This window comes from Haliotis asinina, chromosome 5 (genome assembly GCF_037392515.1).
Source record: "Haliotis asinina isolate JCU_RB_2024 chromosome 5, JCU_Hal_asi_v2, whole genome shotgun sequence".
Lineage (NCBI taxonomy): Eukaryota > Metazoa > Mollusca > Gastropoda > Lepetellida > Haliotidae > Haliotis > Haliotis asinina.
Window position 1 is genome coordinate 60193007 of NC_090284.1, and position 72089 is coordinate 60265095.

Genomic DNA, 72089 nt, shown 5'->3' on the forward strand with positions numbered 1-72089 from the left:
TGTTTTTAAAGTATTTGTTATGCTTGAAATCATTTAAATGATTTTCCTCTACAACTGCAGGTCACTTCCCAACGAAATGACTGAGATGCGCGTTCCATTAAGCTCTGACCAATAGAAATCTTCTTAAAGGCGGGGTTTCCGTGTCACTGAATATGGATGGCTCGAGAAGTAATACCATTAGTCAGTGATTTCCTTCTGTCCAACATATTCTAGAATATCGACGCACAGACAGTGTGCGTAATAACCACTGACTCGCTAGTTCGTGGCTAGTTAAAATCCAGTCGGGCCAGTAAATCTAGGCAGTCACTGGTCAGACTGGCTTGTGAATTTCCATGGGGTCATTTTTGTGTAAATATATCACCTTCTCCGACTTTTTAAGTAATAATACACATAAATCATGCAGGATTAGGAATGGCTGACGTGTCCATCACATCAGCTGTGTGATGAAACCCGTGTCCATATGCAAAGTTCGGACAAGTGAATTATTTTATGGACTGGAGACTTTCAGGCCGACTGGCTAGCAAAACCTGGAAACACTGCGTACATATACTTGTACCCATTATAAACCACCTTCAGTTACCATGTGAGCGCAAAGAAGAACACAACGTTATTGATAACAGCTTGGTTTGTTGCCTTTAACTGAGTTTCAGTACACATTCTTAAACCGTTATGAAGCAGGATATCAGAGTTATCCACTTTGGTAATAGAGGAAGAATGTACAACGGAACGTCTCTTCACGCAGTAAACCTGACTTACACATCCATAAAATTGTACACTTCGTTTAGAGAGAGATCTTGGGGTGAAAGGCGTGATCGGGAGTTTATGACAATTCCTCGACTTTGATATATAACTAGAGACGCAGAAATACAGAAAAGTAAATTTATGATTTGCATGGCAATCGTTTTTGTTGTGAAATGTCTGTGGATCAATGCGTTTTCAGTTAACAAAGGGTCGTTTTGGAGTGAGAAGGCACGACGCCTCTAAGATACCCTGGTCAAATGCTAAGGCGTTTCTTGGGGTTTTTTAAGCAACAGTTATCACCAAGTTCTTATGTCATCAGAAAAGTAGGTCGCGTTATCAAACTAGGTAATTTTACTGCTGTTATATACAAACATGCGTGGCGTTAATGTCAGCGAGACTTTGTGGGTCTTAGTGTACTCAGGTCAGGTATGCTACAGTCAGACCAATGCACTGTCAGGTCACGTCAAGCTACAGAGCTACCAACACACGATGTATAGAACCTCTCCTCACCCAGACGTTGCCCTTAGTGGGTGAGTAAGTTTAGTTTTAAGTCGCTTTTAGCAATATTCCAGCAAAGTCGAACACTAGACATGGCCTTTAAACATTTTACCCATGTTGGCAATCGAACCCTGGCCATCGGCGTGATGAGGGAACACATTAACCACTAGGCTACCCAACCAACCATTTGTCCGTAATACCTGTCAGTAATGTTGTGTGACCCCCGCGAGTGCTTCCTCAGCTTTTACGGTTATTACATTGATATGTTTCTCTGCTTTTGATGTGTGAGTGAACACGCTGTTTATAACCCATATAGATACTAACAAGACTGTCAAGGTCACCTACAGAGGGATCATGGCGTTTGTTTTGACACCACAAGCGCAGAGACGCATTTCAGCGGTAGGTAAAAATCAGATCTTGGACCAGACAATACGAACACTGACATCATATGAACATGCAAAAATCCAGTTTAGTTGAAATAACATGGTTCAGTCCAGTAAGAATGTCTGAAAATCCGATATCAACTAAGGGGCGAGATGGTCTCTTGGCAGGTTTTCTTAACGCCCCATCCACTTAATCATTTTTCATAAAAATACAAAAGCGGTTTATGGATGAATGTTTTATATTTTATATAAATAAACAGTAGATCATAATGCATGTTTCAAACTTGGCACGTCATTTGTAAACAACCAAGGTTCATCGTGCTAGGCACAAGACAGTCGAATGTCAAGGTGAAGGTCGTCCAGAACTGCCTGGCATCGTGGCCCCATTTAGCAATCGGATTTCGAATTGTGGAGTGCTTGTGTCAACTGTTGGAGGGTCTGTAACTGTTGCTGACGTGATCACAGACGTTCACCAAGAGCATCCCATGTTCGACAGGGTTTCGATCTGAAAACCTTGAGTATCATGGTGCTTATTGGATATTGCGGTTCTTCAAGAAGGCCGTCGGTAGTCTGACAGTGTAAGGCCGGGCATTGTGTTGTAAAAGGACTTTTGGTTACTTTCTAACAGGAAAAGCACGTGCCCGAAGAATTTCATTTGTGTAACGTGCAGTAAAATTGACCTGGACGTGTATCACGTGTTCACCTGGTATAGCAGAAGGCTGTCCGGCCTTAGCATTACACTTTCAAACATCAAACCTCTCCGCTTCCTTTATGCAGTTTTCGATTATGATGTTCAACATGATGCCTGTAAACACGACGTCTTTCGTCTGTCCGGAGAACAAAATACGTGAAATACGTCAGTAAACCAAACAAGTCTTCCTTGCCCTTGACACCACTGACGTTACAGCCGACTAGGCTGATCAGTCAGGATGACGCCTCGAAGTAGTCGTCTCGGGCGAATACCTGCGGCGCGTAGACGCGTATTGTTAGGCTGAATTCCTAAGCAATCCTGGTGTTGTTGTAGTTTGAGATGTGGCAGCGTTGAGCAAGACATGTAAGTGACAACCGTATGAATCTGTCCTGCACTGCAGCTGTGTCACGTGGTCACCCACTTTTGGGTATTTTTGTCCGTACTCTGTGCTATCCGCGCAAATCATGAGCGATATATACAGACATGGGAAATTTATATTTGGTGTTCATTTTTGTACCCGTCAGATAATGCGTTGAATATAGACACACACGCGTGCACGCACACATAAACATGGTGTCTTGGAACATACACGTGGGTCAAGATTCTAACAACCTGAACGTTTGTCTTCTAAATATCCTTCTCTTGTCAGGTAAAACGTTTCCAAGACTTTGCCTTCAGATACGTTCTTGCTATTCCAAACAATGTTGCAGGGGGCATTGGGGAACAGTTCTTATGCAACATATCTCAGCATTTGAAACAAAGTTCTCAACGATACACTCACCCATTCACTTGAACCCATCCGCACCCACATAGTCTCAATGTACGGGGTGTACAGAAATCCCATCGGTAACACTTCCGTCTGATACTGATATATGGACTGGCACATGCACTGGTCATGTTGTTTTTCACGTTACAATAGTGACTTAAAATTAACTTTAATTATCAGTTTCTCTGACAGAAAAATATTTCGTCACTCAATGATGACGTCATTTCGGTGTTGATGTTGGCTGGAAAGACGTCTACGTCCGAGTATTTCACCCTTTATTGTATTAGCAACAGCGCAAGAAGTAGTGTAAACATTTGATAACATTTATCATTGCTAATGCGGACAGATGAAATGTTTACGAGATAAAACAGTGACAGTGCCGCAGGGCGTCCAAATGTTTACTGCATTCGCAGTTAAACCGAGTATGTTAAACTGATATGTAAATAAAATCACACAACCACAATTTTGCTTTTGCAAAAGACATTCCTTCTTGTGCAGAACATAAAACATAATGTGGGTTTTTGTTTGTGTTGATAATTGTCTAATATGTGTGAATATGCGATGCTACAAATAAACATTTTGATTTCACAAGATTTGAGCTATTTTCATCTTAGTGACATGGAGAGGTGATTGCCCGCCATACAATAAACACTGAAGATAAATACAATATTTATTTACCTTTCATAAATATACTTTCTGCCCTCACGTATGCCCCTCGTGTCTCTCAAAATATCGTCTAGGATGTTATCTTCAAAACGCTATGCTTGCACACAAACATTAAAACTTAGCAGTCTTGGATAGAATGCATGAATTCTTAAGGCATCAGTCCAATAATATACGTATCTCGCTGAGAAATAGTTATTTAACATTAAAATAAAGGAATTGTACCAATAGAGAAAATATTATATTCTTGTGCAAGGAGACTGCATCTAATGCTGAAACGATGATCGAAGCAAAATCCTTCCGATCAATGACTACCCCGAGAGAAACTCACTCCGCGTTGATACCAGCATGAGTTGACGGCGAGGAATGTCCACAGCAACTGTGACAACAGGGCGGAGTCAACGGTAGACTGTTGTACCAAGACCCACCTCCACAACGTCCAACACCGCATATGGAGCCCACTCCTTTCATCGATGTCGTCCCAATCCCACGTGATCTGACAAATGCATTGATGAGTCGTTGTGTGACACACTTGGGCTCCGTCGAAACGTCACAACTGTTTCCGCCTTCGCGTAAAACTATTACGCGTAAGATTCGTATCAGCATTAGCACAGCCCCCTCACACCCTCCTCGAGCCGCCGCACTTAGATGCACCGAAGGTTGTGAATGAACCTGTGTGGCCGTCTGTCCGACAACGAGTTATTGCAACCGGCGTAACCCTCTCCTCTCAACGGTGGGGCGTCAATTATTGCCCTGACCCGATGTGTTGCTTGTGTCACTGTCACTCTTATAAGAGGAGTGTTAGCCTGGTGAAGCACAGTGATGAAAGCCCACTGTGCTTAGACTCATCTTCAGAAACTGTTGTAGATTTACCTCAGGGCTCTACATCCAAGCTGTAGTCCCTAAACGTAGATACTTATACAACAACCGACAACCGGTCAACACTACATCACCATGTGCTCGTTACTTGATCTGGCGGTAATTCTAACCATGGCGATTATTGTCACTTCGGAAGGATCTTCAACTGTGAGTAATTTGCGTTTTTATTCTAAAATATAAAACCGATTTGGGGGCAATTAATATCTATCACACGAAGTATTGATGTGCATTTCAATTGTTTACTAAGTGGGTGTCTGAAATGTGTATTAAGCGTTACGTCACTAGCGTCTCATCTGTGTCAATATGTTTCTGTAATGAGTCTGTTGTGTTTCTATTTAACAAAATTCCTTCAAACAATTTTCCGTTATTGTATTAACATGTGAAATGTAGACGTTTGTCTTAAAGAAATTGCCCTAAGCCAGAGTGATTGAGTAGCGAGAGAACAGACCGATAAAAAACGAAGCTGTACTATAACTCTCACAGGTTGTAAACAGTCACTGTGCGAGTGTAGTGGAGAGCCAAGCCACGTACTCTCACAGGTTGTAAACAGTCACTGTGCGAGGGTAGTGGAGAGCCAAGCCACGTACTCTCACAGGTTGTAAACAGTCACTGTGCGAGTGTAGTGGACAGCCAAGCCACGTACTCTCACAGGCATATACATATACACTCTCTGAACAAAACATTTTCTCAACTTAACTTGTGGTTAGACAGATAAACATGACCCACTATCCGCTATCTAGGATACAAGTTACCCATGGGGAAAAGTTGTTAAAGACATATAGCCCGAATAAATGGTCCCAGCTCGATACGGGAGCTGACGTGCAGTAATAACAGCACTCTGTGTCGTAATTACTGTTAAGGTCACTTAAAGGCACAAAGTGCATATTTTCAAGTAAAACGCTTACTTCTTACTTACTGTGAATAAGGGCCAATGTTCACTGACAATACACCTGCTTCATATCACAAAAAAACTATTTGAAAGAATTGATAACTAATTAATGCATGTGTAAATTTCTTTATACATTTGTTTTACATTTAAGTTCATTGGTTGCATGAAATTGATTATAGGCTGATATGAATAATACACGTTTCTTATCGCTTGTAAGTATATACCTATACGTCTCAGTACCTTTCGTATATCATGTGACTTGTTGACAAGTTTTCATTTTCATATGAGGTTGTAGGTTCACGCTATATCGGTGTTGATTAAAGTTGTTTTTATATGATGAGATTCTTGAAAGGCATTTAGAAGTTGGCATTAAAGTAGAATAAAAAATATGCAGGACAACTATTAATCCATGTCACAACGTTTCTGGGTTACTCCTTGCCCCTTCGTCAGGTGAATATGTTATTTGTTATTCACACATATACTTCAACTTCTTGTGCTACTGACCCAGTTAAATATAACGAGTCTGAAACATTCGTCTGTAGACGCTACGGCATTTTAAAGTAATAGAACTCCGGTAAAAGAAACATGTACAACGACATCTCGTCCTGTGTAGTATAATGCTATCAACCGGTTTTTAAAAACATCTCACTCTGAATTGTATAGCTCTTTAGGCTAATCTCAAAGAATAATATCCCCCTCCTCCAAGCTGTTGCAATTATCCCCATTGTTCCAATACAAAGAGAGGTTTGAATGTAACAGTGTGTACTTGAAGGATCCCAACACACAACACACATGGTTCCAACTGCGTGAGGAGTTATGTAGGGCGCATAAATAGGTTATAAACTTGTAATGTAAATACCACATGTCACATAGGCTCATTTGTGTTATTTCTGAAACATCGTTGTTCAATTTTGTGGACCGCCTTTGCTTCTGAAAACGGTGTAATTTATTCAGAAATGTGTTTTGATGAAATAACAGATTACATTCCTTGTCAGAATAAATTGTTATCGGTTTATTATCGATATGCATGTTCTAAATATATTCACACCAAAGGTGACACTCACCTTTCACTAGGAACGTGTAAATGTTCTTCTTAGCAGACTGTTATGGTACTTATACTACATTTCTAATATTAGAAATGCTTGTTTGTTTGTTAAGTGCGGCGTTAAACAACAAACAAACGTTTCAAATAGGTGTACATCAAGGTGAACATTTCACTACCTTTGTTTTATCACAAAACTATTTGGATGTGCGCTAGCTTCACATTACCTTTCAAAAGGAGTCAGAGAGCTCAACAAAGCCATCCATTATAATATCTGGTGTGTCTAATACGTACGCCGAGCACACGTAGTGATGATATTATCTCCATGCGCTGATGAGAGTCGACCGTCAATGACGTAAGTCTGGTTACTGCGGCCATGGTTCTTCTTCTCTGTTTATATTGTCGCAATTCCCTTAACACAAGATGGGGAGAATTCCATGGAGCGCTGTAATGATTGTTATTGCTATGTACATTGCAGAGCCAAGTGGAGTAAGCTAGCTTAGTGAGTGTTCGGGAACGGAAAAGGGGTTGGATGTACTTTCAGGCATATAGCATCTGGCATGTTCTTTCCATGCATAGTTAGTGTCTTCATTCATACGGACCCAAATTACACGCTGGGTTTACCACTACATATGGTATTGCAAAACATGCAGTCAGTAGCTGATGTGCATGCAATGAATGTGATCTTTGATACTGATGTTAGCGGTAGATGTAGATAGCGGTGAAAAGGACACCCCTCGTTGATGCATGTGTCAAGGAGCGCATGAACATGATATATCTTCCAGTTTCTTTGGCTTATGTTGTATGTCGCCCCCCGCTGCTCCCAGATTGTGTCATAGATTCAGTCTAACGTTTACCCACTGGGGATATAGTATATTGATATGACAAATAAACCCATTTAAATCGAAAAGTAGCCCAAGAGAACCGGGAGATCCTGGACAAATCTAGATTTGCCTTATTTAGGGCTATGAGAGAAGCTTGCAGAGAGGGTTATAGACACTAGGGAAAATAAGGACTGTGAGACAAACTATCGTACATGTTACAATGGGCACAGTGGTTCACTACAACAGGCCGTATCACGTACATGTAGCGTGAATGTAACGATGATATGTCACAGCATGAATTGTTGAGCAAAATACCCTTGATTGTTTACGCAGTGTTCTCTGATATATGGAGTCATGAATGTGTATGAATGTGTGGCATATCACCACTGAACAGCAGTGTTTTAGGTGTATGAGTCTGAAATCACATAAATAAATCTGTCACGATTGAAAGGTGAGTAGATGTTGTTTTAGGCCGCCGTCAGCAATGTGTCAATTTGTACTACAGTATTCTGAACATACCTGAACTTGACAGAAGGAGACCCAATCGTAATCGTAATGGCAGGTTGAGACGAATGTTTACCAGATAGAAGAGCATAAAGGTCAAATGCAAACCCCAAAAAATCAAACATAATAAAAACACAGTTATCACTTATTCATGACATATAATATGCATTGCTGCTTGTAAAAAGCAAATAAACAAAATCAAAAGCGTGCAAATGCGTTTCAAAAGTGCAATACTTTGTACTTGGGCTTACTTCCCACCCTCCCAGTCATGGAGGGTGGGTGTGCGATTGGCTGGTTCATTTGCTGATACGCTGAGGAATCATTGTGTGTACAGAAAGGTGATCTGTTTGATGGGAATATTAGAAGTATGGCGAGTCACAAGAAAGTAAGATTCTTTATGGACAACAATTTTTATTGTACTTGATGCGTCGTTTCAGTGTTGGTTCATATACTCTTGTCCAACAAAATCATATACACTAGAAGAAGTTGGTATCCATGAAGAATGAATATACAGAGATGTTTGGTTTTGTAAAGATATGATCTCTGAATTTGTGTTCGATCCAATCAAAAATCATCTCAGTAGAGATTTAGTGAATCGGTTGGACTCCGATTTCGCGGGCTTTTTCTTTTTTTTCTTTTGATTGCGTTTTTTATTTTGTTTTTTTTTTGTTTTTTTTGGTCAACTTTATAGGTCGAATGATTTGGTTTGATGATTTGTTTCGGTAGGTGCATACCGGAAGGTATCAGAATCTGCAAAGTTGTGTTTTACGTTGTATGTGACCTTTAACACCGAAGTATAGTCGATGATATTGGAGTTGTGTTGGTGCTGTTCTGCCAGGAATTGTCCCTGGGTGTCTTACGTATTCGGTACGTAACAGAATGAATCCAACTGTATTCAGTTTTAGCTTGATGAAACAACCGACATCGAAACGTCACTCTATGCAATAATAACAAGTTGTCTGCCATTAAGTTGTTTTTCATTCGCCAACATTGAGGATGCCGATCAAACAATTAGAATCATGACGCAAGATTTTGTGATATGTGAACAGGCACACGTAAATGGTCTGCAGTATGGAACAAAAAAATCAAGAAAAACAACGTGGGATTTTATAGCAATAAAACAGTCACGTCACGGAGTTATTTGCTGTGCGTAACTTATGTTGTTACCCCGTGCTTCATACTATGGTAATCGCCTGGAAAAGTACATTGATGAATAACGTCACACAAGGTCATGGTGCTTGTTGGCGTTTTAAGTAATGCATACCCTTGTAGGTATCAACATGTAAACTGTGTCTGACACGTCAGTGGTTGATATAATGAGCAATATTAGCAGAGACTCGAAGACACAGAGAAAGATAATCCGATCTATCAGATTTAGAATCTTACTACAAACGAGAGTTGTATATCTATTGACTCCTACACAATGCGTCGAACATGAATCATATATACTTTGTATTTGATAACTAAGGTGTTGGCCCAGACGGTCCTCTGTAAGTCAAGTTGAATGTTGTTTACATTAACTCAACATAAAAATTCTTTTACTCTTTAATACTGTTCGATAGACACTCCTTCTTGTGTATATTATCATACACCGTGACTAATGACAAATACGATGTATAAAATTGTAAGAAAACGAGTCATATAATAGTTCTTTTCCGCAGCGGTTATAAATACACACGTTCCTTCAACGATGACTGAGGCCTTTCATTCAGTTCCTCCCTGGAATGCAGTCTTCCCCAATCCCATACAACCAGGAAGTGTTAGTGTGGAAATAAATCTGGACTCAATCTAAAGCATGGCTGATAAAAGGATCTATAAAAGCTAGGCTCTACATAGCTTCTCGATTTATTAAGTTGCCGGAGTCATGGGGTTCCATTCATAAGCGTGTATGAATCATTCCAAATATTGATTGTGTATACATGACCTGGCCAACGTGTTCATATCAGGACCAGTGACGAGCGGATAGCGTCTTACGTTGTCACGCCCATCTCCATGTAGTCACAGCCGTTAACGTCACCTACGTCTTTCGTGATCTGAATATGTGAAATTATTTGATAAAATGTCCGTCATCTGTACCACATTGTAATGACATGAAGTTTAATTCGTGGTTTTGTGGTTATTGTGTACAACTGGTCAGTTTGTTTGTTTAACGCCACGCTATTCCTGCTATATGGCGTCGGTGTGTAAGATGAGTCTGGACCGGACAGTCCGGTGAACAACCCGTGGCTACAACATTGGTAGGCAGATATGATATTTAGGTATAATTCATTTACAGTAATGCGATATTTACAGCAACTCCAAGATCTGATGTAGCCGGGTAGCTGTCTGGTTGCCTGAAAGTGTATACCTGTAATGAGGTCAAGCTTATACATAGCAACAATGTATTAGCCAAATTGTGATGTTCCCCCGTCGTATTTGCTGAAGTATCGTTAAAAGCCGTGTAAAACCACACTCTTTCACTCACACATAGGCGTAATACGATGTAATAATCAGTTAAGGCACATCTTTCATTTGCTTTCTGTTTGTAAGACTGTATGATAAAAGCAATGTTGCATACTTGAAATAGTCAAGTTTCTCTTCATATTGGGAAATACTCCACCAGATCCCATCGTGTGTCGTCCATGTGCAGTGGAATACTTCCTTACGAAAATGTCAAGAGTCGTTAGACTCTTGTTCACATGTCTATTGACGGGATGAGTTAGTATCGTTTAACGAGACGTTCAGCAATATTTAAGCCAGGTAACAGGAAGGGATACTAGATATTGTTTCACAGATTGTATCCATGTAGGGAATCAAACCCGGATCTTCTATGTGACAAGCGACCGCTTTTACCTCTAACCTCCACTAGCACCCCGGGCTACAACAGTTGAAGCAGACTGTTAGCTGTTTTATACCCGCAACTTCTAGAATATGCCACTCAAAAACTAGTGGTAGCAGTAGAAGAAGTAGTAGTAGTAGTAGTAGTAGTAGTAGTAGTAGTAGTAGTAGTAGTAGTAGTAGTAGTAGTAGTAGTAGCAGCAGCAGCAGCAGCTGCAATAACAACAGGATTAGTAGTAGCAGTAGTTGTAGTAATAGCAGCATCTAATTTGTAGTAGTAGCAGAAGCGGCAGCTGCAGCAGCAGCAGCAGCAGCAGTAGTAGTAGTAGTAGTAGTAGTAGTAGTAGTAGTAGTAGTAGTAACAGCAGTGACAGTAACAAGTGTATTCATAGCAGTTTAAATGAACATGATGACATTGTACATCTACAAACGATAAATGTACAAAGCGTTGGCTTCATGTACACTGCATAACACTTTGTCACATGGGATTAACCCTCGCCATGCGTGTCAGCGCCACTGCAAGTAAAGACACTTTGTGTTGACTATTAAATCCCTGCTTTAACCCTTCACGTTATAATCATCTGTTGGTATTGTGTGGGCTTCGTGTAACGTGTGATGATTATATATGACACATTAACCTCCACAACTAACCCCTGTGTTAAATGGCCCGACCTGACTCCATTAGTATCAGGGCCTAAATCACGAAGACGTCCTTTTGTCCAAAGACACAATATTGCAGCCGCCCGTATATCACATAACAGTAAAGAAGTCCCTTCAAAACCAGGCAAAGGACATATTTGATTTATCGCTCTCTTCTCAATGGTCTATGTTAAGGATATTCACCTAAAATTAACCTTATAACCGCGTTAAATTTCGAAGACTTGGTTTAATTGCAACCCTTCCTGAATGCCTCTCGTGTAGGCTGATGATACCATCTGACCTCAACCCAAAGGGTCGGTGTGACTCCCATTAAACCATGCCAGTCCATTATTCGCATACATCTGACACAACTGAAAAATACATATCCGGTCCAGATAGGTTAACAGGTCATCAGGTTGCAGACAGTGTTGTGTTTAAATGACGTGGTGCTCTAAACTGAGTTTAAAGAACTCGATCTAGGAAAACACCCTTTTGGTAACATAACTTGGAATATAACTTTAACGGATACGATCATAGGCGGTGCAAAGGATGTTATTACCGCTACTTAACTACTTGAGGGGTAATGATCAGGTCTTCAGCAAAGGTATCGCTGTCCGTTGAAGTATCCCTCACTGAGCATGTAATAAAGGGTTGCTGACCGATGTGATAAGAAGTCAAGCCATATCATGATGAAGGGTTCAGCTTAACATCAGTGTACACATATTCGGAATCAAACTTTTGACGTGTAAGATCACTGGGTGCCCTCAATGGAGATCAGATAACCCACTTGCCCCATCAAGTGCTGAAAGGGTACCGTGGTAACCAGTTTAGATATTCGGTAACTCGTGAGATTTCACACTTTGGTACGAGCGGCGGGCTAGCATAGTGGTTAAAGCGTTCGCTCGTCAGACCGAAGACCCGGGTTCGATTCCCCACAAGGGCACAATGTGTGAAGCCCACTGAGGGTGTCCCCCGTAGTGATTTCGCTAGAAGTGGCGCAAATCTAAACTAACTCACCCACTCACTGGTATAATATTCCTCGTTATTTTTGTCACAGTTTTGTCAGAAAATCCTGATTGATGTGTGTGTGGCATCGGTGAGGAGCCCATACAGTGACTTTGAATTCGCTCAGAAACAACATCACACAAAACACATTCCCAAATTTGAACTCCGAAAGAGGGACCTCATGAAACGCCAACGTTAGAGAATACTGTATAGCACAGATACCTCAGTGATAACACCGGGTGCTTGGGAAAAGACCAGGCATGGCGGAAATGAACATTTAACTTACTTTTCACGCTCTTTCATTAAATGACTAAACAAACAGAATTCTTTCTACACAGATTTAAGTAGGTTTATGCAAGTTATGCTAAGAGTATGAATACTTTTTAACATGTTCGACACATGACAACCAATGCAACCACAGATGGGTATGTTTGTTTTACGGATGTAAACAGATTCCATGATCCATTTTGGTCACCCCTTCGGGAACTCCGCCTGATTCTATAGGTCACGAAGTGCGTTATGTCAGCAGAATGGCTGCCAATTGACTTCTTAGATGTAGATCTGTAACGCCAGAATAGGTATGCAGCAACATGCGTCCTTCGTGAACTCTCGACATTGCACTTTTGTGGGTCTAGAGATGATTAGTAAATGTTGATACCTAAGGTGTGAGACCTTTTTGCCATGCTGGGAGCTTTGGGTTCGCACCCGGATGTCGAAGAAGAAACGGAAGTGCACTGTTAAAATACCGGACGAGTTACGTGAGACTTTCATGCTTTATCAATTGGGTATTCTAAACAGTTTATTTCAGAATGGCAAAAACGTGTGAACAATACCGGTTTATCTCTAATGCTGACGTGCAGGAATGTTTAAATACTGAAAATGAGAAACAAAAGCCAGACGGAGTGGTACGAATGTTGGTACCACACGTTACAATCATCTGTGAAACCTGCCAATTAGCAGCTATTCTGATACCAAGATGCGTTAAAGATATTTTCTATTTGCAGCAAGGAAAGTCTGACATGCAAAATAAACATTACACACAATATTGTTTACACCTTTCCTATAATTACAGGTGTCGGTGCGTGAAGAAGGCGTTGAACCAAACAACACGACTCCAACCCCGACTTTAAATAGCACAAACTACGTTCACAAGGGTGACGGGGGAATAGACAATATCCTGTGTGAATACTACAGCCCCTGGTCTAGGTGGTCCACGTGCAACCGAAAATGTGAACAAACCCGAGTGCGACGATGCCGACGGCAACAGCACTGCGGGAAGACGTGGCTGAAGGAGAAGAGAATATGCAAACGACGTCGGGGAGGTTGTTCCGTTTTGTCGTATCAAGTTTACGGCTTCCGGCGTCGAAATCGCTATATTGAACAACTGCTGTACGACCTCCTCTACGACTCTTGGACGGAGTGGGGAGCATGTTCACGCACGTGCAAGCAGAGGCGAACGCGAAAATGTGCCGTGCACAGCGTTTGCAGTAAGAGTTATATCCAAGAAGAAAGACGTTGCAGCGCTGCAGGCAGTCGTTGTGAAAGACGTTATTTTATTAAGTCGACAGTAGCTGACGCAAACAGTGAAAATACAACGACAGTTGCCACCGTTTCAAAACCGAAATCCAAAGTGTCTCGACCATCCCTGAAGAAAAAGAAGAAAAGTAAGTGTGGTAAATAGTTCATTTAAAAACTTAAAATGAAACGCAACGTCCCAACTAACCCACCTTCAACCGTCAACCTAACGTATGGCCAGTGTTCGATAGCGGTTGCCAGTGACATGTAAATTTTGTGTTAAATTAGTAATTGTCCTTCTGGCCTGCAGTAAATGATGTTTTATTGTGAATGTCAGTTTTTGCCAGACTAAGACAGGGGAAGATATGGTAAGGTCAAAACAGATAAGTGTATCGCCATCATGGAAGGCGTTGGCAACGCTAATCATACAATCCTTCATTTAGAGCCGTAGGTCCTTTGTTGATCGCCGTGGAAAGACCAAGATTATTTGTACATCACATGCATGTTGTGACGTTTATACATCAAAGATTGGAAGTGCTGGAACATTGCTGTATATTGAGCGAATGTTGAAGATATCACACTTGCAAAAGATTGTTGAGGAACATTTTCCGTCGCTGAAAATTGAGTGATTGAGTGAGTTTTACGCCGCTGTTAGCAATATCCGAGCAATATCACAGTAGGGTACACCAGAAAATACCTTCACACATTGTGTTCATGTGGGATATCGAACACTGGTCCTCGGCGTGACGAGGGAGCGCTTGAACGACTAGGCTACCCAACCGCTCCATATAGATGTAAAAGTGAAATAGATGAGGCTGCCCCCTCGTCTGATTTTTGTCATGCTTATAAACGTAAATCATTAAAGAGTAATTGACTAGCTGACCATCATGGAACGATAACATTACATTGTCAGTGTTCCGTATATATAAAATCAAATATCAGCGTCAGAGCTAGACAATAATCCGTGTCGATTATCAGCCGAAAGAAGCAATGCATTTTATTGGTTTTCATCATTAATTTAGATGAGCAATCCCCTTCTTATTTTGTGCCATATCCAGTATTACTCCTCGATTTAGAGATGACATTTTTCCAAATGATAGAAGGAAAGTTGTTATCGGTTGCCAATATGAAAACTAATTGATGATTAATGTATGCACGGAGAATCGTACGCAAAATCCTCTTTAAACACAGAACAATGTAAGAAAAAAAAGCCGAAGTTAGATCCAAGGGTACCGTTACACAGTCTAAAAAAGGTCCGGAAAGAAGAAATTCTTATGTTTGATGTACTCCCTAAGCGTAGCACCCGTAACAGTCAGATCTGAAAGTCAATACTTATTTCTTGTTTTTTTATTTCTCTTTTAATTTCACTGCAGTTTTATGATTTGTGTATAGAAATGCATCGGAAGAGTCGGATATTATTGTCGATGTGGGTTTCACGAATGTTAGTCGACGTAGCTATGGAATAACGAAAAAGTACACATTCCAACCTAATCCATTCTGAATGTTAAGTATTTCTTTGATGCGAATAATTGCAGCGCTAAAGTCACAAATCGTTAGCTTTAACGACATAAACATTAGTTCTTCAAGTTTAAAAGAAGGCAGTCTTTAATCTCAATAGATTAAAGTATTAATATCATTTCTTAATTACATTCTTCTTTAATGCTATTTGAAATAAAGCACTGATAGATGACATCCTATTCCCTAAACTGTTTTATGTTCGAAATGAAAATAAACTGTCTGCTTCTAGATCTCAAGTCAGACATGGTCCATGCGCTGACTTCCAAGGTTTTCTAGTTCTACTCAGCAAAAGTTTGCGATCATGGCATCTAACGTGCACAATGTTATGAAAACGTTTGGAAGCGTAATAGGAGAAAGTTAAAACATCCCTTTTTCACTTTATTTCTACTACGGCAACTCTTACACACACATGATACTGGAATCTGTAGAATAAATATGCAGCATCTTTCCAAAATACCGTTCATATTTCCTGTTTCCCCTATCACCGTAACGTTATTTAGACTAGCGAGAACCTATCTGATGTAAGGCAAAATGTCGCATACGTTCTTCCTGACAAGTGGAATACAAGTGATGTGGTGGTAGAGAAGGACGGTTTAATCTTGGCCCATATTTGTTCCCAGAGCAAATTCGTATGTATGCATGTATGTATGTATGTATGTATGTATGTATGTATGTATGTATGTATGTATGTATGTATGTATGTATGTATGTACGTATGTACGTACGTTTGTATGTATGTATGTATGTACGTTTGTATGTATGTATGTATGTATGCATGTATGTATGTATGCATGTATGTATATATGTATGTATGTATGTATGTATGTATGTACGTTTGTATGTACGTTTGTAAGTATGTATGTAAGTATGTATGTAAGTATGTATGTATGTACGTTTGTATGTACGTTTGTATGTACGTATGTACGTATGTATGTATGTATGTATGTATGTATGTATGTATGTATGTATGTACGTTTGTATGTATGTATGTATGTACGTACGTTTGTATGTATGTATGTATGTATGTATGCATGTATGTATGTACGTTTGTATGTACGTTTGTGTGTAAGTATGTATGTAAGTATGTAAGTATGTATGTATGTACGTTTGTATGTACGTATGTATGTATGTACGTTTGTATGTATGTATGTATGTATGTATGTATGTATGTATGTATGTATGTATGTATGTATGTATGTATGTATGTATGTATGTATGTATGTATGTATGTATGTACGTACGTTTGTATGCATGCATGTATGTATGTATGTATGTATCTATGTATGTATGTATGTATGTATGTATGTATGTACGTACGTTTGTATGTATGTATGTATGTATGTATGTATGTATGTATGTATGTATGTATGTATGTATGTACGTTTGTATGTATGTATGTATGTATGTACGTACGTTTGTATGTATGCATGTATGTATGTATGTATGTATGTATGTATGTACGTTTGTATGTATGTATGTATGTATGTATGTATGGATGGATGGATGGATGGATGGATGGATGGATGTATGGATGTATGTACGTTTGTATGTATGTATGTATGTATGTATGTATGTATGTATGTATGTGTAGTATTCCCAGAAATTATTGAGAATCATGTTGCGTCATGTAACTCATTACGTTTATTAACTTCTAGCGTTTTACTTACATAAACATGTTAAAACATCATCCTTTTACAGTCTCAGTCTTGTTTTAGTACTTTGTTAGACCTCCTCGCTCAGCAATGCATGCCTGAATACGCCTAGGCACACTACCCATCAAAGTTTGTAGGTAATCGTGTGACAGGGTATCCCAATATTGGACCACCTCGGCCTTCATATCTTCAATATTTCTCAGTCCCTTTTGGTTTATTCTGTCCTTCATGACTCCCCACACATTCTCAATTGGGTTTAGGTCTGGGCTGTAACTGGGCCAGTCTAAAACTTGAACATTTTCGCCCGACAACCACTGTTTTGTGTAGCGCGCAGTGTGTTTTGGGTCATTATCATGCTGGAAAATCCAATCATCTTCATACAATGTTTGTGCTGTCGGAAGAAGGTGACCATTTAGAATGTCAACGTATCTTTCTTTTGTCAAGTTTCCCGTGAAAACACACAATGGCGTCATTCCGCCGATATGCCACCCCACATGTGAAACTTCGGGCTATGTTTTGGTCGCTGGTAGATAGGTTTGACAGTATCTTTGGTCCAAATTTGCACACAATTAGGGAAAAGCCAAACAGAACTTTCATCCGAAAAGAAAACATTATCCCAATCTTGATTTCCATGAGCCCGACACCTTTTTCCTTTTGTGCATCTTTCATCAACGGCGAGGGAATTCCACGTTTTTTCACCCAATTAAGTCTCTGTAATTCCTGCCTAACTGTTTCACTGCATACCTGAGGACTTCCTCTGCTAATCATTTCACTTCTGATGTTCTCAACACTTTTCAATTTGCCCCTTCTCACAATCTGCCCAAGTCTTCGGCGATCCACAACACTGAATTTCCTAGGCCGACCTGCCACTGCTTTGTGCTCTATCCCGGTTCCTGTTTGAATATTCTTCAAAGTTCTGTATACTGTAGACAGAGGAATACCATGTCTACAAGCTAACACTTTAGCATCAGCCTCACCCCTTTCAAAATCATCTAGAATGAGCTTTCTTTTCTCTCTTGCTGTAAATTCTGCCATGTCAACACAGGAAGCCGTCTGCTCAGACAAGGGAGATAACTCTTGACGTAATGAGCTGCCTTCTAAGCCTTCAAGAGTTGTCTCCCTTATTTAGTATGCTTAGTGCATAGTGAAAGCCCTTTTTCCAATCTTAGCATCATTAGAAAAAAAACAAAGATTTTCTCAATAATTTCTGGGAACACTGTATGTACGTTTGTATGTACGTTTGTATGTATGTATGTAAGTATGTATGTAAGTATGTATGTATGTACGTTTGTATGTACGTATGTATGTATGTATGTACGTATGTATGTATGTATGTATGTATGTATGCATGCATGCATGCATGTATGTCAGCATTGCTCTGTTCTTGAACTATTTACCAGTTTAATGTTATTGAAAGATATGGTGTACTTAGTTATCGAGTTTGTCAAAGAGATCATGACTTGTCATATACGTAATCATTACTGGTGCGTGTTTCTTTAAATGCATTCCTTCATAGAATAGTGCATTTAAGAGTCTCTGCATATTTTTTTCACGAATATGTATCCTACTTTTCTTGTTTCCGGTAATTTATTCAATGAATTAAGCATGTACAGTCCACATACATAATGTACCTTCATCACTTCCTGATAATGTACCTTCATCACTTCCTGATAATGTACCTTCATCACTTCCTCACAAATTTACCATGATGATACTCTTAAAAATATACGGATTTAATTGGATTTTACATACTTGTATATGTATGGTTCACATGGTTTTAGTGAACGACTTGGAGACACATAACAGCCAGGGCTGAAGTATGACAGGTGGTAGGGGGTTTCATTTGGGAATCGGCAGTTTTTCACACGCCACGATCATTCGCTAGACGAGGCGTATTTATCTCCCAATGGCAAATTGAGAGGTTGTTCCACTCGTGCAGCGCCTAGCCAAGTTCATCCAACGACTTTGACCAACACTCTTCTTTCCAGCATGTTCTAAAAGTGTTCAAACGGGTAATGGTCTGGGTCCATTGCAACTGATGTTGAAGATGAGCTCTTACGATTCCTGAAAGACGGGGCACCCGAGGCTGTTCCGATAGTAATGTCCAGTAACCAACACTTCAACACTTTATTGCTTCACCACACCATAACCGACCCACCACCAAATGTCTAAAATTCTAAGGTCGACACAAGTTTGACGTTCATTCCATCGACGCCGGACACCAGTGTCCATCACTTGATGTCGATTTGGAAAGGCGGCACAACCTCAGCCTTCAAGAATTTAGATGAGCTACAGGTATAAAGACAATTTCTAGCATTCTTGGTAAATTGCGCTCCAGTTCTCTGATGAAGAGCTATTTGACTTGCTGCTTGAACTTGACGTTTCCTAGAAACTTGTATCGAATCATCTGAACCTGTGCTCACAGATGTCGATCCGTTGAAAATCCGGAGTAGACTAGGCCTTCAGCAATCTATGCTAGCAATAAAAGGCGACCATGCTTGTCGTAAGAGGCGACTAACAGGATCGGGTGTTCAGGCTCGCTGACTTGGTTGACACGTCATCGGTTCCCAATTGCGCTGATCGATGCTCAAACTGTTGATCACTGGATTGTCTGGTCCAGGCGATTATTTACAGACTGCCGTCCTATAGCTGGAATGTCGGTGTGTTCTGCGTAAAGCTAAACTCACTCACTCCCTCATGTCGTTGTCATGTCGGGTGTTTTAGTACCTGTTCCACAGCCTACAAATACCAGACTAGGAACAGCTTTCTTGCCAAAACACACCCCACGGGTTGTACTTTGTATACAGCCATCGAAAGATATCAAGTAAATAACAACTTATGATACAACAGATTCAAGGGGACTGACAGAATTGTTTTCTCCTTTTCTTGTAATATCATAAGCATAATTATGATTATGTTGGCTAATTTATGTGCTTCTACCACAAAACACTGTCTGTTGTTAAAATGAATCGTAATTATTGGATGTACTTATTTAAAAGTGACAGCATGCATTGGGCAGCTATAACATCTGCCAATTTCTGAGCAAATATGCCTAGCGCAGGAGTATACCATGTATATGTATACATGTATACATATGTGTTTAAACGAACATAGTAGCAATACGTTAACACGTGACAAGTAAAGAAGCGTAATGAAACTTCAGAGACACAATCCTCAAACTCCTCATACTCCAACAGAAGAAGATTAAGATTAGAATGGTTCTTGTGCAACCCATGCTTGACGTTAGAAAAGACTAATGGAATCAGGCTGTCAGAGTGACTGACGTGGTTAATGCGTCACTGGATTGTCTGATCCAGACGCGGTCATTTGCAGTCCGCCGACAAGTAGCTGGGGTATTGCTAAGTTAAACAATAAACCTACTAACCAACTTAATTCCAACTAAAACAGATATCCTGGTATCGAGAGATTTAATGATACTTTACCCTGAAAATGATTTTGAAACATTATCTTATGAGGAGATATGGCACACTGTGAACAGCGTTCATTGTCTTTCTTCAAAATCTAGAGAATAATCACTACGATTAAATCAAGCTCTAGGAAGGTACTGCAGGCGTCCTGGCATACCTCAGCCTCTAGTCTGAGATGTAGATCTAAATTAGTGAAGAGAGTGACCCCCGGCGATACACCAACACGATAAACTAATAGTATTAAAACACGCTATCGGCACGAAGATACGGTCCTTCAATTCTGTAACAGCCCACAAAGTGGTAAACCTGCACATCCTCTATCTAGTTTCAGTGTTTTATTTCTAATCTGCGCCAATGAGCATAAACGGTTTATCAGCCTCTAGACAAGCACCTATCTCGAAGAGTCATCACTTACAACGTGTTTCCTGGAGCGGGGTTGCGCAGGGTGGGCTTCTATCACCACCATGTTTCCTGGACATGTCGACCATAACAACTATATAAAGTAAGACAAATCTTCACCCCTCACGATACGATCTCTCTCCCATGCGCCTGAAGAGTATATGCGGGAGATATGTAAGATCGCGGGGTCATTTCAAGGTAACTTGATGAGGTTCACAAGCTGTGAATTTGACATCTCGTATCGAGAGTTCATGTTTGATGGTAGTTTCTTCTTGTGTTATCATCAACGACATGCGATACGGTCTCTGAAATACTGATGGTGAGTACTGCCAACTCAGTGGGGATGTTACTAACATGGAACGCTGCTATACGCCTAATACTAGCATTTTGTTTGTCTCAGAACAGTTCGAATACGTGCCTGGGCATTATCTGAGTACGTAAGGGCAACAAAACCCCTTCTGCAAACATATCATATGCATGTGTTAATGATTTACTGTATGACATAGTGACGGTATGAAGCCAGACTATACAGCCTGTTCTTAGTGTTGTGGCCTGTACGATACCCGAGTTCGGCCCTGTGTAGTGTCGTATGTTAGACGGTCGTCAATTGCACCTACGTGTAGCGTCGTGTGTTAGACACCTGTCAGTTATGCCTCTGTGAAGTGTCGATTATTCGACGTGTCGACTTTTTATATTATCGCGTGTTAGACTGCTGTCAATAAATTCTTCGTGTCTTGTCATGTCCCCACGAACTCAGTTTCGCTGCGTGTCAAGTGTGTCTGCCATCTTGTGCACGCTGGTTCAAGTATGCCTCTGTAGAGAGTTGTGTACGCTCGCCGACAAAACTTGTGGGTAAACGAGTGTGGTGGTAAACAGTGTTTCATAGTGACCACCTACGAGTACAGTGCATTATCATAATGTCGTATGTATATTGATTAAAAATTGCTAAAGGCGGCTAAAACTAGACTCACTCACTCACACACACATTGACATAATTAATATTCCTCGTTAATTTTCATATTACTCCTACGGAACATTTTTGTCAGAGAATCCAGATTTTTGTCTGGCATTAGCAAGTTAAGTTAATAATCTTTTGTGTGAGAGAAACCCTGCGTATGGATTAAGATGATTACTGGGCACACTTTAAATCAATTTCCCGCGCGAATATGTTAGGAGCTGTTCTGACTGATGGCAAACTTAATAGAGGTCCTTTGATTTCGCTTAGAAACGACTACATCACAGAATACAAATACCAAAATTTGAACTCCAAAAAAGGGACCATATGATCTGTGAACGTCAAGGAATATTGCCGCTGTATATCACAGCACATATTCCATGCCAAAAATGCAAAAGAGTCGTATAAATATGTGAATGGTGTTATGGTTAATAATTTGCCGTGACAATAGGTAGAAGAAATCCCCTCGGAACGAGCAATATATAGCACAACAACCAGCCTTTATATACACAGTCATTGATTCTTGAGAATTCCAGCGAAAGATGGAACCTTCGCTATCGGGTTCATGTTTACCAACAGTCAAAAACATATACTCACATGATGAAGACCGCCTAAAGGGAAGCAACTCTAAAGCGCTACCTTAAACGGCATGCCGCTAACATACTATTATCGTAATACGAAATGTCACCCATAATTACTATCACTCAAAACTCTAACCATTGTGACCCAATAATAACTATCAATATAAAAAACAAATTACAGGAAACACACTCGTAACAATGGATCTAAAGTGACCAGGCATGTCATGTCCTACCTGCAAACCCCATTACACGCACACACACACACACACGCGCACACACATACGCACGCGCGCACACACACATACACACGCACACACGCACACACGCACACACACACACGAACAGGAGTATAATACTTGACAGGCATGGGGATTGGCAACAGGGGTTGGGGTCGACATTAAGCCGAATTGAACATTACCGCAATCTACCGCACATAGTGTCGTAACTTGCAGTAAACAACTGAAACTTACATATATTGTAGGAGTGACGGGGTAACCTAGTGGTTAAAGAGTTCGCTCGTCCCGTCGAAGGCCAGAGTTTGATTTCCCTCATGGGTGCAATGTGTGAAGCCCATTTCTGGTGTCCTCCGCCGTGATATTGCTTGGAGACCTATAAATCGGCGGAAACCCCACCCATTCACTTTCCTACACATATATACTTACATATATACACTTACTTACAAAACTCGACTATGTTTGTCGTAAGAGGTGACTAACGGGGGATCAGGTGATCAGGCTCTCTGACTTGTTTGACATGTATCATGGATCAAGCTGTTGATCACTGGATTGTCTGATCCAGACTCGATTATTTACAGACCGCCGTCATATAGCTAGAACATTGCTGAGTACATATATTCGTTTCCACGAATAGCTAAAGGTACAATATCGCTGATGAAGCAACAATCACTCGTAATCATTGTGTATTATCCCTGTTTAGTTTGTCGCCTGAAGCACTTTGATGTTCCATGTCCTGTCATAGACGATCGATTTTAGCTTTATTTTTACAAGTTAAGTCGTAGACTGACGCCTGTGTTTTATCTAGGGATTCTGTAATGCAGAAATTTAAAGAGACACTCACTTGATTTAGAACAGTTTGACGGCGTTGTTATGATTTGATAATATGACGACGACTACAAAAGTTCGTTCAATCATATATTGTGTTACTCTGACATTTAACTAGATGTTTTAAGCTATTAGGTCACGGTAATGACCATGTTTAGAATAAACCCGAGAAAAATTCAAATCAATGATCGATAAGGAAATCCTCGAAACGCATGGCTTATTTTTTACCGGCAAACCCTGCCGAGGATATTATCTCATAATAAGGAAAGATCTGGACCAAAATAAGTCAGAGCCTTCGGCGATTCCGTCGCGACAACGTCCCAGTAAATGTCATGGACAAGTCATATTTGACCCGATCTGTATATGATAGGAATCCGACAACATCGTGTTAACGGGTTAGGCGACATTACTCAAGCAAAGCCGCGAGACCCATTGGTGGAGTGTAAATAATGGTCGGGTAATCTCCTGTAAGCTCCACACACCGCGTGTTATAGGAACATTATAGCGGCGGGGGCGGATTGAGACCAGACCGGAGCCTCAGGCGCGGTTATGAGCTCTAAACACCAGCAGCTTTGAAGTTCGACAGCAATTTCAACTTGAGGTTATTTTCGGCTTCAATGAGAATCACATTGAGACAAGATGGCAGATTTTCTTCCCCCGTGCACCTATTCACGTAACTCAAACATTTGACGAAACAAAACGGAAGTCTTTGCGTTGTACTATACGCATGGAGTTGGCATTTATCTTAAAGATGCTTTTGAAGACAAAAGGCAACTGAAAATGAACTTTTAGATTTGTCGGATATTAGGAAGCTGTCACACCAGCCTACAGACATCGCGTGCAGGAAGCACTGTCTTTAGGTATTCATTCTGTCTCCTCGGTCAGAGAGTCAAGCTATACTTAGCAACATTACATGCACATGCGTATCTCAGCAGCTGACAAATTGAATACTGACGTCTGTAGTCAAGGACCTGTATATAGCTCATGCAGTATAGTCATGCAAAGACCTCTTTAGCTCATGCAGTATAGTCATGCAAGTACCTCTTTAGCTCATGCAGTATAGTCATGGAAGGACCTCTTTAACTCATTGTAGTCAAGGACCCGTATATAGCTCATGCAGTATAGTCATGCAAGGACCTCTTTAGCTCATTGTAGTCAAGGACCTCTATATAGCTCATGCAGTATAATCATGCAAGGACATCTTCAGCTCATTGTAGTCAAGGACCTGTATATAGCTCATGCAGTATAGTCAAGCAAGGACCTCTTTAGCCCATGCAGTATAGTCATGCAAGGACCTCTTCAGCTCATTGTAGTCAAGGACCTGTATATAGCTCAGGCAGTATAGTCATGCAAGGACACGTTTAGTTCATTGTAGTCAAGGACCTCTATAGCTCATGCAGTATAGTCATGCAAGAGCCTCTATAGCTCAGTATTGCCAAGGACGTTAGTCTGCTTCACAGTCCCTGAACCACCTTATTTTCCCTACTGCCAAGCCGGCGTAGTCACAGACCTGCGTAAATACTATCTTATTGTAGTCAAGGGCCCCTATATCTCAGTGTTGTCACAGACATGTGTATCTCCCTGCACAGTCACCGACCGTTTCAAACTAGGCGCCGTCCACACTGTTTGTCTACATGACCCTGTCTCAGTATAGGCACTGGATATCAACATATATCATACGATGTGTAGTGTTCTCGGCGGGATGATGCCAAAGGATTTTTTCGGTATCCGTTGGGGTCATATACGGATACCGATGCAAATTAGAGAGGTCATATGCAAATTTTAGGGACTACTTTCACACTGTAAACTGCGTCACGCCCACCTATCGGCGATCGTGTCCAGATCGACGGTCGTGGTTACGGTACGGCCTTGATGAGAGAAAATAGTTGTCTCCTAATGATAGATGGGACTGATTACGACTTCACCTGCACCGAAACGCATGTATCTTGCAATCATTGACTCAGACAGCAGCCAGGAAAATCTCGAATGAACTGTTTGACACTTTGTCGGTTGACGGGTGCGCTTGCAAAATGCCTCACGAACATTATAATTATTGTTCAAAAGTTTAACTGAAAACGTATTACTACACACATATTTCCGACGTCACAGATATGCGGGCACATATCAGGAAGTTTAGTTTCATGATCTGTGGCAAATGAAAGCACATATTGTTAAATTTTAAAGTAAGAATGGCATCGTATGATAAATATCGCCAAGGCTCGCTAAATACAATGTTTATTCCCAATGCAGGATATTAACCATCCCCAAACGCACTCGCGTGATAACCTACATGTATCGTTTCTGGCGCTTGCCACTGTTGGCAACGAGACCTAACACAGATTACATGTTAGTACCACTTCACAACATGCCTTAATATGTACAATTTATATGCCCTTGAAGAAATTCACTCTAAGATGTATCTTGACCATCAATTTCAAAATTAATGTACTCGATTTTGAAGGACTACGGTATTCTTACACAAGTCTAGGCTAAAAATCCACTTAATCGAACGATTGCTTTCATCGGCTTGCGACGGCTAAAACCGCTGTTGGGTCACTACCTTGGTATTTTTATCGTAGACAGGTCAATATATCGAGATGACCAGTGTCATGGTGGCCAAATGATAAAAATAGTGGCAACACATCAACGACAACCCGTACCTGAGATTTGTGTCAAGAAATCAGTTGCGCTGCATTAGGAAGCTGTCGTGACATTTTTTCATTGATTATTTAATGATGCCACAAAATGGATGTGTTTTGCAGCAAATGTTTCTTGTGTTTTTCATGTTTGATACTGTAGCAATTTCGTCTGCCATGGCAGTCACGCAATGGAATTACCGGGTCTGTATAATCTGGAAATGTCTCAGACATTATAACCTGAATTGGCTTGGTGTCGATCATAGCATCCAGTGCCAGCTTCTGTGCCATCAAAGGTAATTAAAACAATACATAGAAAGTGACGTCATTGGTACAGTATGTGTGTGTGTGTGCGTACGTGCGTGCGCGCGCGTGCGTGCGCGCGCGTGCGTGCGTTTGTTCATACAGACATATCCATGTGATGTGTTGTTGGTTCAGTTGTTTAGAGCATTTGGTAGTTCGTAGGATCCACGGATATAGGTTGTTTGAGTTATGCATATGTATGTGCTGGTTCAGATATATACGTGCGTATGTTAGTGGTTCAGATCATTCGACGAATACATTGTTAGTTCGGGTATATTGGTGCACGTGTGTACGTGACGGTTCAAACATGTACGAATAGGTTTAGATGAGATTTTGGTGGTTCAGATATTGTGTTGCGTATGTGGATGGTTCAAATTTTACAATGTGCAGAGTTACCTCCCCTGGACACGCTGCAAACCATTCGTAACTACTCGTGTCATTCCGCCAAGCCGTTCTCGTGGCCATGTTTACGACTGGGTCCTGTCTAAGCGCAAACCTGCGTGACGATGAAAACAGTCTAGTACTATTATCAACGAAAGCTAGCTTTGAATTTCCAAACATGGCTCATGGAATATGTACATGCTGTGGGTAAAACAGCAATACGGTCATTCCCTTTGCAAATATGTTTCAGCGTTGCAAGTTGTTCATCTTTTAGCTTAAAGTTTATGTTTAAATTGTGATTTGTATAGTGTAGCGAAGTTCCAAAGTTCAACGGTTCCGCCAATTTCATTATCTTGGATGTGTTTTAGTACGCGCGATTTGATTGGTTTGCCTAGATTCTTGGCAATATTGGCGTCCCAGAGGGGTACGAGTCTTCTTGTAGGTCACGGAAAGAGACGAGTAGTTACGAATGGCCGCAAACCGGATCTGATTTCCGGTACGCACATCCAATGTTTCAAGATTTGGCAGCAACATTTACCTGTGCTAATGGTTTTTCAAAAATAAAGTTGCCGTATGAGGCATAAATTACTTTGGGCTGATACGCCGCCATATATCTGAAATACAGAATTAAAAAGGACATTAAACACTCGCCGACCTTGCTAGCTTCAAGTTTTACCATAGTAGGGTATGCTTTGACGTTTACTACCCTCGTTTGGGTAAACTAAATAGAAGCACTTGATATGGAGCATACGCAAAAAGTACACAAGAGGGAACATGTTCTTTAAACAAACATTAATCAGTTTTATGGTACTTGGCTTTGGACCAGAATTTAACAAACAGCACACTTTGTACGTCATAATTTAAACGTTTACTTTACATAAATGATAGAGCCATAAACTTGGAGATACGGAGTTAATTTAAGAGCTATTTTGATACACCTGGCTTTGTGATTGGGTCGCTGCGTGATAACACCAAGTACCGGTCCTGATAAGGTTATTTCTGTTAATGCCGAGTGGGCATTTGTTTCATATTAATACAATATTGGCACCAGTTTAGAAGCAACCTGTTCTTGTAATGATACCTCGGATCACGGTACATTATGTATGCATTTATGTTAAATTAAATCAGGGACATAATTGCTTGCACTTCTACGCGTGACGGTGAAGCAGGCCGAATTACTTTAGTTTCTCAAGGGGTTTGTTCCCGAGGCCTTCTGCAAAGTAGTGTAATGTTTAAGATGGGTCATTAATTGAAGTTGATGCTAGCATGTTTAAATATAGCGAAATCATAATTTGCTGGAATTTAAGTGAATGACGAGTTAGTTTGATGAGTACATTGACTATGACAACGGTGCATCATGTTCCGTACCTTCGTACCTTCGACAGATACAGCTAACGGCATAGGTGCTCCATGACACAGTGACCTCCATGGCTTATCGTGGGCTCGACTCAAAGTACCTTCCGCTTTGAATCATCGGATTGTCAACTCCATGGAGTGGGAATGCACCAACACAGTTTGGTATAATCAAAAGACTGTTCAAAGTGGCGTTAAATCTCACTCACTCACTCATTCACTGAAGAATTCCTAAGTCTGTGATGCTACGTGGAATAAAGCCAGGCATCACCAAAAATAGAATGCCCGATCAACACAGCCATCTTAGTGATACAGCTATCATTTTGATACAATGCCAGGCGCCTCACGGTGGACAGTCCGGGTCAACAGAGGCATTTAAGTAGTGTGTTATACATACCCAAGAACAAATATCTCCAAGAAAGCCTATGCAAGTCACGAATATGTGGCAAGTCTAGATAACTACTTGCTACTATTTCCAAAGTGTGTTTGCGGCTCCATCCCAGAACAAGTGACTTGTCATTCTAAAGCTGTTAAATGAATTGTGGACTTGTCAGTGTTTAAGAATTGCTGTTTCAAAAGTCCTAAAGATATAGCAGAGATTTCATATGATCATGTAAAGTTTCGGATTCGGATCAAATGGTCTGAAATTTTAACAGTTTCATCTCTGATTCAATGATTTTGAACATCTGCTCTCTTAGGAAATTTCTCTCTGGGGAGTTATATTTAAGATGAGAATATTTTGGAAGCAAGGCCCCCAAAGTCGGTTAATTGGGATCTGTTAAGGAACTTAAACCATTTAAGCACATGAATAACAAAAGATGTTGAAACGTATCCAGAATCCTATTTTTTATCAAGAAGCTATAGATAAAAACCTTTCGGAATTTGAAAAGTTTTCAACGCACAAAACACAGACATGAGCTTAAATATCACATGCGATACCTATTTAGATTTCAAGATCACTAAAGCATGGCAAGGTTGACTCAAGTGTAACATAAACATTTCATCGAAACTATTAAACTGGAATAGCGATGGTTTTATAATGACGGAATAAAGCATAGCCCTATAACACAGCGGTAGGAAGGGAGGGAGTGCGGACGAATTGCTTAAGAAATAATGCGTAAACCAATTGGTTCACATGCGTGCAGACGGGAGGCTGAAACTATTTTAGATAATTTTCATTTCGAAGCGTTTTTCACAGTCTATTCGATGTTTTTGGTCACGTTAATAGCAGGAATTTCTTCAAAGCTTCGTGTCAGCTTCGGAGCAGTCTTCCCCCTCTGCATCACATTGTGTTTGGTTATGGTAGAACGACGGTTGAGAAGGAGTCTCTCTGTTATCAATAGTATGCATGTTTTAGCTATAAACCATGGAGAAAATGACTGGATAAAAGTCCTATGGTAATGCTACAGACGATGCATTTTGTGTTGTGGCGTCACGGAGATAGGCATATTTGGTTTTTTATGTCTTATTTTAGTATATTTGTATTGTTATTTTTATTCATATTTCTCCTCTTTCAAAGTGTGCGCGATGGTTTTACCCATTTCCTCTAATACGAGCCCGTTCTCTAATAAGCGCCGGGCTTCTAATAAGCGCCATCGGTAAGCAGCTCAATTACAATTACGGTAATTAGATGAACTAAGCGCAAAGGCGCCAGGGGTGGTATTCACAAAGCTTCTAAGAATCTTCTTAGTTTTTTACGTAAGTTTCCTTAAGAATTCTTAACTTTAAAAAAAACTTAGTTTTTTTCTTAACCCAAGCTAAGAAAACCTTAAATAAAAATGTTCTTACAACTTAGAATCAACATTCTTCCTAGTGTGAAAGTTTATGTTTCCGTGAGCCGCCATATTGGATAACTAAGAATTCCCTTAACTGGTTAGGGGCCCTCATGAGGTTTCTTAAAGTTAAGGTGTAAACTAAGAACAAAATGACTTATGTAAGTTGAGAACGTTCTTGTGGAAACTAAGAATTCTTGATGGATTTAAGAATTCTTAACATTCTTGGAAGCTTTGTGAATAGTGCCCCAGACCCCCAGTTAGCGCCGACCCTAGGACTCCGTTCAGGAAATGAGCAGGGGCGCTTATTACTTTATTACTGGAAATACGGTATATATGATATAGTGGCGTTGTTACTTCTGAGTATCAAAGAAACTCGAAGTTGTGTGAGTGAGTGTGTTGAGTTTCTTTTAACACTGTTGTATCATGGCGTACCTGTATAATGTAATGTAATAAGGACGCGAAGGGTAGCGGATATATACTATTTCATGCAGGCCGGGAGACGGGAAACTTTGTATGCATTCTTCATTTTCTTTTACTTTGAGGGCACATTACTGTCACATCTGATATACCATGCACATATGTGCATATCTCGAAGGCTTCACATGGGCGTGCGGGAGAAGTGCTATGTCGTTTAAACAAGCCAGTCTCGTTAATAACAATATATCGAATAAACTTAAGGTGTTTCTTCCTCTTTGAGATAACTGGTTGTGAGTGCACTCACTTCCTATCTTGTAATTGTTGAAAGAGATTTAATAGCAGCTGAAATCTGTAACATGCTTTTTATGGCCATAAACCGGTCTGGAAACGTTATACATTCGATATAATGCAGCCAAACAACTGCATAACCATTGCTAGTCTTATAGCGATTTTCAGTGCTATATCGGGAAAGGTGTTTTACAGTGTCATGATATCTATATGTAGATAAGCTAATTTGATTTGGCAGTAGTTCTAATGGTTATGGAATGTGTATTGTGTTTCTTAAACATATCAATCATCATATGCTCATTTCACAGAGTCAGGAACATCCGAGTTAGAATTGGTCTTCAACAACCCCTGCTTGTCGTAAGAGGCGCATAATGGGATTGGATAGTCAGGATTGCTGGGTTGGTTGGCATATGTCATCGTGCCCATGCTATTGATCACTGGGTTGTTTGGTCAAGGCTTGACCATTTAAAGACCGCTGCCATATTGCTGTAATGTTGTAATGCTGGGTAAACAACAAGCAAACATAACAAAGCTCATTTTGAGTACAGAGAAGTCTGATCTCATTTGTGATATTAATATTCTCATGACAATTGTTTCATTGCTTCTCTTCATGACGTTACATTGAAGGGATATACATATATAATGACGCTATTGCGTGTTGCAGAGAGGTACCCGCCCCCCAGCCTGAAGGAAATACAAAAGACATGTGGCATCCGCCCGTCTAACCTGACCCGAGGGTATAGAGTCGTAGGGGGAAGAGAAGCCCACAAACTGAGCTGGCCTTGGCAGGTGAGTCACGTGAGAGTAAGTGAGTGAGTCAAGGTTGCTCACCTCTTAAATCAATATACAATCGCTAGTAGAAGAATGCCATTATTCCATCAGAGAAGTTGTGTAAACTACCAAATTGTCATTTTATATTAGTGTTGAAACTTTTACCCAATAATAAGCTAATCTCTTTACGAGACTGATAGCTTAAATGTTGACAATGTATATGACAGAAAATGGAATTTCGCAAAACGTCCTCTATGTCTTTGGTTGAAATATTCGTACTTAAAGGGGACCCTGGACTACACTCTCGCATAATTCAATTTCAAGGCAGGTATCTGATTAGAACTAGTAAATGTGTCGTATTCATGCAATATTAAATTTCGCAAGTAACGGTCTAATACCCAAGAATTCGTCATCAGACAGTGAGGAACTCCTTATATGCGCAGTTATAGAAGCCTGTATCAGACACTGAGAAAATCCTTATATCCGCAGTTATAGTTGCATATATCAGACAGTGAAGAGCTCCTTATATCTGCAGTTATAGTAGCCTATATCTGGGAGTGAGGAACTCCTTGTATCCGCAGTTATAGTAGCCTATATCTGGGAGTGAGGAACTCCTTGTATCCGCAGTTATAGTAGCCTGTATCAGACAGTGAAGACCTCCTTATATCCGCAGTTATAGTAGCCAACATCAGACAGTGAAGAGCTCTTTATATCCACAGTTATATGATATCATAGATAAGGCAGTTAAGAGTTCCATACATCCGCAGATGATTGTTTTCTCATGCCACTGCATACCCTGAGTAATCCCCACAATTTGAAAGTAATTTATATCAACTACGTTATCTAACCACACGACCGAGGAGGTCACGCTGTTCTTCTATATAATTATCACACCTCTCACACAAAAATATGTAAGAGATAGCTTTCTTCAGCCTCATCGCTGTGTGTGTTAATTGATAACCTCAGATAAATAGTCTTAAATCAGTCTGCATATAAAGAGTCCCACGGCATTTCTAGACTGAGATGATCCTGGCCAAGGACGTTTATTGCAACACGTGTGGATCAGCCCTGTATACAGTGAGCATTCAAGGGAGAGTTCGGCCGGGCGTACAGAGAGTTCGACATGTGTACCTTATCTTGGTTTGTGCAAATAGCAGTAGGGGGAGGTCATTAACCACTGGGAGTTCACGTGGACCAAGCCTTGTTTCAGGGTAAAAGGGGGAAACGATGACGACCTGCTAAAATTTCACACGAGGTCGCAGAAATATTACATGAAGACAAATATTGCATGTAAAGTGTTGCGTCTGTTTTGGATATTCGTAGTCCAGACAATACCGACTTTGCAAATATGCGGATTGACGAAACCATACAACCTGCATGCTATTAAAGTGCAATAGAGTAACATTAGTAGACGTGGTAGCAGCAACGCCAGGAGTAGCAGCTGTAGTAAAAGTAAAGGCAGCTGAAGTAACATAATTAGTAGTAGTAGTAGTAGTAGCAGTAGTAGTAGTAGTAGCAGCAGCAGCAGTAGTAGTAGTAGTAGTAGCAGCAGCAGCAGCAGTAGTAGTAGCAGTAGCAGTAGCAGTAGTAGTAGTAGTAGTTATAGCACTAGTAGTAGTAGTAGTAGTTATAGCACTAGTAGTAGTAGCAGTAGTTATAGCACTAGTAGTAGTAGCAGTAGTTATAGCACTAGTAGTAGTAGCAGTAGTTATAGCACTAGTAGTAGTAGCAGTAGTTATAGCACTAGTAGTAGTAGCAGTAGTTATAGCACTAGTAGTAGTAGCAGTAGTTATAGCACTAGTAGTAGTAGCAGTAGTTATAGCACTAGTAGTAGTAGCAGTAGTTATAGCACTAGTAGTAGTAGCAGTAGTTATAGCACTAGTAGTAGTAGCAGTAGTTATAGCACTAGTAGTAGTAGCAGTAGTTATAGCACTAGTAGTAGTAGCAGTAGTTATAGCACTAGTAGTAGTAGCAGTAGTTATAGCACTAGTAGTAGTAGCAGTAGTTATAGCACTAGTAGTAGTAGCAGTAGTTTTAGCACTAGTAGTAGTAGCAGTAGTTATAGCACTAGTAGTAGTAGCAGTAGTTATAGCACTAGTAGTAGTAGCAGTAGTTATAGCACTAGTAGTAGTAGCAGTAGTTATAACACTAGTAGTAGTAGCAGTAGTTATAGCACTAGTAGTAGTAGCAGTAGTTATAGCACTAGTAGTAGTAGCAGTAGTTATAGCACTAGTAGTAGTAGCAGTAGTTATAGCACTAGTAGTAGTAGCAGTAGTTTTAGCACTAGTAGTAGTAGCAGTAGTTATAGCACTAGTAGTTGTAGAAGAGTATACGTAGTAATGCGAGTATTTACAGATGAATACAATGCTATATAGTAGTAGCCGCAGCAGTAGCAGTAGTACAGTTGTGGTAGTAGTAGCCGCAGCAGTAGCAGTAGTACAGTTGTAGTAGTTAGCACCTGTAGCAGAAGTACAAGTAATAGTAGTAGTAGTAGTAGTAGTAGTAGTAGTAGTAGTAGTAGTAGTGGTGGTGGTGGTGGTGGTGGTGGTGGTGGTGGTGGTGGTGGTGGTGGTAGTAGTAGTAGTAGTAGTAGTAGTAGTAGTAGTAGTAGTAGTAATACAACATGTAATATGGTACGAAACAACGTACAACAGGCACATGTGGAGAATACCAACATTCATACAGCATAGGATACAGCGAGGCATATAAATATCATTGTGGTCTAAAGCATCATCTGTTACAGTGTGCAATGCAATATAAACGCAAGAAAATAAACACCATACTGAACAACACGACATGCAACATGTACAGCAATACATAATTACATTACACCTACTATATGGCATTCAGCAGAATACACTGCACGTCGCAAAAGCGAAATATTCCAGAACATCTACCACACTCCGCGGTTGACACATCGTTCAACACATGTAACATCTCATATTCATTCAACATGTAACATCTCATATTCATTCAACATGTAACATCTCATATTCATTCAACATGTAACATCTCATATTCATTCAACATGTAACACAACATAAATAATATCTTACACAGTGCACAACACAGACATATAACACATACAATAACACACAGTATCAACAACAATATGAAACAGAACTTTTCCACACACACAGAACCTCGAGGCTTTATGCTAATGCCAGTGTTGTGTCACATATAACTCAACCATACATGGTAAAACATACACAGCGCTTAGGAAGGCCACAATGTAAAGCATGTATCAACTTACAACATACACCTCAACGTTCATCGTAAAACAAACAGACACAACGTGAAGGAAGGCCACGACATATATCATAATACAACATACACGTCAACGTTTATCGTAAAACAGACAACGTGTAGGGGGGGCACAATGTAAAACATATATCAACTTAAAACATACACCTCAACGTTCATCGTAAAACAAACAGACACGACGTGAAGGAAGGCCACAACATATATCATAATACAACATACACGTCAACGTTTATCGTAAAACAGACAACGTGTAGGGGGGGCACAATGTAAAACATATATCAACTTACAACATACACCTCAACGTTCATCGTAAAACAAACAGACACGACGTGAAGGAAGGCCACAACATATATCATAATACAACATACACGTCAACGTTTATCGTAAAACAGACAACGTGCATGGAGGCCACAATGTAAAACTTATGTCTTCTTACAACGTGCAACGTTGTGTCACATATAACTCAACCATACATGGTAAAACATACACAGCGCTTAGGAAGGCCACAATGTAAAGCATATATCAACTTACAACATACACCTCAACGTTCATCGTAAAACAAACAGACAACGTGTAGGGGGGGCACAATGTAAAACATATATCAACTTACAACATACACCTCAACGTTCATCGTAAAACAAACAGACACGACGTGAAGGAAGGCCACAACATATATCATAATACAACATACACGTCAACGTTTATCGTAAAACAGACAACGTGCATGGAGGCCACAATGTAAAACTTATGTCTTCTTACAACATGCAACTCAACGTTTATCGTAAATCAGACACAACATTTGGACTGGCCACAATGTAGAACCTGTGTCATCATACAATATACAATTAATACATTCGTCGTAAAACAGATACAGCATCCAGTCCAGACCCCTTGTAAAACATCTTCAGCATACAATATAATATTCGTTGCAGGACACAACATCTTGCACAACCTCGACGTGCAATATTATGTTCATAATACACGACACACATACACGTCGTTAAAGAAGACACGATATGTGTCATTATCAACCGAAACGTTCTTCATAGTACACCGTACATATAATTTAATATCAAACACAAGGCAACAAGTGCACGCGCCAGTGTACTCACAGAACCTGCATCTTCCTACAATAAAGACATTAATTTCTTTTCTAATTTCAGACACAAAATCTGAATTGTGAAAGTTAATGTAGCCCTATATATTACACCTACTCTTGGGTCTTTAAAGGTAACTCTAATCGCAAGGAAAGTGCGAGCCTTTACAATGCTCAATCCCATAGTTCCCACATTAACGACACAACGAGTGACCAACCCTTCTCAAAATGTGCTTTACTCTGGCTGTCTTGTTCACAATAGAACATAGAAGACTTGAATACCATCAATGTCATTTACAGGTTATCCTCGAAATCGGTCGCGATGATCCCATCTTTAAATACGACCCATGGCAACATAACAGACACTTAAAACATCACCAAAGTTTATTATGATTCCCCTGGAGAAAAAAGGAATGCTTAGACAATAAAACCCAAACGCGTGTTTCGCTTGAATGTGTTCTACTCATTATGAGACCGTGTATGAACCTATTTCAATAATGTGCGTAAGTACGTGAAATGAACACAGCCGGTGCAAACCACTAGCAACAACCACCCCTGCTCGGCTTGTATAATAGGCTCTGTTAAAGCATGTTAAATGGTTTCTTAAAGCCTGGGGGTTGATGTCTGTATCAAACGTCGCGGGCCGTTGATCATTTGAAGACTGACGGAGTTATTTGCTTGCGATAGATGATGCTAAAGGATGGTCGCGAGTCTTGAAAAGACTTAACTTGGTGGCCAGGGAATGCAATGAGTCTCGTCAGCATTACACGATGTATTAACCCTGTATTTAACTGTCGTTATCAGTGCGGATTATCAACACATTATCACCGAAGAGCGCAGACGCATAAAGTTCAAATGTCCGATTATGTGATCACAATAATTATAGATGTAATCTATCTTATTATCCGGTTATAATCCTCAGAAAATTATCTGACAAAATACTCATCACAAGCGCTACGATTGCTTTGTGAACGGGCACACTTCATCTGATCCTATGACAGGATATGTTTAAGTTCTTACTGCCACAACATTTTATCTGACATTGTACTGCATCCCCAGTGTCGCATTAACACATCAACCGGAATGTCACGAAACATGTGTAGATAGTACTTACAGCACAGCATGCGCCGTTACATAGTACAATATTAGCATCACAGACATAGTGCAGACAGTATTACAATGTAGCTACCATCGGATACATAGTGCAACAGTATCACAATGTAAATAGCATCAGATATGTATTGCAGACTGTATCAGGTACATAGTGCAGACAGTATTACAATGTAGATAGCATCAGAGACATAGTGCAGACAGTATTACAATGTAGCTAGCATCACATACATAGTACAGACAGTATTTCAATGTAGCTATAGCATCAGAGACATAGTACAGACAGTATTACAATGTAGCTATAGCATCAGAGACATAGTACAGACAGTATTACAATGTAGCTATAGCATCAGATACATAGTGCATACAGTATTACAATGTAGCTAGCATCAGAGACATAGTGCAGACAGTATTACAATGTAGCTAGCATCAGAGACATAGTGCATACAGTATTACAATGTAGCTAGCATCAGAGACATAGTGCAGACAGTATTACAATGTAGCTATAGCATCAGAGACATAGTACAAACAGTATTACAATGTAGCTAGCATCAGAGACATAGTGCATACAGTATTACAATGTAGCTAGCATCAGAGACATAGTGCATACAGTATTACAATGTAGCTAGCATCAGAGACATAGTGCAGACAGTATTACAATGTAGCTATAGCATCAGAGACATAGTACAGACAGTATTACAATGTAGCTAGCATCAGAGACATAGTGCAGACAGTATTACAATGTAGCTAGCATCAGAGACATGGTGCATACAGTATTACAATGTAGCTATAGCATCAGAGACATAGTACAGACAGTATTGCAATGTAGCTAGCATCAGAGACATAGTGCAGACAGTATTACAATGTAGCTAGCATCAGAGACATGGTGCATACAGTATTACAATGTAGCTATAGCATCAGAGACATAGTGCATACCGTATTACAATGTAGCTGGCATCAGATACGTAGTGCAGACAGTATTACAATGTAGCTGGCATCAGATCCATAGTGCAGACACTATTACAATGTAGCTGCCATCAGATACACAATGTAGACCGTATTACAATGTAGCTAGCATCATCTTCGTGGTGCAGAAAGTTTGATGTAACTTATATCTGATACATCGTGCAGACACTATTACAATGTAGCTGGCATCAGATACATAGTGCAGACAGTATTACAATGTAGCTAGCATCGGATACATACTGCATACAGTATTACAATGTAGCTGGCATCAGATACATACTGCATACAGTATTACAATGTAGCTAGCATCAGATACATACTGCATACCGTATTACAATGTAGCTGGCATCAGATACATAGTGCAGACACTATTACAATGTAGCTAGCATCAGATACATAGTGCAGACACTATTACAATGTAGCTAGCATCAGATACATAGTGCAGACAGTATTACAATGTAGCTAGCATCAGATACATAGTGCATACAGTATTACAATGTAGCTGGCATCAGATACATAGTGCATACAGTATTACAATGTAGCTGGCATCAGATACATACTGCATACCGTATTACAATGTAGCTGGCATCAGATACATAGTGCAGACACTATTACAATGTAGCTGGCATCATCTTCGTGGTGCAGAAAGTTTGATGTAACTTATCTGATACATCGTGCAGACAAGAGGCGAGTCGCACCTGCAGTAAATGCAGACTTGTTGTTGATGTCTAATAGATAAACCTGTGCTGCTATATATTAGCGTAGACACAGCCCACGTCGTCACACAATGCCGTCAGGTGTATATTTAATGGCTCTACGTCAATGTGAACCTTGAAAGTTATTTACAAGTCATGTTGTTCATCAAGGAAATCATGTGTATGGTTATAACAGACACCAGACATCCAGATTTAAGCATGAAAGTCCTCGGATGAGTTGAGGCATAAAACTCAACGGAAATAGCCGACAGAGTCTCCATGTTCACACGCATGTTTAACACTGTACTACCTTTCAAAACATGCCTCCCCAGTCACTACTGCACTCTCATACAATCAAGGTGGACTTCTTTAGTTGGACGTATTTAAAGGCAAGTAAGCGCCATAACCAGTTTATCTGTTGCTGCCATCCCCAATTCCGTGTTCCCCTCCTTTATGACCAGCTTATAGTAACCAAGTGATCAATAAGACTTACCATCGAGACATCCTCCTCGTTTGTTCATGAAACCGTCTTCCAATATGACTGTTAATATAGCCATATTGAAATAACGACCTATGCTCAATATGTGGTGTGTATGTATTTAGTAATCTGGTACAGTACAATGTATATTTGTTTGTTGAATTATTAAGATATTTACCCTGATTTGTACACTGAACATGAAAACAAAAGCAAGTGTCGAAAAAAACGAAATCTCATAAACGTAAGTTCATGTTTATGTCTTCTATTTAAAAACTTGACAAAAGCCAGAGTTGCGTTCCTTTTGCTGTTCGGTATATATACTCTTTTCTTTAACTGACCGTCATCTCCATGTACGAAACATTAATGTTCCAAGAGGTTCAGCATGTTATTGCAGTTGTTTGGACGTGTTCACTGAACTAAGACCATGTCCTGATATTCTCAAAACTGCAGACTTGAATTCATGAACCTCTCTACCTGTGAAGCTGTTAGTGAGTGAGCCACTCCTGTCATGTATATACATCCTTATGACAGCATACTGTCCTCAAAACAGTGAGTGAGTGAGTTAAGGTTTACGCCGCTCTCAGCGATCTTCCAATCAACCAAGTAAGCGATCAACCAAGTAAGCGAGTCTGACCACCCGATCCCGTAAGTCGCCTCTTACGACAAGCACTGTCGCCTTTTATGGCAAGCATTGATTGCTGAAGGCCTATTCTACCCCGGGACATTAACGAGTCCCTCAAAACATTAAGACTTTAGGTCAATGACATATATATAGACAGTAAATATATAAATGTCAGTGAAGTCCCAGATATTATGTACATGCTGTAACTCTTGTAAATGCAAATGAAAAATGTTTTAAAAACACGTTTTAGGAAACATAAAAATACTTTGACCGCATCTCGAGTTTAGTGGTTCTAGGAGTGAGGTGTCGTGGAAACATTAAAATAATTTTGTACCAATTTTGCACTGTTTTAAACATATTTCTTGAAGAATGGTGCCGTTGCATATTTGCTTCAACAACCAGTACAAGATACTTTTAATAGTCTTTATCTTACCTTCATGTAAAATACTTTAATTTCATTGGTTTTCGAAATCCGTACAGTGCATTGTTAGCGGTGCAACTCTTCCTGTGAGGGGTGACACGGAAACCTGTGAGAGCGTCATAGATCAATGAAATGAATCAATTTTACATGAAAGTAACATAATATGTAATGCCTTTTCAGACTCTTTGAAATTGGAGATTGAAAATGTGCATCTAGGATTGTGACTGTTGGCTATCTGACAAATGATTGCAAAGGATAAATCCTGTTCCAGGTTGCCATCATGACCAGGTATGAGGAGCCGTACTGTGGTGGAACTCTCATAGCGCCATCTTGGGTCCTCACAGCTGCACACTGTATCCGGAAGAAAGGAAGAAGGCGAAGAGTCCTTGTGCGCATGGGTGAACACGACTTCCAGGTGTACGAAGGAACGGAAGTGACGCAAAAACCGAACAAAGATTTCCCCCATCCAAAATTTGACTATTCAACAATATCAAATGACATTGGCCTCATACGACTCAAAAAGCCAGTTCATCGGATATCTGGCTTGGGATTTGCATGTCTTCCTAAGAAAGACGAGGTGATTCCTCCCAAAACTCTCTGTTATACAGTTGGATGGGGGAAAAGAAAAAATACCCATTTATTTGGGGCAATTGCTTTACAAGAGGCTAAAGTGCCAGTTGTGGACGCCAGGAGATGCCAAAGCGTTTTTGATTATGAGATCACGGGCACGCAGGTTTGCGCAGGGTATGCACGTGGAGGTGTAGACTCGTGCGCAGGGGACAGTGGTGGACCTCTGTTATGCGCTCACGAGGTCAACAATACCTCACGCTGGTTCGTGTATGGGATCACCAGCTATGGCGAGGGGTGTGGACGTAAGGGGAAATTCGGTATTTATACAAAAGTTCCTAGTTTTGTGGACTGGATTGAACAAGTCGTGAACTCACATTAAACGCTGGTAATTCGTATGGATTACTTTTTAACATGGAACAGATGGGGTCTCAAGGCCCTTGGTTGCAGATGTATGCTCAGGGTTGACGATGAGTGACGTTCTGTGAATGACAGAGACATCGGACACGTGTTGAGTGAGATGGCGACATGGCTTCCCTATCGAAGCTGAAAAATACTCGCCCGCGTACGGCGCCCTCGTCATGGCGTCATTACGTGGCCGGTGCGCCAGAACCGGATGCGTCTCGGGATGACTGTGAAAAAGATCCCGACATCATTTCCACGAACGACGACGTTTTGAAAGTGACGTCAAATATATAATAAGGTTAGACCCCTCCATGCCTTTAGCGCTGTGAATAGTCAAGGACCTAGGCAGTAACACAAGCAGTCAAATCTGAATTTTCAGTTCCTCGACGGTGAAATCGACTCACAACGTCACGTCACTATTGCGATTTAGACGTTGACGTGGATTTTTAAGTTAACGGAATATAATTAAATATTTCACATTTCCATCATATTTAGATTACAGATTAACGTTGGATTGGAGCTGTGTTATTTATTTTTCATATAACACTATCACTTACCCACCATTATGTCATATTGTTTGTGGGGCGGATGGATAGCCTAGTGGTTAAAGCGTTCGTGCTTCACGCCGAAGACCCGGGTTCGATTCCCTACATGGGTACAATGTGTGAGGCCCATTTTCTGGTGCCCCCCGCCGTGATATCGCTGGAATATTGCTAAAAGCGGCATAAAACCAAACTCACTCACTCAATCATATTGTTTGTATACCATTTCCCTGAAACATACTACATGTCCTTTAGTTGTGCATGGTTATTTGTGAGACTCAAATATTCGGGGAAAATGTTCCAATTGTCATATCCAGTTGAAACAACAATGTAAGAGAACTTTTTTCCAGCTTTTGTTTTCCCTTTTTTTCGTCAAATGTGTGGGGGCGATTGTTTTTACTTGCTAAAAATTATCGTGTTGAGTAATCAGTACATTTTGATTTAAATGTCGCTCTAAACTGTCCGCGCGTTGTTGTTTTGAACCCAAGATGTGCTTTAATAGTTATGATTGTTCAGTGTCTGTTTATCCTTACTAGTGGGTGGATTAAAGGCTGCGTATGAAACAAGACCTGTCCGAAATCCCGTGACCTGGCTACCTTAGGTCTAGTCTGGCATCTTTTGGAAGTTTTGTTTAATTTTGCCATTTGAATAGACATATTTTCACATTCGGACTGGCTATTTTTCAAACTTATTTCACACACTGTTAAAAGCCGAAACCTTTCGATAACATGTAGGCTTACTCATTTACTTACTATTCCAGTTTCTCTTCACAGTCGGGGTGAGGGGTAACCTAGAGGTTTGATGTCATCATCCATCACGCTGAACACCCAGGTTCGATTCCCCTCATGGGCACAATGTGTGAAGCTCAATTCTGGTGTCCCCCGCCATGATATTACTGGAATAGTGCTAAAAGCGGCGTAAAACTATACCCTCTTCACAATTTAATACAAACTAGAGAGGGTGTTCGCGCGACCAGCGTCTAAGGTTTAAGTTTGCAAATGTGCGATTAAAGAAGATATATTCAGTTTCAGTTATGTTCATACTTTGTGTTTAAACGTAACTCATACCATGTTTATCATGTGCTTTATTGTGATATTTATGACTACTGGCATTTATTTTGTGTATGATTTGGCAGAGAATTAAGGCGGGCCCAGTGCTTAAAAAGAAATAAATGATACCAACCTACATGAGGTACTGTTGTATATTCACGTATGCATTCAACCTGCATTATCTTATGTCGTGTTGGACAATCTAACATACAATTTAAGGCTGTGTTATTGCATGCTATTATGATGAAGTCTATTATATCATGCCTGTGGAGATCAGAATTAGTTTGCCCTTTCAAGATATACATATAACCCGGGGTGTATTTTTTATCTCTTATGAATACTCTGAGCGGTTTCATGAAAAGGCAAGCCCCATGTGTCTGATAAATGCACCAACATGTACACAATTCAACTTTTGATAAGGACACACAAATTTGTCATTCTGTATACGCTTGACATATTTGGGAAATCATCACGGAAAGTTAAAACGATATCCTATAAAAACGCTGGACTTCGAGTACTCGAGATGCAATATATACTCATGGCAACAAATAAAGGAACACATCAATGTACAAGTGTTCCTTTACTTATTCTTCCAGTGTTCTTCACAAGATGTGTATATTACACCGTGGGTGAAACTTCGAAAAAACAATAAAGGAACTCTCTTACTTTCATGTGTTCCTCTGTTTGTTTCCATGAGTATATTTACATGGGCCTCAAGCAATATTACGTAAAATGCAAGACATGCAAAGTTTAGGTGCGTACACATTTCTCCTAAGTTCATTAGTATTGCAAAATACTGTGATTACCAAAAGAGACTGAAACATTGAGTAAGAGGCATTTTAAGGTACGTTCATGGATGTATTCTTCACAGCGAGCTGTGGTGCCTACACCACACGTATGAACATAAGATCTGGACTTTACGTACTTTACCGGATTTTTTACCGTTGCAATGGTTGGCAATTGGGCCAAACGGGTTGTTAGCATATAATACCAATGGTATTTGACATATCATTTCATTACACTTTCTCAGTAAAGTAAATATTCTAGAACATCATTCTAATATGGGTTTCTAAATGGTATTTATCACATACATGAGTAGGATATATGTAGGTTCTTTTGAAGGACAGTTACTAAAATGCGTATATATACATGTATATGTTTCATTACATTTGTGTATATACACAGCAACGCCGTATAATTTAAGGACAGTTCTATAGAAAATAAAAAGCGTATCAACTCACCATGTGCGCACTCATCATAAAATCTGGACACACTGACATCTTACCACTTCACCTGCACACTTTTACACCTCACCTGCACTCAGTAACTAAAGAAGACTGAAGCATTGAGTTTGAGCTATTGTCTTACCACTTCACCACATGCATACTTCATGCATCGCCTAGACACATTGACGTCTTACCACTTCACCTGCACACTTTTACACCTCACCTGGACTCAGTAACTAAAGAAGACTGAAGCACGGAGTTTGAGCTATTGTCTTACCTCTTCACCACATGCATACTTCATGCTTCGCCTAGACACATTGACGTCTTACTACCTCACCTGCACACTTTTACACCTCACCTAGACTCAGTAACTAAAGAAGACTGAAGCATTGAGTTTGAGCTATTGTCTTACCACTTCACCACATGCATACTTCATGCTTCGCCTAGACACATTGACGTCTTACTACTTCACCACATGCATACTTCATGCATCGCCTAGACACATTGACGTCTTACTACTTCACCACATGCATACTTCATGCATCGCCTAGACACATTGACGTCTTACTACTTCACCACATGCATACTTCATGCATCGCCTAGACACATTGACGTCTTACTACTTCACCTGCACACTTTTACACCTCACCTGGACTCAGTAACTAAAGAAGACTGAAGCATTGAGTTTGAGCTATTGTCTTACTACTTCACCACATGCATACTTCATGCTTCGCCTAGACACATTGACGTCTTACTACTTCACCACATGCATACTTCATGCATCGCCTAGACACATTGACGTCTTACTACCTCACCACATGCATACTTCATGCATCGCCTAGACACATTGACGTCTTACCACTTCACCACATGCATACTTCATGCATCGCCTAGACACATTGACGTCTTACCACTTCACCTGCACACTTTTACATCTCACCTGGACTCAGTAACTAAAGAAGACTGAAGCATTGAGTTTGAGCTATTGTCTTACTACTTCACCACATGCATACTTCATGCATCGCCTAGACACATTGACGTCTTACCACTTCACCTGCACACTTTTACACCTCACCTGGACTCAGTAACTAAAGAAGACTGAAGCACTGAGTTTGAGCTATTGTCTTACCTCTTCACCACATGCATACTTCATGCATCGCCTAGACACATTGACGTCTTACTACTTCACCACATGCATACTTCATGCTTCGCCTAGACACATTGACGTCTTACTACTTCACCACATGCATACTTCATGCTTCGCCTAGACACATTGACGTCTTACCACTTCACCACATGCATACTTCATGCATCGCCTAGACACATTGACGTCTTACTACTTCACCACATGCATACTTCATGCATCGCCTAGACACATTGACGTCTTACTACCTCACCACATGCATACTTCATGCATCGCCTAGACACATTGACGTCTTACCACTTCACCTGCACACTTTTACACCTCACCTAGACTCAGTAACTAAAGAAGACTGAAGCACTGAGTTTGAGCTATTGTCTTACTACTTCACCACATGCATACTTCATGCATCGCCTAGACACATTGACATCTTACCACTTCACCACATGCATACTTCATGCATCGCCTAGACACATTGACGTCTTACTACCTCACCACATGCATACTTCATGCATCGCCTAGACACATTGACGTCTTACCACTTCACCACATGCATACTTCATGCATCGCCTAGACACATTGACGTCTTACTACTTCACCACATGCACACTCAACACCTCACCTAGACACTTTGGCATCTTAATTACCATTTCACCGCATGCACACTCATGTGTCTTACCACAGAAGTCTCTTTAACATTTCACCTGGACACACTGACCTCTCACCACCTAGAACCATTAGCATCTCCACACCTAGACACATTGACATCTTACCACCTCGCCATGTGCAATCACATGCCCTCTACACCTCATCCCGGCTACTCGTCACCTTACCACCTCGCCATGTGCAATCACATGCCCTCTACACCTCATCCCGGCTACTCGTCACCTTACCACCTCGCCATGTGCAATCACATGCCCTCTACACCTCATCCCGGCTACTCATCACCTTACCACCTCGCCATGTGCAATCACATGCCCTCTACACCTCATCCCGGCTACTCATCACCTTACCACCTCGCCATGTGCAATCACATGCCCTCTACACCTTATCCCGGCTACTCATCACCTTACCACCTCGCCATGTGCAATCACATGCCCTCTACACCTCATCCCGGCTACTCATCACCTTACCACCTCGCCATGTGCAATCACATGCCCTCTACACCTCATCCCGGCTACTCATCACCTCGACGGCTTGCCACATGAGCATCTCGACATCTAAACGCTTCACACGTCCCTCATCAATCCCTCTCTAACGTACCGACTCGGGCGCCATCACGAATAAACCTGGACGCTTCACTATTTCAACCTTGTACACCTTGTACACCTCTACTCCGCACCAGGCGTAACACCCTACAACATTGCCTCACCACCTTACCACACACATATCACCTCACCATATGAGTTCCGATATCTCACCACCTCACCAACAACATTTTTGAAACACCATCTCATCGTTTAATCACGCGGGCCTAGATTTCCGAAGCTCTTTTGTCTCTAAGATAATCGTAAGTGTCATGCAATAACAATCAATTACGACTTAAGAGAGCTAGAAAATCTAGGCCCTTGACATCGTACCACCTTGACAGCTGATTTGATCAACAGTATTTGATCAGCCTTATAATCATCGTTATAGGAGAGTCAGGCATATTTTCATTATAAAGTCGGTGTCATAAAATCGTCTTTACGAGTGTTCTTGTCGATATGGAAAAAGAGCTATTTTTTTATTAGATTAATCTCTTATACTCGGGTCAGTAGCATTTACGTAACTATCACCCAAGGTGAACATGGCAACACTGATCTTCCTGTACCGAGGCTGAAGAATAAAGACAAAGACAGTGGACAGGTAAGGGTAATGGAGACTTGGATAACATGCATATGGCAGCTGTCCGCGGGGAAGGAACCGTCCTGGGTGTGCTATATACTCTGAATGTCGGGTTGACCCTGATCTGGTTTTACAAGCCACTTAAGGGCCCTTATCTCCTCTTACAGTTGATTGTCAGCTACCCCACAAAAACACCTCGCAACGCTAATAATCGCGACTAACTACATCATTTACACCTTAACACTTGTTGACCCTGCTCTGAATGCATGCCAGGACTCGCCGGTAACCGCGGTCGTTTAACTCAAGTGCAAGTTAGTTCGAAAAGGTCCATTTTAAACAACAGAGCATCTGGATTGTTGTTGTTCACGGATTAGTTTGCATTCAAAACCGATTCTCAGATTTGAGTGTATACAACCCAGTGTTTATCCCTGAGTCTGCGAATACCTTTCCAATTTATCCTTCCGGGTACCCATTCGTTTACGGGTGAACAGGGGCAAATATCGAACAGAGGAATTCCATTACCTTTAGTAAGTGACAGATTGATGATGATCATGATGATGATCATGACGACTACTGAGACAGTCTTTTTCATGAACACGATTTCGATACGACATGGTCAAATCCATAAAACTGTTTCAGAAGCTTGTTTTTTTAGCACGAACACCTGTCAGCTTCCTCTCTGTGACCACTGAGTCATTTAGTCGACACCTGTTCGAGAATGCATTCTCTCACCCCTGGGAACACCAACCCTCATACCCACACTTCGTACAAACACAATGGTCTATTCTCCATGTCCCTTTAAGATCCCACCAACATTGCACCTGCACCCACTCACCTTACACCATCAACACCGTCAGCAAACCCAACCCTTCCCAACTTCAAACACTGAGTGATGGAACCAAACCATTCCTACCCAACCAAATGTAAAACATCATATCCCTTCTTGTCAACAAATGCAGTGCAGCCACATCTCTGTTCAAGGCGGGCATGAGTCCTTTATCAACAATGAACTTTGTGATGTCTCATTGAGATCATATCTGAATTTGCTTCAGAAATTCTGTCAGGATGGTTGTCAAAACTATGCAGAGCCACAGTGATTGACGAGACAGTGGACCATATCTATAGATAGGTTTAGCGGAGATTCTTAGATAACGCCAGCTGACTTAAGTTTGCAAGTCATATCTCTCCTCAACAAGTGTAAACAACCAGTGAATCAAGTATCTTACCGGCTTGAACAATTCAATTTTTAGAAAGAACGACATTTAAGCACTTAGGTGTTTGCGTAATTTGGGCGTTTGTTTTAAATATCTGGATATATATGAACGTTTATCTGTCATCTCAACTCGTACAGAGAAAACCAGTACGGGTACACGTGTTCTTTTAAACATGCCCTTACTTCAAGTGTATTTCAGCAAAGACAATAAAGCCACACGTAACTACGACTTTGAAAAGAGTTTAACGCTTTTATTGTTTCCTTCTTAAAATAGGCATATGAGGATTTAATTTCCCGACCACATGTTCACGTGGAGATATGCTTGGAGCTTTGTTTTAATCGCAAAATGGGAAAGAGCTATTAACAATGAGGAGCTGAAGAGCTGGGATCCGCAATATATTTCAGCGTTTTATCTCTCACCTGCAATATTACAAGACGGGGATAAAAAGGTGTCTCTGGGCATGTTTTATGAAATTCTCTAATGAACTGTAATATTTATGAGTGACAAATCCACCTTTTTCATTGTCTATTATATTACTAGGTTGATCTGATTACTTACTCCCGTGTCAACCGGAATGTTTGAACAGTGTGTGCATTCCAGTGAAAAAGCTTTTCATTTGTTAATATAGCTTATTTGTTAATGCAGTAAATTGTCAGAAATGTACTCACTGCATGTGATTCAATGTATTCTGATCTTGATATACTGCATGTGATACAAAGTATTCTGAACGTGATATGCTGTATGTGAAACAGTGCATTCTGATTGTGATATATTGCATGTGATACACAGAGATTTCTAAACGAGTGTCTGTCATATACCATATATCTTACAAGAGTTGCTACAAAATGTATTAAACGAGCAAAAGCGAGCGTGTAGTGTATTCTGAACGTGATACCATGTTTTCTGAGAGTAATATACTGCATGCGATCACTGTATTCTGATAGTGATATACTATAATCTGTATTCTAATCGTGATATACTGTATATAAAACATGGTATTCTGATCGTGATATACTGTACATGTATATATTACATTGTATTCTGATCGTGATATACTGTATATAATACTGGGTATTCTGATCGTGATATACTGTATATAATACAGGGTATTCTGATCGTGATATACTGTATATAATACTGGGTATTCTGATAGTGATATACTGTATATAATACTGGGTATTCTGATCGTGATATACTGTATATAATACAGGGTATTCTGATCGTGAGATACTGTATATAATACAGGGTATTCTGAGAGTGATATACTGTATATAATACAGGGTATTCTGATCGTGATATACTGTATATAATACAGGGTATTCCGATAGTGATATACTGTATATAATACTGGGTATTCTGATCGTGATATACTGTATATAATACTGGGTATTCTGATCGTGATATACTGTATATAATACTGGGTATTCTGATCGTGATATACTGTATATAATACTGGGTATTCTGATCGTGATATACTGTATATAATACTGGGTATTCTGATAGTGATATACTGTATATAATACTGGGTATTCTGATCGTGATATACTGTATATAATACAGGGTATTCTGATCGTGATATACTGTATATAATACAGGGTATTCCGATCGTGATATACTGTATATAATACAGGGTATTCCGATCGTGATATACTGTATATAATACAGGGTATTCTGATCGTGATATACTGTATATAATACTGGGTATTCTGATCGTGATATACAACATATGCTACTTTGTATTCTGAATGTGACATACTACATACTCGATATGATACATTGTATTCTGATAGTGATATACTGTGTGTGATATACTGTATTCTAAATGTGATGTACTGCATGTCATACAATGTGTACTGGACGTGATATACTGCATACTGCATAACATCAGATCTATTCTGAGCGCGATACGCTATATACTGCATGTAATATGCTGCATCAGTACACTTCGTGTATTGATAACTGGGTTGTTATCGATTGGATAAATCGATTATTTACAGACTGTCGCCATTTAGCTGTGATATTGCAGAGTGCGGCGGATAACAGCATTTTCAGCGATCTACGCAACTGGTACACAGACAGACAGATTTTATTTCAGTATAAGGCCACTGGCCAAAAATACATTTCCACACATGAAATAGAAGTACAGCATGCCGTAAGTCTTTTCTTTAAAGGAAAATAGCACAAATTCCGCAAAGTAGATTTTCCTGCTGATTGTAACAGAGCTTTTTAGTATGTTCAGCGTTGGAGTTTTTGTAAATAGACAGGTTTTAGATGTGCCTTCCTTTGGTCACTGAATGAGGGCACTTTAACAGCACATGGAGTTTGTCTTCGGTGAAATGTGTATTATTTTTCCTGCATCTCTTGCATAATGTTTATTGTTAATATTGTTATGATGGCCTTGACGATTCTTTTTTAGAGTTGGAACACCGGAATTTAGTTTATAGTCTGCGTAGTTGAATAGGAAGGTGAAGGGACAGGTATGCGTCAACGTCTAGCATAGATTGTAAGTGACTCTAGGTTGATCACTTACTGTTTGAATATCAAGAGGTGTGCTAGTTTCGAGTTAAAGTATCATTTAGTCGTTGTTTAAAAGTTGAAATGAAGATGTCAGTATTTCCAGGGATACGATGACGTGTATTAATCAAGTCTGACCAGTCTGACCACACGATCCCTCTAGTCGCCTCTCACGACAAGCATGGGTCGCTGACCACCAATTCTAATACTCTTCTTGGGGCTTTCTGATAACGATTGGAACAAGATTTTGCCAAGTTTATGCATATCGACCGATAATTAAACATTGTATTCATATGAACACTACAATAATGTTAAGATTTAAATGAACGTGTAAGTTTGGTTTTTACCACGTTTCTAGCAATATCCAAGACACATCACTGCATGGGACACTAGAAATGTGATTCATGCACTCCACCCACGCGAGGATTGATTATGCAAACACGTTTTCGGCTCGACCGCTATAACCACTAGATTATCCCACTTTTTACGATTTCCGAATTATTTGATACGGATAAATCTTTGTTGATACCTTGAAGAAGAGTGAAATCCCATACCATGTTTCAAAATTGTTATATACAGTTATTGATTTTGCCATACACGTATCTTAACATCCACTGGTATTTTACATATCTTTTTGTTTAGGGGCAGTTACAATACATGCGTCTCTCTACTAGCGCCGGTGTTGCAAAATGGGGATTAAAAACTCCCACAAAAATGTTCTTATTTTTCCATTTAGGCAAAGGTCACAAGATATTTATCTTCAAAGATGATGCGATAGAATTTCTTCTTCGGGTTTCATCAGCCATTACAATGAGAAATATTATACCATAGAACCAGGAGAATCTACATATGTAAGGGGTAAAGGGATATATCGCTTGTTAAGAGTCCGTGTAATCTATTATTTAATGTATCTGATATCTAAATATGAAAAAACATTGACGCTAATATATTTTAATACTATCGTAGGTGTGTTTGTGATAAAAGTTCAGCAAGAATTATATAATGGTCTGTGATGAGTCTTACACAACGAAAACCTTAAACGTTCCCTAGTCAAAGTTAGTACCTATAATCTGTCACCTGTACAGTATGTCTAGTACGTTTCACAGACTGAACCGAAGTCTCTTACAATATCATATAAATCATATTTATGCCTGATGTGTGACTACTTTCATAGCTAATAAAGATTACCTTACCTTCTGCCCGTGATTAATCTGATGTGCCCACCCCCTTCCCCAAGTTCCCCACCCACCCCACTGCCGTATACCTATCTCCTGGTTAGCTGGTTAGTTAATTTGTAGCCAGTCTTGAGATAAGCCATAAATTTGCGGTGAGTACCAGAGCGCGCATATTACCTAACATTATGTTGCACTTATTTAAATGATTATTTATCAATACACTCACACATGTTCGTTTTTTGGCCTGTTTTAAAAGCTGTTCAGCAACAACTACTAACTGTAAAAGCCCCACTTTCGTATAACGTGGCTTCGGATCGAACTCCGATTTTAAGCTCTCCGAGGGATGCTTTGTATATTGACCACAGTTTGAGGCAATTATGTAACAATGCTCAATAAATGTTCTCCAGTACTTACGTTTCACGTATGATGCCCGCTGTATTCTTTGTTTTAAATTCCAAGGAACGATAAGAAGAAACCAGGTAAAATGTGACAAGCCACAAGTCACACTCAGGATACTTACATAAATTACAGGGAATAACTGCATAAGTCCAGTTTATATATCAGTCAATTATTGATTCAGTGTGGGCACGTCGCGTCAAAGACAATGAACAATATCAGCCTAAATTGGAGTTGATTACACCGGAAGTTCAAAAGGCACAACGATAACGTATATTTAAAATATTTGTTTTCAACTGAGTTGTTCAAAAGACCAATCGTATCGTCGTACAATCATAGCATGTTTATTGAAGGCGTTGAAAACCCTACATTACAAACTTACGAATCAACGACTTGATAGAGGTTACAGAGGCACGAGTGCAATAATCTGTTTCTTCAACAAACTAACATTGCGTAGTTTCAAATTTTCGATCCGGTACATACCTTTCATATCTCTCCTGATTGCCGTGGCGCATGAATACATAATCTTACGGCGACTACCTTTACCTATAGGACTAATTAGCATGGTCCTACAAAACACTCGTCTCACCGAAAATTAGGATTCGATTCATCACAAGGGTACAGTGTGTGGCGCCCATTTCTGGTGTCCCCGTCGTGATATCGGTGGAATAAGGCTAAAAGCGGCGTAAAACCATACTCAGTCACTCACACTACTAAACAGAGTAGATGTTGTTTCATAACGGCAGGTGCCGAATGATCACAGGTGCCGCAGATCGCTAAGAAGGGTTACGTCCCTTGGTCCCGATAGTAACCTATGAACACTATCATGTTTCTATATTAGGCTTAACAACACCGTACTCCGGCTACTGCGTGTCACAAAAGTGATATCTCAGACAAGCTTCACTCCGAGATTCCATCTCGCCTTAAGGTGAAGGAAATATTCAGTCTGTTAAAAGCGCTTGTAAAACCAAACTCACTCACTCATAATGCTTTGAACATTTAAATGAGTGAGTGAGATTGAGTATGGTTTTACGCCGCTTTTCGCAATATTCAAGCAATATCTTCCCCGAGACGGCAGAAACTGACTTCACACATTGTATATGGCTTATACGATTCTTAGCCTATGTATATCGTTGAACATTAATATAATAATGAAATGAAAGTGACATTGACAGTACATTGTGGAGAGACAAACAATATTTGAATATTTACAATTTAACTCATTGTACCCATATGGGGAATCGAAACCGGGGCTTCAGTGTATTATTATTCAGTGTAACGCGAAATACATGTATTTCTTAGCTCATACCCTCTCTCTCTCTCTCTCTCTCTCTCTCCCTCTCTCTCCCTCTCTCTCTCCCTCTCTCTCCCTCTCTCTCTATCACTCTCTCTCTCTCTCTCTCTCTCTCTCTCTTTTTTATTTCAACTTCCTTAGCAATTTGGAGGATTCAAAACGAACCGTGAAGAGATCGGGGAACCCGTTGTGCATTCACCATTGCGCTTCAACTGTCGTAAATCTACATTAAGGTATGGAGCTGCGAACGCGTTAGTGACCTGATCGCTTACACCTCGATAGCCGGGGTTAGAATCCATGCTTGGTGTAAGAGTCGGCCATCAAGATCAGATGGTCATGACCAGGTTCGCTGGATTGAATGGTGTATCATCATATCCCAGAAAGGCAGATGGATGCCGACATTTTCAGTCACTGGATTGACAAGTCCAAACACAAATATTTACAGACTGCTGCCACATAAAGCATATGTACACTAACACACAAACATGGAATCGTAATTACTTTGAATATCTGGAAATAATATCCCCAAAGCCTCTGGGAAAACTCGTGGTCAGCTACGGATTTAGAAATACTTTAATGTGGAAATATTTCTTTTTATTCTTAATGGGCCTATTTTGGGCAAGTCCTCTCTAAAGCAACATCTTTGTCTCCGGTTTAAACGAACCTGTGCATTGCGTACATCTAGAGGTTTGGGTCAGTGGATTCGTTTACAAATATATCTTACACCGATCATAGAGTTCCTCCTAAAAAAGTAACGTCAGTTCACTAAGAATCGGCGGAGCACTTAAAGGTTCACTAATCTGGCAATGATGAAAGAGGAAGTTAATGTCAGCAAATTTGTTTCTACATTGTTCATCCCCATTAAGCCCTACAGTGCAAACACGCCCACGCTAACAACTAATCGATAAGTCTATAAAAGATATTTGTAGATGTTTACATCTCTTGATGGATGTGTCGTCCATTATATGGGTATCAATGATTGTCTGACTAGAGCGAAGAGTTATATTTTGAATGCTAGAACAAATTGTTCGTGAACTGATTGGCTGCGTTTTGGCGATCCAGCGCTTTTTGTTGCGTTTCCTCTCAGCGGGCCATTGGTAAATGTTTAACAACTTGCGGATAGCATTCTTCTATATCCGTACTCCATTACACAGCTGTCGTCGGATATTTTCGACTTTCTCCTGAGACTGAAAGACGAAAGAACATACATCAATGTTGTGACACTACAAGTTGTGATTTTAGCACTTCGTTCTGTAAATTAAGGATTCGAATTCTATAAAGCAATCTGACAAATCTTGTCCAAAATGTAACGAGATAAAAAGCTTTAGATAATCAAGGTATCAACTATTGGTTGGATGACAGAGTTTAGTTTTATGCCGATTTTAGCAATATCCCAGGAATATCACGAATGGGGACATCAGAAATTGGCTTCACACATTGCAATTATGTGGAAAATTGAACTCCGGCCTGCAGCGTGACGAGAGAACGCTTTAACCACTAAGTTACCTTCACGGAGTCCCTTCAACTGTCGAAAACTATCGTATACCAGGTCATCCTGAATCTGTACTTCGTTTAATGGTGTAAATACATGTGTATATTCTGACAAAAGGGATATTTTTCCAATTCATCCATATAGACATAGTGTTTTATCAATCCCCTTTTCAACTGAAACCACAAACGTTGCGAACAGAGCCAAGTATATAAACGTATAGTACACTGAAGACCAGTCAATTAAAAATTTATGAATATTCATATAGCTTTAAATGGAAGAAGCTCGTTAAACTGCAATATAGCCTTGGTATGTCAAACTGTATTTATAAAGAAATAATTGTGAATTTAAATTGTGATGCAGAATATCCCCCGGAACTTATGAGCGACTCGCGCAAACACAACACAACGCCTGGAAGTGACAAAGATAAAGAACCAGTGACAGGATGTGGTTCCTCGGTTAGACATCTCCGTCTATGGCATCTCTGAACACACAATCGATCAAACACTTCAGGAGCGATAAAATCTCTTCCATGCTCTTGAAAATGACCAAATATAGATGCTAAGAACGGCTGAACATTAACCGCCTTGGGCAACAAGTTGCGTTGATTCACGATAAAAGGGAAAACATATATCTAAAGAAGGCATCTAGCCATGGCAAAAAATGTGTATAAGATATATCAGAATGCATAAAAGATGCATTTAACATTTTTACAAACAGTTTTGAAGTTAAAAGGAGTTTTCGAAGTTTTAAATATGTATGTATTCACCCTTAGTGGAAATTATCAAGAACAGCATTAATGTTTTTCACAGTTCGCAGCTGTGAACACAAGGTCCTGTTATCAAGGATCACTCAATCCTGTAGAGTGTGACCTCAGTAAATCTATCCGAGATTTCATCCAAAAGCACCCCTTTAGCATCTGCCTCTCTTATGATCAGGTCAGACAGAGCGGCAAGAGACAGCGAATGACTGAAAGCGCGACCGAAAATTCAGCCTGGGAATGAGTATGCAAAGTTTTTTTTAGGGATTTAGGATCGTACTGGAAGCTGTTTGACTTGTAGTTCCGATTTGACCAAGTATACACAACAGACACCTACACAACCATTAGCATTGATAATTTAAAGAGCGAAACCGTTTTCCAAGGGCATAGGTGAACCGTCAAGTAACAATCAACTTGTATTCCTCATTTGTTTCTGTATCCGTGTATCATGTGTTTAACTCCCATAAAAGACCCTTGATCTATCTGCACCAGACCAGTTTCAACAAAGTTGTTTCATCTCACGTCTATTTACGCTTTTATTGGCTGGCATATCGTGAAATAATGTCAGATTTGTCAATTTAAAGATTAACGGTATCCTCATTATCAGTACCCTGTTTTGAAAACGTAGACCACAGCTTATAAATAACTGCATCGTGGAAATGTCATGTGGTATCCAAATGCCGTGTTCACATTTAGCCATGTTAAATTCCATACAACATCCCCTCCAAATCCCTCATCACATCATTTCAACGCCATCCATCAACTCCTGAATAGCCTCCGAGACACCTCCCCTCCCCCTTCCCCACCTCCCCTCTTCCTGACCCATCATGCTGCACCTCCCTGGAATCTAGATTCGAACCCCCATCTGGACCAGTCTAGACTAGGCCCCGAGGGGGGGTTTCACTTCCTGCTATTATTGAGAGCCAGGTGTCACTTTACCCTGCAATATTGGCTGTTGAGTGAGACCCCGGGGCGCAACATGGGACCGGCAAGACGAGGTGCCGATAGGAAACTGGGGCCTTTCAGATATATCTAATCTGAAGACGATTTGACCACGGGCTAAGATGCTTAAATGGCTACTTCCTGGTATGCGGTAGTTAGTCTACAGAACTCATTAACACAAATAAAATTCGTTAAAGCTGCACTGTCTAACTTGAGCATTACTACTCGATGTTCACAAACTGTTCTGAAGTATTGGAATTGTCAATGATATATTGATAAATTGTATGATTGGAGGGTTTTAGAGTGCTCAATAAACTACAGACGGTGAAAAGTAAATATGCATGTTCGTTCAAGCGTTCAATTGTCTCGCTTAAGACAGGATTCGATCCGTTCGTGGGAACATACAAACAGGTGAAACTTGGTGTCGGCGTTGATATAGTTTTTCTGTATTTGTTAATGTGATCAAATATGTATTTGCTTACTTTCTGAACTATCTTTGAGTGATTGGCGCCTACTGTTTTATACTATGATGCCTTTTTTACACCTTAAAACATGACGTCGACGTTACCATTTGTCCACTGAAGTTTATCTTAATTTTATTGAAGGATTCGAACACGTTTCGACGTATGACGATGAAAGAAATACGAGCACTGGTCACAAGTTGATGATACAGGGGAAATATTTATCGATTCTGTATTGTGACGTCACCATTCACTAAGCCCTGGCTTACGCAGAGTTGATATCCACTTGTAATTAAGAAAACATGAAGCAGCTGTGACGTTTCGGTTTACCTCTTGACTTACATTGGCGTATATATACAAGGCGAACAGAGGGAAAGCATCACTACCTTCAACCAAAGCGTGAATATACGTTACCGTGTTAAATAAACCTGTCTACATTTATCACTGCACTCCTGAGACTGGGCCTAGAGACACTTGGCTACAATCTCTACATATATCTAAATATATCTAAATATATCCAACAATTAACTGAGGCAAATAGGGAACTGTTGATAGTGCCACGTAATTAACACAGAGTGAGTGAGTGCGTCAGTGAGTGAGTCTGTCGTAAGGACGTCGGTGAGTGAGTGAGTGCGTCAGTGAGTGAGTGAGCGAGTGAGTGGGTGGGTCGTAAGTGCGTCAGTGAGTAGGTGGGTGTGGGGATGGGTGGTCTTGGGTGAGCGAGTGAGTGGGTGGGTCGTAAGTGCGTCAGTGAGTGGGTGGGTGCGGGGATGGGTGGTCTTGGGTGAGTGAGTGAGTGGGTGGGTCGTAAGTGCGTCAGTGAGTGAGTGCGTCAGCCAGTGAGTGAGTGGGCCGTAGGTGCGTCAGTGGGTAGGTGAGGGGATGGGTGGGTCTTGGGTGAGTGAGTGAATGAGTGAAGCGTGGGTGGGTGGCGCCAGCAATATGATGACGACGGACATCAGAAAAGTTTTAAGGCATAAAGCCCACTACACTTCGTTGCCCCGTCTCCTGTTTTATCCATGTGATGCAAATGATAAACTGCAGAGCGTTATTGTCTCTTAGTAACCTTTCCCTAATGAGTGTGTCATTTCGTGTCACTTTACATGAAGAAGGAACGAGACTTTAGACCGTAAGGGTTATGAGGAGATGGTACAATGAACAAGTGATGAGAGATCACGCTATCTACCGTTCTGTAAAGGTAAGATAACTTAATTGTGTTTATACAACATTGTTTTAATGACATCGCGATTATATTGAGGCAAAGCAGCATGACTACTACGATAAAGCTGCTTTAATTTCAACACATATGTCCTTTGTCCTTTTTTGTGAAAGTTTTACAAGAATGCATTCTTTCAAAACCGAAAACGTGTCCATACACTCTCAAAAGCTCGTCTAATATATTTGTGCATGAGCAACATTATATCATACAATTGATTGTTCCGGAGGACGATGAACTTTTCTTCTGAAGTCATTGCACCTCTGTTCAGTGAACTTATACTTATACGGAAGTTTACGCTGAATTTGAGATATCAGCAGCAGGCTCTTGAATTTAAGGGAAAACAAATTTGGGGAACATATGACTGTAGTACGGAAATGTCCTTTCAATATAGAAAACCACATCATCTTTATCCACTTAAACAGTTGTAAGGGACCGTTCATAATTTATGGCTGGGTTTTTTGTTTTTGTTTTTTGTTTTTTTAGTTGTTGTTTGGGTTTTTTTTGTTTTTTTGTTTTTTTGTTTTGTGTTTTTTTTGGGGGTGGGTGGGGGAGGGGGAAAGGTAGGTAGGAAGGTCATCATTTTTCGACAAGTGTGCGCATGTGTGTGTGTGTGTGTGTGTGTGTGTGTGTGTGTGTGTGTGTGTGTGTGTATGTGATACATTGTACATGTAACTCTATAAACATCATAAGCATCCCCCCAGCCACAGATTAAGAACGGTTCCTAGGGCGATTTAATTTTGTAAATAGTGTGATACATGTCCGCTTCAAGCTAGAGCACCAACAAATCAGCTCTTCGCCTCTCTTTGTCCTTCCATCTCAGAATCTCAGACCGTACTGAGTGACATAGCACAACATTCAACATAGCACAAAAACAATACAAACAATGTGTACATACATGTTCTGTATACAGTACATGTAAAACAAAAATATGCCCCAAGTATGGTGAACAGTCTGCTCCCAATACTCAACTGAGTTGTCTGTTTGCCTCAGAAATGTATAGTTGATCAGAGACTCACGTGTCATATCAAATAATATCATGTTAGTGTGTGCATGTGTGTTTGTGTGTGTAGCCACATGGTGAATCGAACTGACGTCTTCGGCGTGATGAGCGGACCCTTTAGCTACAATGCTAGTCCCACCGTCTGTATATTTACTGGATGACTTTGATTTCATGAAACATGCCCCACGTCAAGCTTGTCTCCTTGAAGACTATTCTTACCCTGATCAACACGAGACATAGGTTGGTAGCACTGATTGGTTGTCAACCATTGACATCACCAATTTGGAGACGTGTTTCTGTATGTTTCCAAAACATTACAATAAATACAAGAAAGGATACATTTACTGCTTGGTAAAAGAAAATAGCCACTGGATGATTGTGTTTAATTAAAACATGACTGTCAAGGTTGACAGACGTCATCCTTTTTCAAGACGTTACTAGGCTGACAACAGTTGCCGACGCAGTTCAAATAGGGATCGAAAACACAACGTTGATACCCGCATAAAACATTCCCTTTCTTGATTATTTCTCCATCAAACATAGATGTATACTTTCTTTTCCTGGCAGTATATCATATTTGCTCTGCGCTTATTTATAGAATTCAAGCATCTATATTTTAATACACGTGTTCGAAAATGACTTTGATGTCACTAAGCATATATTGATAAAGAACGTATACCGGGATATGACCCATCTTTGTAACTATAGGGACATACCAACAAAACATATACGCATGTCAAAGTAACGCTTTTCCAACGGTCTGCAAATAATTATCGATTTCGCTGTTTAACGTCAACGAAAAGAGTTTATTGGATAGGCATGAAAAGAGGACATTTTAGAACTTTGTGATGACTTGTGAACCCTGGCATAGTGCCACGACCAGTCACTTGTGCTTTTAACATCTGAATCCTGTCTAGTTATGGTAGATCATAACTATCCAGATCTGTATTTATAACGAGAGCATTTATGGTAATGGTAAGAGCTGTTTATGACAACGACGTTACATCTCCATATGATGGACAAACATGTACAAAGATATATGGAGCCGTCTTTTCTGTCTTCAATTGTCCATCACACGGATGAGAGTAAAGAATTTACTCGTACACACACACACACACACACACACACACACACACACACACACACACACACACGTGTGTGTCTGTCTGTCTGTTTGTCTGTCTGTCGGGGTGTGTGGGTGTGGGTGTGTGGGTGTGGGTGTGGGTGTGGGTGTGGGTGTGGGTGTGGGTGTGGGTGTGGGTGTGTGGGTGTGGGTGTGGGTGTGGGTGTGGGTGTGTGGGTGTGGGTGTGGGTGTGGGTGTGGGTGTGTGCATTATCCTTCTTCCTTTTGATGGACAAACAAATTTGAAAGTTCAGTGGATATTCCGATGGAACAACAAGAAAATGGTATGGAGAATATGCTCTTTCTCTCTTCCATATGATAGACCAACAAGCAAGAAGGTCCTGGCAAACACATTTCTTTCCTCCATATGATGGGCAAACAAATGAGAAGGTATGGGGTATCTCCTTTTGTTCCATTCTGTTTAATGGATAAGCAAGCCAGGACAATAGCCAACTTCTTCATGCCTAGCAATATTCGCCGCCATCGGAACCCAACGTAGGTCAATGACCACCAATATGTTGGTAGTGACAAGGCCTGTCGGAAGGATGACGGGTTCATCGTTTCCAGCGTGATGTCAGGTTGAGGTCAAGCAATTTGTTCCGTGTTTACAACACAGAACCAAATACAGCAATTTAGATGGCGGTAAGGAAATATTAGACAAATAACCGAATAGCGTCATAGGGCAGTTACGAGCAGCTGCGTTGAGTGTTTGGTTGTTCGTGGCGTCATTATACTCTTCATTTCTGTTTATTTAGGAGGTGAACGTCCTCCGAGACAGTATAGATTTTTCACCTGTTTCGTGTCAGACAATGTTTATCAACGGTGTTTATCAACGTGTACGTATCCTGAATCGTCAGTTGATGATATCAATGCCATAATGACTCCTTGTCGCCTACGCAATAGGAGCTAATCCTTCATGCATCTACATATTTCTTGCGTCACTGTAACTTGGAGCACATTCACCCTGAGAGTCCAAACAATAATACAAGCAGACCTGTTTGATACTCGGTCATCATAATGCAGGATGCAGGATGTTGTTGCTAATCCTTCAAATGAAAAGAGGTGCGATGTATGACGCATGTTGTTTCTTACATTCTACAATGAAGGAGAGCACAATGGTGGTATTTTAACGAAATGGCCACGCAGTGTAGTAAGTGTTATGGAAACAACTTGTCTGTCCTGCAGGCAGCTGGTGTAGAGTCTGTAACAGCAATATATGTCTATGGTGGTGTTTCAACAACATCACATCAAGATCTCTGTTCCGTTGTTCTGCCACCCTACGGCCTGCCTGCTTCACTACATCAACATCAGTGTAACATCACCGTAAGACTTGTAAATACACAACCGACAGAAACAGCATAATCACAGCACCGCTTTTATGATGATACAACGCTGGTCCAGCAACATACACATAGATAGATAGATAGATAGATAGATAGATAGATAGATAGATAGATATATAGATAGATAGATAGATAGATAGATAGATAGATAGATAGATAGATAGATAGATAGATAGATAGATAGATAGAAAATCCCGTTCCAGCACACTCGAGTGCAACACAGCTACAGCAACACCCTTAAGACAACTGCATTTCTTCCAGCCCGTCACAGCACGATGACAGCAATGTGCACAATTAGCTCTTCAGACAGGGAGAAAAGCTCAGGTTGGCCGTGCTGCCGATTGCCACTTGTAAGTCATACAGGGTTATCTCCCTTTTACTATTTAATATTTTCATAATCAAATTGCTTGGCGACCAGAGCCTAAGCGTGCGTGCATGAGTGCGTGCGTGCGTGCGCGCGTGCGTGTGTGAGTGCGCGTGTGTGTGTGCGTGCGTGCGTGTGTGTGTGTGTGTTGGGGATTTTTCATGAAGACGTACCTACAGACCAGTGGACAACACCATAACGACGCACCTACTCACTGGTGGACAACATCAAGCACACGTACCTACAGACTGGGGGACAACCACATAAAGACGTACCTGAAGACCGGTTGACAACATCAAGAAGACGCACCTACAGACCTATGGACAATACCACGAAGACCTACCTATAGAACGGTGGACAACTACATAAATACGTACCTAAAGACAGGTTAACAACATCACGAAGGCGTACCAACAGACCAGAGGACAAAAACATGAATACGTGCCCACAGTCCGGTGGACAACACCACTAAGACGTACCTACACACAGGTGGACAACATTATGAAGATGTACCCACAGACCAATGGACAACATCACAAAGGCGTACCTACAGACCGATGGACAACATCATGAAGTCGTCCCTATAGACCGATGGACAACACCACGAAAACGTACCTACACAGTGGTGCATAGGTACAAGAAAACGTACCTACATACTAGTCCGAAACATCACGAAGACGTACCTACAGACCGATGGACAACATCATGAAGTCGTCCCTACAGACCGATGGACAACATCACGAAAACGTACCTACACATTGGTGCATAGGTACAAAAAGACGTACCAACATACTAGTCCGTAACATCACGAAGACGTACCTACACATTGGTGCATAGGTACAAAAAGACGTACCAACATACTAGTCCGTAACATCACGAAGACGTACCTACACATTGGTGCATAGGTACAAAAACACGTATCTACATACTAGTCCGCAACATCACGAGAACGTACCTACACATTGGTGCAGAGGTACAAAAAGACGTACCTACATACTAGTCCGTAACATCACGAAGACGTACCTACACATTGGTGCATAGGTACAAAAACACGTACCTACATACTAGTCCGTAACATCACGAAGACGTACCTACACATTGGGGCAGAGGTACAAAAAGACGTATCTACATACTAGTCCGCAACATCACGAAGACGTACCTACACATTGGGGCAGAGGTACAAAAAGACGTATCTACATACTAGTCCGTAACATCACGAAGACGTACCTACACATTGGGGCAGAGGTACAAAAAGACGTATCTACATACTAGTCCGTAACATCACGAAGACGTACCTACACATTGGTGCATAGGTACAAAAACACGTATCTACATACTAGTCCGTAACATCACGAGAACGTACCTACACATTGGTGCAGAGGTACAAAAAGACGTACCTACATACTAGTCCGTAACATCACGAGAACGTACCTACACATTGGTGCAGAGGTACAAAAAGACGTACCTACATACTAGTCCGTAACATCACGAAGACGTACCTACACATTGGTGCATAGGTACAAAAAGACGTACCTACATACTAGTCCGTAACATCACGAAGACGTACCTACACATTGGGGCAGAGGTACAAAAAGACGTATCTACATACTAGTCCGCAACATCACGAAGACGTACCTACACATTGGGGCAGAGGTACAAAAAGACGTATCTACATACTAGTCCGTAACATCACGAAGACGTACCTACACATTGGGGCAGAGGTACAAAAAGACGTACCTACATACTAGTCCGTAACATCACGAAGACGTACCTACACATTGGTGCATAGGTACAAAAACACGTACCTACATACTAGTCCGTAACATCACGAAGACGTACCTACACATTGGGGCAGAGGTACAAAAAGACGTATCTACATACTAGTCCGCAACATCACGAAGACGTACCTACACATTGGGGCAGAGGTACAAAAAGACGTATCTACATACTAGTCCGTAACATCACGAAGACGTACCTACACATTGGGGCAGAGGTACAAAAAGACGTATCTACATACTAGTCCGTAACATCACGAAGACGTACCTACACATTGGTGCATAGGTACAAAAACACGTATCTACATACTAGTCCGTAACATCACGAGAACGTACCTACACATTGGTGCAGAGGTACAAAAAGACGTACCTACATACTAGTCCGTAACATCACGAGAACGTACCTACACATTGGTGCAGAGGTACAAAAAGACGTACCTACATACTAGTCCGTAACATCACGAAGACGTACCTACACATTGGTGCATAGGTACAAAAAGACGTACCTACATACTAGTCCGTAACATCACGAAGACGTACCTACACATTGGGGCAGAGGTACAAAAAGACGTATCTACATACTAGTCCGCAACATCACGAAGACGTACCTACACATTGGGGCAGAGGTACAAAAAGACGTATCTACATACTAGTCCGTAACATCACGAAGACGTACCTACACATTGGGGCAGAGGTACAAAAAGACGTATCTACATACTAGTCCGTAACATCACGAAGACGTACCTACACATTGGGGCAGAGGTACAAAAAGACGTATCTACATACTAGTCCGTAACATCACGAAGACGTACCTACACATTGGTGCATAGGTACCAAAAGATGTATCTACATACTAGTCCGTAACATCACGAAGACGTACCTACACATTGGGGCATAGGTACAAAAAGACGTATCTACATACTAGTCCGTAACATCACGAGGACGTACCTACACATTGGGGCAGAGGTACAAAAAGACGTATCTACATACTAGTCCGTAACATCACGAAGACGTACCTACACATTGGGGCAGAGGTACAAAAAGACGTATATACATACTAGTCCGTAGCATCACGAAGACGTACCTACACATTGGTGCATAGGTACAAAAAGACGTATCTACATACTAGTCCGTAACATCACGAAGACGTACCTACACATTGGAGCATAGGTACAAAAAGACGTATCTACGTACTAGTCCGTAACATCACGAAGACGTACCTACACATTGGTGCATAGGTACAAAAAGACGTATCTACATACTAGTCCGTAACATCACGAAGACGTACCTACACATTGGTGCATAGGTACAAAAAGACGTATCTACATACTAGTCCGTAACATCACGAAGACGTACCTACACATTGGGGCAGAGGTACAAAAAGACGTATCTACATACTAGTCCGTAACATCACGAAGACGTACCTGCACATTGGTCCATAGGTACAAAAAGACGTATCTACATACTAGTCCGTAACATCACGAAGACGTACCTACACATTGGTGCATAGGTACAAAAAGACGTATCTACATACTAGTCCGTAACATCACGAAGACGTACCTACACATTGGTGCATAGGTACAAAAAGACGTACCAACATACTAGTCCGTAACATCACGAAGACGTACCTACACATTGGTGCATAGGTACAAAAAGACGTACCAACATACTAGTCCGTAACATCACGAAGACGTACCTACACATTGGTGCATAGGTACAAAAACACGTATCTACATACTAGTCCGTAACATCACGAAGACGTACCTACACATTGGTGCATAGGTACAAAAAGACGTACCTACATACTAGTCCGTAACATCACGAAGACGTACCTACACATTGGTGCATAGGTCCAAAAAGACGTACCTACATACTAGTCCGTAACATCACGAAGACGTACCTACACATTGGGGCAGAGGTACAAAAAGACGTATCTACATACTAGTCCGTAACATCACGAAGACGTACCTACACATTGGGGCAGAGGTACAAAAAGACGTATCTACATACTAGTCCGTAACATCACGAAGACGTACCTACACATTGGGGCAGAGGTACAAAAAGACGTATCTACATACTAGTCCGTAACATCACGAAGACGTACCTACACATTGGGGCAGAGGTACAAAAAGACGTATCTACATACTAGTCCGTAACATCACGAAGACGTACCTACACATTGGTGCATAGGTACCAAAAGATGTATCTACATACTAGTCCGTAACATCACGAAGACGTACCTACACATTGGGGCAGAGGTACAAAAAGACGTATCTACATACTAGTCCGTAACATCACGAGGACGTACCTACACATTGGGGCAGAGGTACAAAAAGACGTATCTACATACTAGTCCGTAACATCACGAAGACGTACCTACACATTGGGGCAGAGGTACAAAAAGACGTATATACATACTAGTCCGTAACATCACGAAGACGTACCTACACATTGGAGCAGAGGTACAAAAAGACGTATCTACGTACTAGTCCGTAACATCACGAAGACGTACCTACACATTGGTGCATAGGTACAAAAAGACGTATCTACATACTAGTCCGTAACATCACGAAGACGTACCTACACATTGGTGCATAGGTACAAAAAGACGTATCTACATACTAGTCCGTAACATCACGAAGACGTACCTACACATTGGGGCAGAGGTACAAAAAGACGTATCTACATACTAGTCCGCAACATCACGAAGACGTACCTGCACATTGGTCCATAGGTACAAAAAGACGTATCTACATACTAGTCCGTAACATCACGAAGACGTACCTACACATTGGTGCATAGGTACAAAAAGACGTATCTACATACTAGTCCGTAGCATCATGAAGACGTACCTACACATTGGTGCATAGGTACAAAAAGACGTATCTACATACTAGTCCGTAACATCACGAAGACGTACCTACACATTGGGGCAGAGGTACAAAAAGACGTATCTTCATACTAGTCCGCAACATCACGAAGACGTACCTACACATTGGTGCATAGGTACAAAAAGACGTATCTACATACTAGTCCGTAACATCACGAAGACGTACCTACACATTGGTGCATAGGTACCAAAAGATGTATCTACACACTAGTCCGTAACATCACGAAGACGTACCTACACATTGGTGCATAGGTACAAAAAGACGTACCTACATACTAGTCCGTAACATCACGAAGACGTACCTACACATTGGTGCATAGGTACAAAAAGACGTATCTACATACTAATCCGCAACATCACGAAGACGTACCTACACACTGGGGCAGAGGTACAAAAAGACGTATCTACATACTAGTCCGCAACATCAAGAAGACGTACCTACACATTGGGGCAGAGGTACAAAAAGACGTATCTACATACTAGTCCGTAACATCACGAAGACGTACCTACACATTGGTGCATTGGTACCAAAAGATGTATCTACATACTAGTCCGTAACATCACGAAGACGTACCTACACATTGGGGCAGAGGTACAAAAAGACGTATCTACATACTAGTCCGTAACATCACGAGGACGTACCTACACATTGGGGCAGAGGTACAAAAAGACGTATCTACATACTAGTCCGTAACATCACGAAGACGTACCTACACATTGGGGCAGAGGTACAAAAAGACGTATATACATACTAGTCCGTAACATCACGAAGACGTACCTACACATTGGTGCATAGGTACAAAAAGACGTATCTACATACTAGTCCGTAACATCACGAAGACGTACCTACACATTGGAGCAGAGGTACAAAAAGACGTATCTACGTACTAGTCCGTAACATCACGAAGACGTACCTACACATTGGTGCATAGGTACAAAAAGACGTATCTACATACTAGTCCGTAACATCACGAAGACGTACCTACACATTGGTGCATAGGTACAAAAAGACGTATCTACATACTAGTCCGTAACATCACGAAGACGTACCTACACATTGGGGCAGAGGTACAAAAAGACGTATCTACATACTAGTCCGCAACATCACGAAGACGTACCTGCACATTGGTCCATAGGTACAAAAAGACGTATCTACATACTAGTCCGTAACATCACGAAGACGTACCTACACATTGGTGCATAGGTACAAAAAGACGTATCTACATACTAGTCCGTAGCATCACGAAGACGTACCTACACATTGGTGCATAGGTACAAAAAGACGTATCTACATACTAGTCCGTAACATCACGAAGACGTACCTACACATTGGTGCATAGGTACAAAAAGACGTATCTACATACTAGTCCGTAACATCACGAAGACGTACCTACACATTGGTGCATAGGTACAAAAAGACGTATCTACATACTAGTCCGTAACATCACGAAGACGTACCTACACATTGGGGCAGAGGTACAAAAAGACGTATCTTCATACTAGTCCGTAACATCACGAAGACGTACCTACACATTGGTGCATAGGTACAAAAAGACGTACCTACATACTAGTCCGTAACATCACGAAGACGTACCTACACATTGGTGCATAGGTACCAAAAGATGTATCTACACACTAGTCCGTAACATCACGAAGACGTACCTACACATTGGTGCATAGGTACAAAAAGACGTACCTACATACTAGTCCGTAACATCACGAAGACGTACCTACACATTGGTGCAGAGGTACAAAAAGACGTATCTACATACTAATCCGCAACATCACGAAGACGTACCTACACACTGGGGCAGAGGTACAAAAAGACGTATCTACATACTAGTCCGCAACATCAAGAAGACGTACCTACACATTGGGGCAGAGGTACAAAAAGACGTATCTACATACTAGTCCGTAACATCACGAAGACGTACCTACACATTGGTGCATTGGTACCAAAAGATGTATCTACATACTAGTCCGTAACATCACGAAGACGTACCTACACATTGGTGCATAGGTACAAAAACACGTACCTACATACTAGTCCGTAACATCACGAAGACGTACCTACACATTGGGGCAGAGGTACAAAAAGACGTATCTACATACTAGTCCGTAACATCACGAGGACGTACCTACACATTGGGGCAGAGGTACAAAAAGACGTATCTACATACTAGTCCGTAGCATCACGAAGACGTACCTACACATTGGTGCATAGGTACAAAAAGACGTATCTACATACTAGTCCATAACATCACGAAGACGTACCTACACATTGGGGCAGAGGTACAAAAAGACGTATCTTCATACTAGTCCGAAACATCACGAAGACGTACCTACACACTGGGGCAGAGGTACAAAAAGACGTATCTACATACTAGTCCGTAACATCACGAAGACGTACCTACACATTGGTGCATAGGTACAAAAAGATGTATCTACATACTAGTCCGTAACATCACGAAGACGTACCTACACATTGGGGCAGAGGTACAAAAAGACGTACCTACATACTAGTCCGTAACATCACGAAGACGTACCTACACATTGGGGCAGAGGTACAAAAAGACGTATCTACATACTAGTCCGTAACATCACGAAGACGTACCTACACATTGGGGCAGAGGTACAAAAAGATGTATCTACATACTAGTCCGTAACATCACGAAGACGTACCTACACATTGGGGCAGAGGTACAAAAAGACGTATCTACATACTAGTCCGTAACATCACGAAGACGTACCTACACATTGGTGCATAGGTACAAAAAGACGTATCTACATACTAGTCCGTAACATCACGAAGACGTACCTCCACATTGGGGCAGAGGTACAAAAAGACGTATCTTCATACTAGTCTGTAACATCACGAAGACGTACCTACACATTGGGGCAGAGGTACAAAAAGACGTATCTACATACTAGTCCGTAACATCACGAAGACGTACCTACACATTGGTGCATAGGTACCAAAAGATGTATCTACATACTAGTCCGTAACATCACGAAGACGTACCTACACATTGGTGCATAGGTACAAAAAGACGTACCTACATACTAGTCCGTAACATCACGAAGACGTACCTACACATTGGTGCATAGGTACAAAAAGACGTACCTACATACTAGTCCGTAACATCACGAAGACGTACCTACACATTGGGGCAGAGGTACAAAAAGACGTATCTACATACTAGTCCGTAACATCACGAAGACGTACCTACACATTGGTGCATAGGTACATAAAGTCGTATCTACATACTAGTCCGTAACATCACGAGGACGTACCTACACATTGGTGCAGAGGTACAAAAAGACGTATCTACATACTAGTCCGTAACATCACGAAGACGTACCTACACATTGGTGCATAGGTACAAAAAGACGTATCTACATACTAGTCCGTAACATCACGAAGACGTACCTACACATTGGGGCAGAGGTACAAAAAGACGCATCTACATACTAGTCCGTAGCATCACGAAGACGTACCTACACATTGGGGCAGAGGTACAAAAAGACGTATCTACATACTAGTCCGTAACATCACGAAGACGTACCTACACATTGGGGCAGAGGTACAAAAAGACGTATCTACATACTAGTCCGTAACATCACGAAGACGTACCTACACATTGGGGCAGAGGTACAAAAAGACGTATCTACATACTAGTCCGTAACATCACGAAGACGTACCTACACATTGGGGCAGAGGTACAAAAAGACGTATCTACATACTAGTCCGTAACATCACGAAGACGTACCTACACATTGGGGCAGAGGTACAAAAAGACGTATCTACATACTACTCCGTAACATCACGAAGACGTACCTACACATTGGGGCAGAGGTACAAAAAGACGTACCTACATACTAGTCCGTAACATCACGAAGACGTACCTACACATTGGGGCAGAGGTACAAAAAGACGTATCTACATACTAGTCCGTAACATCACGAAGACGTACCTACACATTGGGGCAGAGGTACAAAAAGACGTATCTACATACTAGTCCGTAACATCACGAAGACGTACCTACACATTGGGGCAGAGGTACAAAAAGACGTATCTACATACTAGTCCGTAACATCACGAAGACGTACCTACACATTGGTGCATAGGTACAAAAAGACGTATCTACATACTAGTCCGTAACATCACGAAGACGTACCTACACATTGGTGCATAGGTACAAAAAGACGTATCTTCATACTAGTCCGTAACATCACGAAGACGTACCTACACATTGGGGCAGAGGTACAAAAAGACGTATCTACATACTAGTCCGTAACATCACGAAGACGTACCTACACATTGGGGCAGAGGTACAAAAAGATGTATCTACATACTAGTCCGTAACATCACGAAGACGTACCTACACATTGGGGCAGAGGTACAAAAAGACGTACCTACATACTAGTCCGTAACATCACGAAGACGTACCTACACATTGGGGCAGAGGTACAAAAAGACGTATCTACATACTAGTCCGTAACATCACGAAGACGTACCTACACATTGGGGCAGAGGTACAAAAAGACGTATCTACATACTAGTCCGTAACATCACGAAGACGTACCTACACATTGGGGCAGAGGTACAAAAAGACGTATCTACATACTAGTCCGTAACATCACGAAGACGTACCTACACATTGGTGCATAGGTACAAAAAGACGTATCTACATACTAGTCCGTAGCATCACGAAGACGTACCTACACATTGGTGCATAGGTACAAAAAGACGTATCTTCATACTAGTCCGTAACATCACGAAGACGTACCTACACATTGGGGCAGAGGTACAAAAAGACGTATCTACATACTAGTCCGTAACATCACGAAGACGTACCTACACATTGGTGCAGAGGTACAAAAAGACGTATCTACATACTAGTCCGTAACATCACGAAGACGTACCTACACATTGGGGCAGAGGTACAAAAAGACGTATCTACATACTAGTCCGTAACATCACGAAGACGTACCTACACATTGGTGCATAGGTACAAAAAGACGTATCTACATACTAGTCCGTAACATCACGAGGACGTACCTACACATTGGGGCAGAGGTACAAAAAGACGTATCTACATACTAGTCCGTAACATCACGAAGACGTACCTACACATTGGTGCATAGGTACAAAAAGACGTATCTATATACTAGTCCGTAACATCACGAAGACGTACCTACACATTGGGGCAGAGGTACAAAAAGACGTATCTACATACTAGCCCGTAACATCACGAAGACGTACCTACACATTGGAGCAGAGGTACAAAAAGACGTATCTACATACTAGTCCGTAACATCACGAGGACGTACCTACACATTGGGG

The 72089-nt window shown here is 40.8% G+C and overlaps 1 protein-coding gene across 1 annotated transcript; it reads left to right on the forward strand.

Moving 5' to 3' along the window:
• Positions 1-4263: 4263 nt before the first annotated feature.
• LOC137284955 (acrosin-like) lies at positions 4264-42725 on the forward strand. Its single transcript, XM_067817038.1, has 4 exons — positions 4264-4768; positions 13414-14005; positions 31268-31392; positions 40298-42725. Exons 1-4 carry the CDS (start codon positions 4697-4699, stop codon positions 40973-40975), a joined length of 1467 nt encoding a protein of 488 aa, XP_067673139.1. The 5' UTR covers positions 4264-4696; the 3' UTR covers positions 40976-42725.
• Positions 42726-72089: the final 29364 nt, after the last annotated feature.

Coding starts and splice junctions, on each gene's coding strand:
- LOC137284955 (XM_067817038.1), top strand. CDS start 4,697: ATGTGCTCGTTACTTGATCTGGCGGTAATTCTAACCATGGCGATTATT. Junction 4,769..13,413: donor CTTCGGAAGGATCTTCAACT/GTGAGTAATTTG, acceptor CTATAATTACAG/GTGTCGGTGCGTGAAGAAGG. Junction 31,393..40,297: donor AACTGAGCTGGCCTTGGCAG/GTGAGTCACGTG, acceptor ATCCTGTTCCAG/GTTGCCATCATGACCAGGTA.